The sequence below is a fragment of the Vicia villosa genome, linkage group LG1 (genome assembly GCF_029867415.1).
Source record: "Vicia villosa cultivar HV-30 ecotype Madison, WI linkage group LG1, Vvil1.0, whole genome shotgun sequence".
Taxonomy (NCBI): domain Eukaryota; kingdom Viridiplantae; phylum Streptophyta; class Magnoliopsida; order Fabales; family Fabaceae; genus Vicia; species Vicia villosa.
This window is the reverse complement of record NC_081180.1, coordinates 97,412,523-97,484,611: the sequence shown is the minus strand read 5'-3', so window position 1 is coordinate 97,484,611 and position 72,089 is coordinate 97,412,523. Positions and strand designations below refer to the sequence as shown.

Below are 72,089 nucleotides of genomic sequence, written 5' to 3'. Positions count from 1 at the left end.
GGGTGCACCATAACTATAACCAATAAAATAAAAGACAATTTAAACTCACCATTAAAACCATCAGAATTTCGATTTTCAAAACATTCATAAAAGTATTAGGATTTCAAAATACAGACACAATGTTCATATTTCATACAAAACAAAACTAAATTTTCTCATTAATGATCAATGGAATACAAGGACATTACCTATAATTACAATTTCTTTTGCGTCTTTTGATGTCAAAATACCATAGAATGTTATTTGCAAGTAAAAATCTTGAATGAGAATGAAATGAGATTTTGGTAGAGTTTTTTAATATCGGTGTTATGATCATGAAGTCAGTCATACATGCATGGTAATGTAAAATTCGTTTTTAGTTTGGTGTTTTCAGAATTCAATCCCTAGACAATGAGAGTATATGTAGAGAGTGAAATTCAAACTTTTTTTTGACAAAAATAATAATGTTTTTCTAATAAATGATTTATTATATAATAGATGTATTTGAATTTTAATCTCCAGACACTAAAAAAACATTTTCGAATTCTATAGAGTGTGTGACCACTCAGTGGGGTTAGGTAAACACCAATATTTATTTTTCTTACAATTATAGGTTGTTTTAGAGAATCAAAATATAATTAAGCATATTCTCTTTTATATTTTTCCTGACAACTAAAAACATATATTAAATAAATTTTATTTTTTCTACATAAATTAAGAGTAAATATTATTGAGAATCAAGTGTGACGAAGAAGTTCCACAATGGTTAAAAAAATGAAAGAATGAACACTTTATAAGTGAGAGAACCCACAAACCTATCACCTTAAGGTTTTAGGTGGACTGTTGGAGGCAACTCGAGGGGGTCAACGAGGGAGCACTTTACTTAGGACACATCTTTGTGAGAGACACACCATGTAACACCCCGTTAATTCTTGTTTATTAATTTAATTAAACTTTTAATTAAATTATTAGAATTAATAATTGTTGGGAATTATTTGGAAAATGACGAAATATTGGCATTGGGCTTAGTGTGGTAGTTAGCAGAGGGGGGGGGGTGTTAACTGTGTAAGCCTATTAAGATATTTTATTTTTCATAAAAATAAAGGAAATTGGGGAAAAGAGAAGGTTAGAGGCAAAAAGGACAGAAGTCTGAGAACTGAAGAGTACGTGAAAGAGAGAAGAGCCAAAGAAGAGGAAGACCTTCGAAGATCCGACTCTGAGGTAAGGGGGGATTCTTCGGGTTAGTAAACCTTATGTGATTGTAGGTAGTAGGATTGTTTAGGATTGTCGTTTAGTTCAATCGTACGTGTCGGGTTTAGGAACTTTTGTTAGGTTTTGATGAATCCGTATAATTTAGCATGATTTTGATAATAACAATGATATATGTTGTTATTGGATGTTTAAAACTTGTTTGGAATGTGTTATAGTGTGTAAATTGATGATGTTTGTGGGTTATGTTCGTGTGTGCATGAATTGGGGAAATGGGATAGGGTATTTTGCTGTCAAAATGGTGAATTTGGCTGTGCAGGTACGTAGGAACCGGTTTCCGTGTGGGAGGAACCAGTTTCCCCTTATAAAAACAGAGGCGTGAGAATTATGGGTTGTTGGGAACCGGTTCCCAGATAGGGACAACCCGGTTCCCCATAGTAAAAATCAGAGACGAGTTTTGGGAAGCAGTCAGGAACCGGTTCCCACATAGGGACGAACCGGGTTCTGCTGTATATTTTTAAAAAATGTTTTTATTTTAAAAACCCATAACTTTTGATCCGAGTATCTGATTTATGTGCCGTTTTGGGCGCTACGAAGCTAATTAGATGCTTTATTTGATAAAGTGATAAAATGGGCAGTGGCCGACTTTACTTTTACTTATTCGATTTAATTGTTGATGAATTGAATTATGGCATATGTATATATGCCAGTATATATGATTATTGAGGCATGTAAATGTGTTGAGGATGATTGATGATTGTAAATATTAATATGTTGTCCATGTTAATATGTTGTTGTGGTATACGGATGTAAATGATTGAATGATGCTTAGACATGTACATACTTGTTGTGACGTGATTGGTAAGAGGAATAAGACGATGTTAAGCATCGGATCGGTGATGATATAAGTATGTGATATGTGTGCATTCATTTATAAATCATTTGCATTTGACTCGTTGATGAGCGGATCCTTGGTGGCTAATTCCCATTGTGTGGAGATTAGTAAGCAGTCATCGTGTGCCCATGTGGGGTGTGAGCGATGAGGTTAGTCGTGTGCCCATGTGGGGTGTGAGCGACTTAAAGAGGCAGTATCGAAGAGAGAAGTCCTGTGAACGTGATTCACGAATTTTGGTACCACATGCATTAGTGTCAGTCCATTCATTGCATTATAGCCTGATATAGCTGAATGTTTGTGTGATGTGATAGATGATACTTATGTATTGATGCTTGCTTGTTGTAATAATTCCGACTACATGTCTGGTTGAGTGGATGATAATTGCTATGAAATTTTATTGCTTATGACTGCATAATGCTTATTAATTCGAATGAAACTCGCCCTTACTTTGATGATTTCAGATTAAGGAGTAGCGGCTTCTTGATTGGGTGAGGATAGCTCGTAGGCTAGTCCGTAGTTCGTGTCGAGTCATGCTCTGATTGTAACACTGGGATCGATAGTCTTAGAGTTACTTGAGATACACTGTTTTGCCGTTATTGATTTATGTACCGTTGTTTTATTGGAGATGTTTGATAACGCTGTTGAATGGATTTTCCGTTGTGCTAAATACATGTTTCGATAAATTTGGATTATTCCTAATAAAGCATGACAAACGACTTAAAGTTTTATTTATTTTATTAATTGTAACATCCTGGTTGTATAAGCACTCTGATCTTTATTATAATTTCCGCGGGGGTTTAGAAGGGTGTTACACACCACATCTCCACCTAAAACCTTAAGGTGATAGGTGTGTGGGTTCTCTCACTTATAAAGTGTTCATTCTTTCCTTTTCTTAACCAATGTGAGACTTCTTCCTCACACTTGATTCTCAACACTCCCCCTCAAGTGTGAGTCTTACACAATGCTCCCCCTCATGTGGAAGCTCTCTCCCCCGATGTTGCCCCTAACAGTGGTATCAGAGCCTTTGATTTCGAGATAGGTACCGACTCACTTGTATCGAAACACTTCCCGAAGGTGGTGGGTAGAAGGTGTTCCGTTGAGTGTTAACGGTGATACAAGTGTATGTGGAAGAGAGAACTTCCATATGAGGGGGAGCATTGTGTAAGACTCACACTTGAGGGGGAGTGTTGAGAATCAAGTGTGAGGAAGAAGTCCCATATTAGTTAAAAAAGGAAAGAATGAACATTTTATAAGTGAGAGAACCCACACACTTATCACCTAAAGTTTTAAGCGGGGATGTGGTGTGTCTTTCACAAATGTGTGTTCCAAATTAAAAGGTGCTCCCTCGTTGACCCCTCTAATTGCCTCCAACAAATATGTGTTTAAACTTGTCTAAGTTTAATATTTTTTTTTTTAATGGCGACCTTAATAGTAACGGACAAAATATTACACAAGGAGTATTAAATAAAGATAACAAACAAGATCAAAAACACATATCTCGTAAAAGAAAAATAGAAGATTAAAAACACATAAGTTACATGATCTCTTAACCATGCCTTGTATAAATTAAAAGAAGAAAACCGCTACTGCAAAACCATTTCCCCTATTTCTGTTGCAAGAGTTTGACTTAATTAGTATAAAATTAGATTATTTTATGCATTAAAGCTACTTTAAACAAAGAAAAAAGAAGAATCACCTCTCAAGTAGAGCACTAATTAGTGGTGGTATCTTTCAATCAATCAAAACCAACTAACGTGTCTAATTTTAAACTATTAACTTGCACTAGCCATTACTTAATTAATTATTTCTCCACTTAGAACAATTTTTATTGAATGACTCAATGTTCTTGTTTTCTAAGTTATATATAATATATAATCAATATGTAATTATTTATTTTTTTGAAAAAAAATGTAAGAGTGGCCAATTAAATTAAGTCAACTAAAAAGTAAGAACCTATTAGCATTTGCTAAATATGGTATTAGTAAGATAAACTATAAATGTGTGCTAAAATGTTGGGGTAGTGGGATTCACACATAGCATTTCATGTGGAGTAAACACGTTTAAGAAAAATGATGAGATTTTTATTTTTGGTTTGTTTTGACACTTTGCTTTCTAAGATGAGATTTAAAAAATGAAAAAAAGAGGAAGGACATAAATATCTAGCACAAAGTTGACACCACTAGACACCAAGAAGTTGATAAATTAATATTTTGTTGACCCATGTCTAGCTCCAATTATTTTAACTTTTTGAACAATGGCCAATACTAAAATAATGCTTACAAAAAATTAATATTTAAATTACCTTTTCAATCACACCAAGGCCAATTTCAAAGTTCACAAATTCTTTGACAAAATAAAAATATTAACCCACCGATCTCTAATTATAATACTCTTTTCAAAAATTTATTTGTCTTTTAATAAAATAATTTGTAAATTACAAGAAATATTAATTATTAATTTTATAATATATAATTTATCTAGAATATAAAAAATCAAATTAAATATATTTATAAAAAATAATGATTGAGTAATAGCTACACACATAATATATACAAATATTTTTTAAATATTATTTAGAAAATTCCAAAGTCACATTAATAAAAGACAGAATTTAAAAATAATTTTATAAAACGACAGCTTTCATCTTATAAATCGTCAGTTTTATAAGACTCATTTAAATATTATGATCAGAGTTAGGGATATCTAACCCGTTTAACATATGTTAAAAGGATCTTATAGATAGGAAACATTAATGCACAAAATATTTAATTTAAATTCTAACTTATATTTGAAATGGTAGTTAGGTGTAATAAAAAAAAATGGTAGTTAGGCGAAGAGAGAGCTTACACGGGACAATAACCAAAAGAAAAACAGCAAGGTTTTTGAGTGAGAGTTATGGTGAGTTCTGATAATGAGAGTATTGGTTGGTTTTGGTTGTGGTTGGGGTGTGCCAAAGAACAAACTTTGTTGTAGGTTCCAATGGATATTATTGTGTGGATATGGTTGGGGAATATAGTATCATATTTTGATGGAAATGAATGGTAATGGTGGAAGAAAATCAAGAGGGAGATTGGAGTTTGGCTATGGCAAGCCAAGCGATTTGAACATGAATAGATATTGTGTGACCACCTAATTGATGCCATTTCTAAATGAGAATTCGACTACTCACCACTACCACTAGCACAAAAGTGGATTCACAATTTTGCATTTTGCAATTTCTAGTTTTTAAAATTGATAGTGATATGATTTGTCTTCTTTTTTTTTTTTTTTTGATAACAGTGATATGATTTGTCAGAATCATAGTAAATCATGGTAATTTTGATTAAAAAAACTATTTAAATTTTTTAATAAAACTACAATGTTAGAATAATTTATAAAATTTATAGTAGTTTCAAATATACTTTCAATAATTTTAAAATTTATTAAATATCATTATACTTAAATTTTACTCGACTCCATTAATTCTTCAATTTTTTTATATTTTATTGAATACCAAATTTTAGATATTATATTTCTCCCACTTTTTAGTGTCATACATCTATTCAAATTTAAAAAATAGACTAATAACCTTTCAAATAACAAATTTCAAAAATAGACTAATAACCTTTCAAATAACAAATTTCAAAAATAGACTAATAATATCGTTTAGCTAGACACCAATTTGAAGTGTCTAAATATCATTTCTCTTTTATATATAATATCAAATAATAAACTTTTGGTCTTAAAATTAGTTTTGTCAATATTATTTTTTCTATTAAAGTGGTACTTATCATTGCATGAATAAATAATTAATTTAATAAATACAATTATAATATATAAAAATATTAATAAAATAAAAGGGTTAAATATGCAAACCCCCTGTAATGTTAGCGAGTTTTAGTTTTAGCTCCTGTAAAAAAAAAATATTGATCCCCCCTGATCTTATTTAGATTCCATCAACAAACCCCCTAATTGCCTATGTGGCATGAAAGATTCTATGTTTATTTCTAATATTTGCCACGTATTACAGTTTATTTTACACATGGAATTTTGATTTAATTTTATGGCCACTGGATATATAGTTTTCAAAAAGCCCCTTGAAATACTTAGGGTTCATATACTGTTTAGAGTTTCTTCATTTGGGCATTGCGAAGACGATGGCGAAACCTGCGAAGACGAAGGAGGTTCATGCGAAGACGAAGCAAAGGAGCACCGAAGCCATTGAAGCCGAAGTAAAGGTTGCGAACATGGTTGATAATGTCTCAGGTAAGTTTTTTCATACACTCCTTCCAATTTTTTCGTCTGGGTATGGTGTTTGGGAAAATCTGAAATTCCATCTTAACAGGGATCGGAACATTTTAACTTCGCCTGTCACCATGGGGGTGAATTTGTTAGGGACAATCGAAATGAACTCATATACAGTGGGGGTGTTGAAACAAAGGTATGTGGGGTACACGTTGTGAGTTTTACAATGGAGGGTATTATGAAGTTGATTAGTAAGCTAGGATATAAGGATGGTAGAGTTAGGGTTTGGACAAAAGTACTGGAGATTCAAGATGGATTTATTCATATAAAAAAAGATGATGATGCTTTAGACTTTGCTTCTTACTTCAGTTCAATGGGTATTGATGGGGATATATTTGTGGATCATGGACAGGAAAATAGGGAAAATGATATAGCCAATGGTCTAGGAATGTCAAAAGAGGAGTTTATTGATAGGTTAGATGATAGTGAAGATGAAAGAGCCACAGTTATTCATGATAACTTTGAATTACTTGATGTTACTTTGCCCATCAGAGAAGATGCAAGTGGTAGTGGGCTTTTTGGTAGGTCCAATAAGAACATGGGTGAGGATGAATACTTTAGTGATGAGTTGAACAGTTCTGACCCAGATGATTCAGGTGATGAAAAAAGGCCCAAGTTTGAGAGATTTAAGAAATATCATCTTAACAAGGATTATAAATTTAAGTGGGGGCATGGAGTTTAATTCACTTGTTGACTTCAAAGATGCTATTCGTGAGTGGTCAGTGGTCAATGGGAGGGAAATTACTTTTGTGAAAAATGAGAGCTATAGAGTAAGGGTAGAGTGTAAGGCTAAATGTGGTTTTTTGGTCTTATGCTCTAAAGTGGGCCACAAACACACCTTTGTTATAAAAACACTTAAAGACACCCACACATGTGCTAGGGTTCTGAACAATAGATCTGCCAACTCTAAATGGGTGGCCAAGCATGTGGTGAAGATGCTGCAAACATCTGAAACTGTCAGGATTAGTGACATAATACAAGAGATAAGGCAAAAAATTTCCATTGGTATACGTGTTGCAAGAGCTTGGAAGGCTAAGATGATTGCCAAGAAGGTGATTGAAGGAGATGCAGATTCTCAGTATGCATCCATATGGAGGATGCAGTTGAGATAACAAGGGTAAATCCTGACAACACAATCAAGATTAATGTTGAAAGACCTAGCCCAAGCATACAACCAAGGTTTGGTTCCTTTTATTTTTGTTTTGATGGCTGTAAGAAAGGCTTTATACATGGATGTAGACCTTTTGTGGGGGTTGATGGGTGTCACTTGAAGACCAAATATGGTGGGCAACTACTAATTGTTGTTGGTAGGGATGCTAATGATCAATACTTCCCTTTAGCATTTGGTGTGGTTGAGACTGAAACTAAAGAGAGTTGGAGATGGTTCTTACAACTATTAATGGAAGATATTGGATAAGATAGGAGATATGTTTTTATATCTAATCAACAAAAGGTACACCTCTTCATTATGATCACTTCTTCATTGTACACTTATTTGAGAATGTTGTTTTTTTTGTTTTTTCAGGGACTAGTAGCAGTATTTGAAGAAATGTTTGATAGAATTGAGCATAGATTGTGCCTTAGACAATTGTATGCTAATTTCAATAAACGGTTTGGCGGTGTAACCTTGATTAGGGATTTGATAATGGGAGCAACTAAGGCTACATACTATCAGGCATGGGTCCAAAAGATGGATGAATTGAAGAAGGTTGACACCAATGCTTGGAGTTGGTTGATGGATGTCCCTACAAGAAGTTGGTGTAAGCATGCATTCTCTTTTTACCCTAAATGTGATATTCTGAGGAATAACATTTATGAATCATTTAATGCTACAATTCTAGTGGCTAGGGACAAGCCTATTCTCACCATGTGTGAATGGATAAGAAAATATCTTATGAATATGTTGGCAACATCTGCAACTAAACTTGAAAAGTGGCAGCATAGAGTTATGCCAATACCTAGGAAGAGGTTAGATACTGAAGTGTTTAATAGTGCAGCACCTGATTCTGAGACTACAATACCTAGTGATGCCAACACTGAGCCTACTGTGGAACCAGACCAATTACCAACAGTTCAGAGTCAAAGTGGATCATGTGTTGTAGAGTCAAGCAAGAGTAAATCCAAGAAACTGATGCCCAAGAAGAGAAGGCAGAGTGAGAGGATTAAGTTGAATTGGTTTAAAAAGCCAATTATAGGCCAGTGATCTACTAGTGAAGAACCAATTACTATAACAGATGCTAATGATGATAAGCAATGTGCCAAAGACTCAAAGCTTGGTGTGGCTACTAGGTTTATGAAGTCATGGAAGAACAAGAAAACTAGAGATTAGGGATGTTGTATAACTATGTACTAAGACTAAGTTTCTGTTATTTTGTGTTTGTGGCATTTTTTGTTTATGTACTAAGACTAAGTTTGTAAGGGTGTCATTTTGGGTGTCATGTCATTTTGGGTATCGTGTTAGAAGTTAACTTATGATGGAACATGTTTTGTAACAAACCTATTTCAAATTATGATAAGTTATGTTAAGTTATACACAAGTTGTTCAATTACAATACATAGAACAGGGTTATGATAACATTACTTTCATTGGTATTCTACATAGAACAAAATTATGATAACATTACTTTCATTGGTATTCTACATAGAACAAAGTTATGATAACATTACTTTCATTGATAAATCAAAACAATTACAAATATCAGAACAAGGTTTTCCATTGACAATGTTTTACAGGAACTTTCCATTAAAACACAACTACATTAACTTAAACAATTTTCAGTACAAGGAAATTACATTAGCTTAACCCCTAAAGCAAAAATCATCCATGACAGACTAAGTAGAACAATCAGAACAAGAATTTTCCTCTTCTCCATTCCAAACTTCTTCTTCAATTTGTCTAATTTCTTTGAGTCTTCTCCCAATCTCTTCCCAACTTCCCAATCAATATCCTTAACAACTTCCTTCGCAAATTCAAGCAACTAAACTTTGGTGATTTCACATTGACAGCATCTTGAAGTATTAAGTTCATTCACCTAATCGTCCCACATAAACAGACCACAACCATTCTACAAAATCCAATTCAACATTCATTAACTTCTGAAAAAATGTACCATTGAATTTCTACATTAACAGACCACAGCCATTGTACATTAAAAGGAATAGAAACACGTACCATTGAATTTCTACATTTCCAGAATTTCCTATTGGGGTTATCAATTGTGTTTGAAACCCACAACTTCATCCTTTCATTGCACCCACATGTTGGCAATCCCCTACCAAAAGTTCCAGCTGATGATGACGATGACTTGCTACCACCCATGCTTGAAGAAAATTAAAGACGAATCGAAGAAGGAAGATAAGAACAGGATAAAAGAAGAAACAAGATGAATAATGAAGCGAAGAACATAAACGAGAGAAGAGCATGAAGAGGGTTAAATCGTAACCCTAGATTTTGAAGAATCCAAAATTTGGCCATGCTGTACTGCACATGTGGCATAATCCATGATTTAAAATAAACACTAAAGCCACATAGGAAAAAACATATAAACAATAAAGCCACATAGGCAATTAGGGGGTTTGTTGATGGAATCTAAATAAGATCAGGGGGGATCAATAATTTTTTTTTACAGGGGCTAAAACTAAAACTCGCTAACATTACAGTGGGGTTTGCATATTTAACCCAAAATAAAATTATTTTGAGTGGCATGACAAACCATAATTAATGTAAAACTGAAGAAGTGAAACTCGACAATGCACAAAATAAGGGGAAATTTAATTTGTCTTTAGGAGTGAAAATATGCTGGGTCGAATTAGTCTTTGTCAAGTTTGAGTTTGAACTATTAAAAAATTTAAAGTCTAAGATTTACCTGAAACTTATCATAAACTTATTTTTAGGTCTAAGTTTGATCTTTTCAAAGGTTTGATTGACTTACTAGCCTACTTAAAAGCTTATTTCATTTGAACATTTGTAAATAAGCAATTCAACTATTGTTTAAATAGGCTAACAAATTAAAAAATCAATGAAACTAAATGTTTTGATATAATTAGTATACGTAAAATAATGACATATCAAAAGGTCATGAGTTTAACTCCCACTGTCGGTGTGAAAATATTTTTGATATGTAAGTATTTTAGTAAACGCTCTTTAAATTTTAAAGTTTGCCTTGATCTAATGAGCCTCTCCATAGTCCAATTCACTTAAACTTTTTGTAACAAAAAAATATACATAAAAGTACAAGGAAGATGATATAAACTTTTTTTTTTTTAACAATTGAGGGACAAATATCTAAAAATAAAAGAAATTAAGTAGACACGCTACCAAAAATTGGGAGGAGACCCCATTTTATAATCTCTAACATCTTTATAATTTCTATAAAAAAGTGGTTAAAGATGTAGATCTTTATAGAGTTGAAGTTCTTAAGAGTCTCACATTAAATAATATGTGACATGAGTATATATATTTATAAACGAGAAAAATCATCACATTATAAACTGATTTTTATAAGAATGAGTTAGACCAAATTTTAATTCTATTATGAAAATCTTAAATCATCATTGATTACAAATAGAGCTTGAGATAGTTTATATAGAGTTAAAGCTAATTGTAACCAATGTGAATGACTTGAGATTTTCTCAATAACTACTTTCTCGCCATGTGTGATATACCCTGGTGTTTCAATCTTTGGTTATAAACTTGCAATTTCTCTAGACAAGCGTTGGCATGCTACCGTTATTCACGGTTCTGTCAAGGATCATATCAACAAAGAGTATTTGGATAAATTTCCAAAATTAAATTCTAAATATTGTCCCTCTAATTTTTTCCAGCCCATGTCACATTTCCCACATTTTTGCAGTGTAAGCATCATAGATGTCAATCTTCTTAAAATAACATTTGATCTATCTACCAATTGCATCACAAAGTAGACCTCCACATCTGGCCGTACACAATTAAGCTTGTTCATTTCGATATATTTCACAATATTCATAATTTTTTAAAAATGGGTTATCTAGACTTTGAAATCCTTTCTCAAAAATTGAAATCCAATTTGCACCTAACTAGATAGTGTCATGAATCCTAATGTCACGGAATACTCCTTCTCTACAATAAAAAGAAAAGAAATTAGACATATAATTAGAAGGAACAATATGAAATCATACCCGAGTTGCCAAAGAAAAACCACACAAAACATGAATGACAGATTCTTAAGCATTTGCACACGATAATTGCAAAAGGTGAAATATAAGATTTTCATTAATATCATCATTGATTAATGATTTGTCTTTCACAGGAAACCAATCAAATGAGCGCTTGGATTTTATACGACCATTTCAATTTCTAAATTAAAGACAAATCATTATCCATTATATGATGTATCTCGTCAATTTGCTGTAGCCATTTCGAACTAAAAAAATGAATGTCCATCATCCCCTTCCTATCTTATCATTGCCATCTGAATTCAAACTTACAAGGAAAAATCCTAAAAAAAAAAAAATGAACATTACCTTTTTATGAATAGAAATTAAGTAAAAACTCAAAATGATAACATAAAATAAGGTAAATAATATTAATAACTTTTTGAAATTTAAAGAATCTAATCCGAAAACAACATTTAATTAAGAATGTAAGAGTTTTATGGACTATAAGTTCATTTAGGAATTTAAGGGAGAAAAAGAGAGGATTTTGAAAAGAAAAAAAAAAGATGAAGTAGAAATAATTGAAGATTTTAAAATGAGAGATTTGGAGAATTTATTTTTTCTATAATATTTTTAATAAGAAAACAAAAAAATTTATATTATAAAAGAATTTTAATTTTTAAAAACTTATATTAAATCCTCCAAAACACACACATATATATATAATATTCTTAATATTAAAATTATATCAATAATAAAGATTGATTTATCTTTCTACACACAAAACACCCTCCAAAATAAAGTAAAAGATTTATCTTTCTATGCAAAACATCCTCCAAATTAAAGTAAAAGATTTATCTTTCTATGCAAAACATCCTCCAAAATAAAGTAAAAGATTTACCTTTCTATCCTCAAAAAAAAAACTCCCAGATAGAATCTAAGAGAAAGTTCACATTATTAACCTTATAGATGTGATACATCAACCAACTTGATTAATACTATGCAATTCATATCATACATTAAAATTTATTTGTTAGACAATATATTTAAATTGTAAAAAATGATAATATTATTCAAGTAAATATGTTAACATTATTTTGTTTTGTCACATCATAACTTTAATTATATTTATATTATAATGAAAAATAATATTAAAAAAATACAACACATATAAATTCCTACACGCAAACACAAAACTTATTATATATTGTTATAAAAAAAAACAGTTTATACTGTTAAGTGTTAACTCAATTATTCAATAGAAAACTTTGTTAGCAAATAAAATTATTGTTACTTATTAGACCGGGCATCCATGAATTGAAAATGGTGGCATGGCATCCCATGATGATACTAAACACATACATACATAGACCATAGATGCATGCATAGGGTAGTAACATGACATGGCATTATTGAGTGTCTGAGAAGAGAGGAAAATATCATGGCCACGTATGCAGTCGATCTAGGCTTCTCATCTCAGGGCTGTAAAAGATCTTCTCTCTCCACTTGTTTTTCTTTTCTTTTCTTTATCATCTCCATTTCCAACTATAAACTTACCACCACCACCACAACACCCTTCTTATTATTTTCTTCATTCATCACAAATCATTCTAACTCCAATTTTTTTTTTCACAACAATATTCTCATCTTAACCGTTACACCTCTTAACCCTTCCAATTCAGGAAATTTCTCCAGAAATTAGCTCTAACCACACAGGTACATATATCTCTTTCTATTTTATTTTTGAGGATTTTTCCCAATTTTTTATTTTATTTTTTTTAATTTTCAAAGCTTTTCTATTATGAATCTGAGTTGCTCTTAGATATATTTGGGGTTTTATTTATTTTATTTTATTTTTTATTTTCTTAATTTTTTTGTTCATTTCTAGAAGCTTCTGAATATTAGCTGATATATTTTGTTTTGAATGTTTTAATTTTTTTGTGAATTTCATTTTGCTCTGTTTGCTTGGACTCTGTTTCAGATTCATCCTTATATTTTCATCATTTAAAATTATTATTTTTTTAATTTGAAAATAAATATTTATGAAGTTTACAGATTCAACCTCAACATAGCAACTTAGTTGTTGTAGTGAATAGCTACAATTTTCTATCAGATGCATTTTGTTGCTGTTTTCTGTTAAAAAAAATCTGTTTTTAGTTTTGGAAATTTGTTTATGATGATGATGAAATATTGGTGATGAATTGGTAATACAGGGAACTGAACGGTGAATTATATTGTTTTCATACTCTATTGGTAGCATGTTTTGGATGGATTTGGGATAAAATTGCTTTTCATATATAATCAGAAGCAATAGTTGAAGACTTGGAAGTTTTTGATGGGTTCTACTATGGCTGCTACAAGTGAAAGGTGGATCGATCGTCTTCAATTTTCCTCACTGTTTTGGCCTCCTCCTCAAGATGGTCAGCAGAAAAAGGTATAATTTTAATGTCTTAGCATGTTTCAGATGATCCATGTCATAGAGATTCAACTAAGTTTTACGTTGGCTGTCGATTGCCTAACACAACCTGCTCTTTTTATTTGAGTTTGGGATCGGCTATGCATAGCAAAGCTAACATAGGCGGGATTTTCACTAGTGTTTTATTTATTAGTGTTTTATTTTTTTTCTCATTTTCATGAATAAATATATTTTTATTTAAATTCTATGATTTTTTAATTTATATTTTTGTATTTATGGGTTCCTTTACTAGTACCATAAGGAGATGAGAAGGAAGGATCCCTATTTTTATTGTTTTGTTGAGCTTAATGACAAGAAAATGTTTTACATATCTATCTAGTTATATTTTCACAAAATATCACTTTGTTATATTACTTCATAAAATATCTTCACATATATTTATGTGGTGAGATCTGATTGGATGCATGTCTAACAATATTTTTCCATGTAGTGTATGGTATTTAAACTCTATTTTGTTTAATGATCCAATGATTGATAAGAAGCTTTTAGAATATGAGCACTTATAGGACATTGAAAATTTTATATGGGTTGTGTTAAAGACACATATGCATACACTGCAGTCACAAATACTATATAAATAATACATGGTGATGGAATATTTCAGATTCACTGCAATCGAAAATCCACACATATGCTACGATAAGCGTATCTTGGCCGTTGGATGAAGATCAGACGATTGATATTCTGACTTTACCAAATTGGATTTAAAACATGAACACAGAATATGAACTGTTTGATCTTCCTCGAACGACTGGGATCTATTGACTGTTGGAATGGTTTGTCTTGTTAGTTATGCTGTCTTGAACTTATAAGAACCTTATTCCATATGAAAGCATTTTATAGATTCTGCTCTATTAGAAGCTCAATGTAATTCTGTTTCATTGGTTTTTTTGTGACTTTCTTATTGCTTTTCTGTAGGATCAAATTGCTGCATATGTTGAGTACTTGATTCAGTTTACATCAGAGCAATTTGCCGACGATATTGCTGAGGTACACCTCTATTTACCAATAAAGCTTGTGAACCACATCTAGAAATATGCTAACTATTTTCATGGATTCAATTCTTATTATTTTCTTTTGTCTATTTGTCTTTGACATGATAAACCCATAAGTTTGTATCTATTGCAACTCACAGTTCTATATTATTTTGACAGTTGATCCGCAACCGTTACCCGTCGAAGGAAATTCTCCTCTTTGATGATGTTTTGGGTATTTATGCTTTATCCCATGTTAGTTTAAATCTTGATTGAGTCAACAAAAATATTACGACAACAAATTTATTTCCACTTTATGTGTACTAACTTCTCTATTTATTATTTTCATGGGCATTCAGCAACATTTGTCCTTCATCATCCAGAGCATGGGCATGCAGTTGTACTTCCAATTATTTCATGTATTATCGACGGTACACTAGTCTATGATAAGACTAGTCCTCCATTTGCTTCTTTGATATCTTTAGTCTGCCCAAAAAATGAGGTATAAATATATTCCCCGACCAATATTTTATCTATGTTGTATATATAATTAGTTTCATAGAAATAAGTCCTTTGCTTGTGAAATATATTGTTGCTTTTTGTTTATCATTTTATTAACCTATTATGCATGGCATTTATTCCGCTTCAGTGTCTACTAAGAGGCTCTATCATTTAATTTCTTCTTTTCACTGTTTTGCAGAACGAATATTCAGAACAATGGGCTTTGGCATGTGGTGAAATTTTGCGTATTTTAACTCACTACAACCGCCCCATTTACAAAATGGAAAGGCAATCGAGTGAGACTGAAAGAAGCAGTAGTGGCAGTCTTGCAACAACTAGTGAGCCTCTTAATGGGAAAGCTGTCAACAATGCTTTGGCACAAGAGAAAAAACCTATTAGGCCCCTGTCCCCCTGGATTACTGATATTTTGTTGGCTGCCCCTGTAGGCATTAGAAGTGACTATTTCCGGTGGTAAGCATTTTTATAATCCTAGTGATTTATGCATGTATAGCTTCTTTTTATTTATCACAATATAATGCGTTATGCTTTCTGGTTTCGTGCATATTCTTGCCGATGTTAACAAATATTTGCATGCATTAACAGGTGCAGTGGTGTTATGGGCAAATATGCTGCAGGAGAACTCAAGCCTCCATCAACTGGTACTTTATTTTTTAATTACTAATACAGATTACTGCTCTTTCGTTGAATGATGTTTTTTTTTTTTCACAATAGTGTAAACAAATATATTTATCAGAAAATTTGAGACATTTCTTCAGAAATTGGAGTATTTGGTTAGGTTGAATGTGTATTTTGTACCACTTAAATCTAGTTCAACTACTGCTACACTCAAAGGTTTTTATTGCCACAAGCTATAGTTTATGTCTACGGTTTATAATGCATGTAGAATTAGGCATTTGTGCTCTCAATCTCTTTGTACATCTTCTCCCTTTTAATTTCTCATGTCTTTCCGCCTCCATCACTACGTCAGTAACCTGCCATATTATCAGCTAATTGATTTTTATCCAGCAAAGCCAATGTTATCATTTGCTAATTTCCTATTGATTCCTGTATTTATGTTGTGATTTTTCTTTTTATCTAGCCTCTTCCCGTGGTTCTGGGAAGCATCCTCAACTCGTGCCTTCGACTCCAAGATGGGCTGTTGCTAATGGTGCTGGTGTTATATTAAGTGTTTGTGATGATGAAGTTGCTCGCAATGAAACTGCTATTTTAACAGCAGCCGCTGTTCCTGCATTATTGCTTCCTCCTCCAACCACAGCTCTAGATGAGCATCTTGTTGCTGGATTACCAGCTCTAGAGCCATATGCACGCTTATTTCATAGGTTATTTTCACCTTAAGACCAATCTTGTTATTTAGTTGTTCACTGTGTTCATCTGCCTGAAAAAATGTGTGTACCCAAATTTTGCAGATATTATGCAATTGCTACTCCAAGTGCTACACAAAGACTTCTTCTTGGACTTCTTGAAGCACCCCCGTCGTGGGCTCCAGATGCACTTGATGCTGCTGTGCAGCTTGTGGAGCTTCTTCGAGCTGCTGAAGAGTATGCTTCTGGCATAAGGGTAAGTAAAATCTTCAAAGACAGAGAATAGCTGTGATGCTGGCATTGATGGTAACCAACATTTTATTATTATGGGGCTTCATTAATAAGTTTTGAATGGAAAGTACAAAACTAAATTAGTTGGTCATTCATGAGATAACACACGGTGCTTGTCTCAGGTTGTGCATTAGTTCATTTTTTGTGGTCGAATGTTTGGTCTAATGTTGGATTTTCTTCCACTTTTTTGGATTGTGGAAGAAAAGTTTAACTTCTATACATATAGTCATATGCATGACTTTGGACTTTGGATGGGTAATTTTTACTTTAAGTAACATTCCCTTATTTAAGATTTTTTCAAAATAACAGATTATCAATGTGCATATCATTTAGTATAGGTTAAATGTGCATTGATAACCCAACTCCTTTTAATTTTTTATATATAAGTATTGTAAATTAGGATTCTTGATTAAAATTAATATACTAGCAGTAACTAATGTTAGTTGTCAATAATTGAAAACCACCTAACTGAAAATCAACAGAATCTGTATTACTGACTCATTACTATGCAGAACAGGATGTTACATTATTTATGTGCCTCTGAGTGTGATTGGATGCTACAAAATGACATGCTATTATGCATTTTGATTTGTTTTTTCTTTTCTATACAGCTTCCTAGAAATTGGATGCATTTGCATTTCTTGCGTGCAATAGGGACTGCAATGTCCATGAGAGCTGGCATAGCTGCTGATGCTGCAGCTGCTTTGCTTTTCCGTATACTATCACAGCCAGCACTGCTTTTTCCTCCACTTAGACAAGTTGATGGAGTTGAAGTTCAGCATGAACCTTTGGGCGGTTATATTTCATCCTACAGCAAGCAGATAGAAGTTCCTGCTGCTGAGGCTTCTATTGACGCTACTGCCCAAGGCATTGCATCAATGCTGTGCGCTCATGGTCCAGAAGTTGAATGGAGAATTTGCACCATTTGGGAAGCTGCTTATGGCCTGATTCCTGCTAATTCGTCAGCTGTTGATCTTCCAGAAATAATAGTTGCAGCCCCACTCCAACCGCCCATACTGTCGTGGAATTTGTATATACCTTTACTTAAGGTCCTGGAATATCTTCCTCGAGGAAGCCCATCAGAAGCATGTCTCATGAAAATATTTGCTGCTACAGTGGAAGCTATTCTTCAGAGGACATTTCCACCCGAATCCAGTAGAGAACAAAACGGAAAAGCAAATTACCTCTTTGGCATTGGTTCAGCCTCTAAAAACCTTGCTGTGGCAGAACTCCGCACTATGGTTCATTCACTTTTTTTAGAATCGTGTGCCTCTGTAGAGCTTTCTTCCCGTCTACTTTTTGTTGTCTTGACCGTTTGTGTCAGTCACGAAGCCCAATTCAGTGGAAGCAAGAAGCCTAAAGGTGAAGATAATTATTCAGTTGAGGAAATCATTGAGGATTTACAAGCAATATCTGAAATCCGAAAAGAAAGAAAAAATAGGAAAGTGAAGAAGCAGGGTCCTGTAGCAGCATTTGATTCTTATGTTATGGCTGCTGTTTGTGCTCTTGCCTGTGAGCTTCAGTTGTTTCCTTTGCTTTCACGGGGAAATAATCATTCACTTTCCAATAATGGGCAAGAAATAGCTAAGCCCGTTACACTTCATGGATCATCCCAAGATTTGCAGAATGGTCTCGAATCGGCAGTCCGCCATACTCACAGAATTTTAGCTATTTTAGAGGCACTATTTTCATTAAAGCCTTCTTCGGTTGGCACCCCATGGAGTTACAGCTCAAATGAGATAGTGGCAGCAGCTATGGTTGCTGCACATGTTTCTGAACTATTTAGACGGTCAAAAGCTTGCATGCATGCCTTGTCGGTTTTGATACGTTGCAAATGGAATAAAGAAATTCACTCCAGGGCATCATCATTATATAATCTCATAGATATCCACAGTAAAGTTGTTGCATCTATAGTGAATAAAGCAGAACCATTAGAAGCAACCTTAATTCACGCACCAATTTACAAGGACTCCCTTATTTGTCATGATGGTAAAAGAAAGAATCGGAGCGAAAATAGTGGCTGCTCTGACTCTAGGCAGACATCTACTGTACCTTTGGAAGATTCAACACCATCAAAACATAGCCATAAATCTGGAAGAACTCCATGTTCAAATGAAGAAGCATCAGGGTATAACTTGGGTAAAGGTGTCACTGGTTTTTCGTTGGAGGCTTCTGACTTAGCCAATTTCCTCACAATGGACAGGCATATTGGGTTGAATTGCAACACACAAATTTTTCTGATATCCATGCTGTCTGAGAAACAGGAATTATGTTTCTCTGTAGTTTCCCTACTATGGCACAAGTTGATTGCATCTCCTGAAACTCAACCATGTTCCGAAAGCACTTCTGCACAACAGGGATGGAGACAGGTACAAGTTCAATGTTATACTGCAGTAACTTACTTTGCTAATGATATATGTATCAATGTGATCTTGTGGATCCAAGTATCTTTTTTATGTTTTATTTCCTCCGAAAAGGTTCATTACTAACAATTTTGTGATTTGATGTTATGTAGGTTGTCGATGCATTATGCAATGTTGTATCAGCCGCGCCGGCCAAAGCAGCTACAGCTGTTGTTCTTCAGGTCAAAAAACTACCTTGTTATGAATGATTGCACAAATTACTTTGGTCATTGCTTGAACATCTATTTTGTTTATCAATAATTATTACCAATTTTCTTTCCAAAAATACCAATGTTTAATAGACTGCAAAAAAAAATCGAATTTCCATTTGTAATACCTGGCAACTAGTCTACAAATTTCAAATAGCTGATGCTCAATATCTCATCTGACCATAGTTTCGCATTTGTATACTTTTTATATTGTTATCATTTCAAACATTCACTCTTTTTGTCACTTTTGTGGCCATGTTGCTTGGCAGGCGGAAAAGGAATTGCAACCCTGGATAGCCAAGGATGACGATCTAGGTCAGAAGATGTGGAGAATCAATCAGCGGATTGTTAAATTGATAGTGGAGCTTATGAGGAACCATGATAGTTCCGAATCATTGGTAATTCTAGCAAGTGCGTCAGATTTATTGCTGCGAGCCACAGATGGGATGCTTGTTGATGGAGAAGCTTGCACTTTACCACAGCTAGAGGTAGAATGTTACAACAGTAGATTCTCTGACTTTTCAAGTTCTATTCATCAGTGACCAAGTTAAATTAGGGTCTGTCTCACTTACGACCAAAAAACTGCCCCACTTCTCACTTCCTCCCTAACATAGTAGTCTTTCTATTGAAGGATTTATTGGTCATAGCACGGTTGTCTTATGATTCCCAGCTAACTCCTTAAATTTGTTTACATTAAGTAATTAACTACATCAACTTTTTTCTAACTCAGACAAGCACATATAATTATTTCTGATAAATGTCTTCCATGGTTCTTTCTTATGGAATTGAAATATCATATACTTGGTTCTATGTTGAAGCTTTGCTAATATTCATATTTCTATGTTATTGATAATGGCCAGCTTTTGGAAGCAACAGCTAGAGCAATTCAGCCGGTGCTTGAGTTTGGAGAGCCAGGAATGGCTGTGGCAGATGGCCTTTCAAACCTTTTAAAGGTAAACAAACTTCCCTTATTGAAAACTACATTAGTTTAGCAGAGAGATAGTGAATGCAATGTGTAAATTAAATATTGCAAATCTACTCTCTCATTAAACTCATTGCTCATGATAGGACAATATGGCTTTGGATCCATTTAACCGATTTCACTTGGTTGAAAAATACTTTGGTCACATTTGATTCAAAACAATTGCGAAATCTTAAAATATGTTATTTGTCTTTTAGTAATACAAAATCATTGTCTGATATGATTGTTGTGAATATACTTCTTGCAGTGTCGTCTAGCAGCTACCATTAGATGCCTTTGTCATCCAAGTGCACATGTCCGCACTTTGAGCGTGTCAGTGCTTCGCGATATTCTGAATACCAGCTCAATCAGGTGTAGTCCTAAACCACTGCGAATCAACGGCAACCACAACCCCTCTTATCCATACTTCAAGTTGGACGTCGTCGATTGGCAAGCTGACATAGAAAAATGCTTGACATGTGAAGCTCACAGCAGAATTTCAGCTGGATTGCCTATTAAGTTTCTTGACACTGCTGCCAAAGAATTAGGCTGTGCTATTTCCATATGAAATGGAAATGAAAAACCATTTTAGTCGGTGACCATTTTTCACTAGACTTACTGAAAAGCCATTTATGATTTTGGAACTAACGTGTTTGCTTATACGCAAACATCATTCTGTTAGTCGTCATACAAAATCGCAGTCATGATTTCAGTTTGTTTATAGAAAGCTCATTTTGTATTATGTATGTGCTCTACGTAGACACTGAGCAAACACTCACCATGAACTTGCTAATGACTGTGCTTTAATTTAACAGACATGTACAGTTGTAAAGACAAGATGTAACCAGGTTTTCTTTTATTATCCTCGTCTCATTTTGTGTAATATATATGTTGATATAGTTTGACATGAAATTCAATTCTAATTGTTGTACTAATAATGTATGCTTAGTGACTTTGACATTGTCTATTTTTTAGTTGTGAATTGTGATATTCATTCTTCTTTTTTGGTCAAATTGTATGATATATGTTCAATTATCATCTTGTTTTCTAATATGTGTTTTGAAAGTGCACTGAGGATAAAATGTATTTTGAAATATATTATCAGAAATAAAAATCAATCCCTTTTATTAAAAATATATCATGTCATGACCTTACATTATTTTTAATCAAATCGAGATAACATATTTCATTATTCTTTGAATTTAAAATACAATCATAAAGCTAGCTAACATTGTCCAGTGTTCAACTATTACAGAACCATCGGTTGATAATTGATATGTATTGTTGAACACAAGCCATTTAAGAGGAAATCTTAAACGCATATATAATACAATTCTACAATAGACTATATTAAAAAGTAACAAATTTAAATTGAATTTAATTAGTTTTCTAAACGAAATGTGTAATCTAATCATCTAATTATGTTGAATAAAAATATGAGTACACATCCCCAATCTAAATTCAAAGTCATTTTAAGAGCAGAGACAAAGTCATTTTAAGAGCAGAGAGAGCTTTCATAATTCTATTCTAAGTAACTAATCTTTGTTTTTTTTTTTTTTATATTAAGGAGTATTTCCTCACTAATGTACTTATGCTTCAAAATTTGGACCCATAAGGGATCACAATCCTAGTGGAGACCTCAAACCAGCTGACCAAACATAGAAGTATTCGTCTATCTTGCTTTCAGATCTCAAGATCACTCAACTTTTTCGGCTTAGTGATTTTATTCCAGCCAATGAGATGTACACCAGAGTTAGAATTGCCTTTCCATAAAAAATATTCTAGTCATCCTATTAATAAACTCACAAGTTAGGTGAGATAGACAAGCCACTTGCATATAATAATTTGGGATTGAGTTTGGGATACATCTTTTCAGATTCAAACGACCAACCTTGTTTAACTATTTATGTTGCTAAAATGCTAACCTCTGGTTGATTTTTCATTTGGGAACTCAAAGTCCTTTTGTTAAAGACGACAATGCAACATAGAAAAACCCAACTACTTTTCTAGAGTAAGTGTTCACTTGATACCTATGCTGGAAACAATTAAATCGATTTTACTCCTCTTAGTGGTAACACAGAAGAACACCTTTGATTTAAAAACATTCACTTTTAGGCCAGAAAACATGGCGAAACAATTGAAGATATAAAAAATGAGCCCTGACCGAGAGTTAGAAACCTTCAAAAAAAAAAGAAGAACATCATTAAAAAAACAAATGCAATAGAGGGGGTCGATTGCGAGATAACCCGATAGGTTTCCAATGGCCTTTATTGTCTGCCTTGTTGATGGTCAACAACAAGAATTCCATGCAGGTAACAAATATATAGGGTGAAAGGGGGTCACCTTGACGTAAACCTCTAGTCGGAACAAAATTTGATAGTCGTCCCTCATTCCAAATGATAGACATAAAAGAACTGGTTACATAATGCATGATCAACTTTATAGTAATAGTAGGAAATTTGTTTCACTTCAAACAAAATTCCAAGAAATCTCAATTAACATGATTATAGACCTTTTTAAGATTCATTTTGAACACCGTGTCAGATTTTTCTTTTTTGATTTACGCATATAATGAATTGCTTCTTGGAGGATAATGACATTATCAATTATCCCTTTACCAAGCAAAAACTACTATGGAAGGGTCAGACTATGTGATTTAGATAAGAAAGCAATTTGTTAACCATATTCTTTGTATTAACTTTATAGATAGTGTTGCACAAGCTAATGAGCCTAAATTCCTTAAAAAAAATTAAGGGCAGACCACCTTAAGAATTAATGTGATAAGAGTCTTAGAAAGAGAGGAGTGAAAGCTACATATCAAAAAGCATCTAAAATCAGTTGGACAATGCCATCTCTAACTATATGCCAAAATTGTTTAAAGAAAATACTACGGAATCCATCAGGGCCAGGAGCCTTGAAATGGTGCATTTGATTCAATGCATAAGTAACTTCTTTCCTTAACACTCGTTGAATCAAAAGAGCCATGGGCTTCTTTAGTAAGGATCAGAGCCATAGTTGAATTACCCATACTAGATATGAGTATAGGAGATGTAGGGCAGAAAAGACCTTTAAAAAGTTAGTGCTTCTTCCTTAAGAATAATATCATCATTGCACCAAACACCATTGAGAAGATGAGGGTCATGGACTTTATTTCTCTTACGTCTGATTACTGTCTTGATATGAAAAAATTTGGTGTCACAATCTCGTTATTTAATCCAATCATCAATAGTCTCTTGACCAGTGAATCTCTTATTAAGCAAGGATCTCATCATACTCTTGTTGAAGCTCCTATTGGAGATAAACTAGTATTGACGAATCTATTTTCTCCAAAGAGTGTTGGATACCCATGAGTCTCTTCTCAACTTTGTGCTTTCATTTACTGATATTGCCAAAAGTTTCCTTACTAAAAAGAATAAAATCGTGTTGCACATTTTGGAGAGAAGTTACAATGTCATATGGGGATTTCTCTCAATCACTTTAAACTATATTAGAGTATTTCAAGTGAGTGATCTAAGCTTCTTTAAATCTGAAAGGACGTGGTCCATAGTCTTGGATGAGAATACCACACCTAAGGAGAATGGGGTTGTGATCGGAATGAAATTTATACAACACCTTAACATATGCATAAAAGAAAGCAATGGATCAATCAATGTCAACCAGGGCCCTATCCACCTTACGATAGACCATTCGATTACAAGTACAAGGCATATTCCAAGTGAGTTTCCTACCAGTCATGTCTACTCCAACTAAATCATATTTATTAATGACATTCAACAAAGCAGTTGCCCTAGAATGATTAAAATTATCTTCTTTTTGTTCATTTGGATGAATGATGTTGTTAAAGTCTCCAATCAACATCCAATGACCATTAGATTTTGTGGTGTTTTCTTGCAATCACGAGTGTGATGTCCATAATAGCAACAACTAGAGAAAATAACATCAAGACCTTTATACTGCACGGTATACCAGTGGCCGTTAATCATGACCTTTATGACATCGGACAAATTCATATCAATCTCTACACAAATTCTTGTAAACCTTTCCTTTCTACATTCAGGATGTTAGTATCTACCTTAATTGGAGTACTCACAACTTATGTCAAACCAAGAAGGACATTGTCATCATAATACAATAAGTTAAGCCATGGAAATTGAATCTAAACCAAAGTCTTCTCCACTTTTGCGAGAGGAGATGCAAAGTATGAAGTCCATCGAGCCACTGCTAAGTAATAGTCAAAAACATCCACGAGCCTTCGGACATAATTTTCTCCCTATCTGCGAGCAGTTCACATTTGACCATAAAGAAACCATTATCAACGTTCATGATCTCAAAACTTCGATAAGTTTCCACATCTTCTTCAACCTATCCATCATCTCAAGGAGTTTAATGACTAGCCCCTCATTTCAAGGATTGCACAGTTCCTGAAAAAATCTCTCATCCATCGTGACATTTGGTAACAATCGATTTTCTCCTTCAAGTGAGACTCTTTTATAAGTCTCTTTCAATTAGGTCAACTATCTCCTTCACAATAGTGATTCCTTGATCTTAAGTGAGAATATCTCAAAACGATAGTTTAGGAGGCTTAAATGCACATATATTCGATAATTTGACCGGTGACAACAACGCGGAAGCGGTGAAAACAAATACTCCATGCGAAAACTTAATTAAATTACTCACATTAAATTTAATAAAATTTAATTAATTAACATCATTTAGTTTTTACAATCATAAAGGTGATTGGGCCATAAAATTACCCATAAACTCATTAATGGTAAAATAGTCAATCTACCCACTGAGCACATCATATAAAGTCTACACTCACAAACCCTAAAATCTCTTTCGCATTCTCAAGTGGCCACAGTGATACACAGCCTTGCCGGCGACCACCCTCTTCAACAAATCCTCCGCGGCTAGGCAAAAATGGTATGTTTCCGATCTCAATTTCATCTTTCTCTGCCCGATTTTTCTTCATAACCACTGAATTTCTAGTTTTTTTTGTTATGTGTGATATAGTCTTTGGTGGCGAACGAAGAATTTCAGCACATTCTGCGTGTGCTGAACACCAACGTTGATGGAAAGCAGAAGATCATGTTCGCAATGACCTCCATCAAGGGTATTGGAAGGCGATTCTCTAACATCTGCTGTAAGAAAGCTGATATTGACACCAACAAAAGGTAGGTTTGTAGTTGAGTTCTATCGATTGTATAAGTAAGAATACTATTTTGATTTGTTGTTGATGATAAATGTGTGATTTTTTGTTATTGGGATATTTAGGGCTGGTGAATTGAGTGCTGCAGAGTTGGATAATTTGATGACAGTGGTTGCGAACCCTCGTCAATTCAAGATACCTGATTGGTTCTTGAATAGGAAGAAGGATTACAAAGATGGTAAATTCTCTCAAGTTGTCTCCAATCAACTTGATATGAAGTTGAGGGATGATCTGGAGAGACTCAAGAAAATCAGGTATGTATTCAAAGCAATACCTCTCAATCAAATGTTGCTTCAATATTGTTTTCATTTTAGTTAGGTCAGGTTATGAAGTGTGAGGGGAAATGTGATTACATGCCTTTGTTTTCTAGGACATCTTTTCCTAAATTAGTCTTGTTATTTATCTGGTATGTTTAAGTTAGCTTTTTAACAGCAATTTCTAGAATTTAAGCTTAAATTTAGGCAACTGAAACTTGGCCTTAAAGTTGTTTGTTGGTTCCTATGGAATGACTTGTAGTATATGTTTTCTGTTGGATAGATAATCCCAAGGCGGTAGTGTAAGTAATGAATATATAGCTATTTTACAGAGTTCTGCACTACTTAGTATATGCACCTGTTTGGTAAATTGTCATGTTGGAGAAAATCGCGTTCAAAAGTCACGTTAACAGAAAAGCTTCAATGTATAGCTTCTAAATTTTCACGTAAAAAAATGCCCCTGGATGTCAAATGTAATTCCAAGCGGAATACCAAACATATGCTATATTCATTTTGATGCTGGGACAAGATGGTCATGTGAAGATGTATAGTTCTGCATTGTTTCTAATCAATTTTGTAGTTGTTATATAATGAAGTATTTATGTGGAGAAATAGGGTATTGGCTGGTTAATTAAATTCTGGCTGTTGTGGTAACATTTAAAGGCTTACATCCTTTTTTAATATGCAGAAACCACCGTGGTTTGAGGCATTACTGGGGCCTTCGTGTTCGTGGTCAGCACACCAAGACTACTGGACGCAGAGGAAAGACTGTGGGTGTCTCAAAGAAGCGATAAGCTCTTATGTTTTGATTTGGAGATTAGATATTTTGAGGCATATGATAAGCACATTAGACATGATTTATATATTGATTTTGTAAGGTTTTTGAATGAATACTGTGACAATTTCAATTTTGTTTGGTTTGTGTTCACGTTAGTTCTAAAAAGAAAATATGCTACTTTTTATATAATAATATTAATATTTAATATAATGATAGCTTGTTGGCCAAGAACAAGTACAGTCAATTAGAGGCGCAATATGCAGAACTTGGTTGGTTTTTGATTTGGTTTTGTATGGCATTTTAACTTTGCTTGGGTTCATGGAATTTTGTAATGCATGTTTTCATATGCAGACACATATTTTATGCAAACGGTTTCAGTTTCTGTATTCATATTTTTCTTAGTTACAAATAATGTTTTGAATGAGTGTTCTTAAAGGGTTTGCTTTGTAAATTAGTCTCTTGTCAAATCTAACCAAAATTGATAAAAAAAAAACCCTGATGTACTAGAGTCAAATTTGCTAATTGTTGCCTGTATTTGAAATAGAGTATCCAATCCGTTGGTTCATTTCAACCTGTATTTCATCCCAATCTGTTTAAGCTTAGGTCCAAAATACGTTCAAATTTGAAATGGTATATTTTGTGTAATTTATAATTCCAAGGCCATTTGACGTAAGTTTGAAAATAGATTATGAAAAAAAGTATATTTCTCCTTGGGATATTAGGTTGAATTGTTTTACCTTTAATGGTTCCACGCCTTTGAAAATTTAAAATAGTATGTGTTCGGAGATGTACCTCTGAATGCAATCAAAACCACACAATTGAAGATGTATTTTTAGAAACACTTGCATGATTTTAGAACAACACCATTTTTTTGGAACTTCTCTTGCATGATTTTAGAACAACACCATGATTTTAACAACATTTTTACGGAAACTCTCTTGCATGATTTTATAACAATGTAAAATCGAAGTAAAATCATGTTTATTTTTTAGGCTAAGTTATAATAATGTAAAATCGAAGTAAAATCATGTTTATTTCCCTGAAAATGAAAGTAAAGAGTCAAATATTAATTAAACAATTCAACATCATACATAATATTTGTTCGAAAATAAAAAATAACAATACATCCAAACATAAATGATTGGGTATGTCAAATCCTCCTCAATCTGTACCGCACGATATTTTGTAACTCAGCAATCATGCTCTGAATTAAGGTCAACTAGGGGTTTTCATCCTTAAAAAGCCATGCCTTTATGCCTATACCCATCTATACAACACGTTGACCGACCAACGTCATGTTTTCAGCCGACTCATTCCTAACCTCAAGTATCTCCTGGTTAGCTGGCCTAGGTGGATCTTCAGGAGCATATGGTGTAATGATAGGGTGTGACACCCTATAGAACCATGTCAGGTAACTCTTAGCATAAGCCCACTGATAAGGAGCTGGCACTCGATACTCCTCTGGTACCAGACAACTCTTGAAATCATCGAGTATGACACCTAGATCTCTGCCGAAGACGTCGTGAAGAGCAAACTCATAAGGAGGTCTCAGAATAATTTGCACATAGCCAAACTCACATATCGCTCGCTCAGGAAAATAGTGATACATAAGAGATGACTCACATGATAACCATTTGGAATATAAGAAAATGATGTCAAACAGACGCGTCTGACGGTGACACTCGTATGAGCAAAAGCAAATCATTGTGTACCACACGGTCAAGAATGAGTCTGAATGGCTCAACCGCACCATTCCCCATGTACGGAACAAAAGCGGTTGCTCATGGTCAGTCTTCAATTAATCTAGGCGTGAGTTCCCACCTGGGGATGCGAGGGAAGTGAGAGATGATCCAACCCTGAAAATCGTTTGGATACGATATTAATAGTAACAAATAAATCACAGAAATATTCGTAAATAAATGAAATGAAAACTTAAGTAGACAAATGAAATTTCAAGTTTCTTATTGGGCCAATTAAGTCACACAAATCAAACTTATGCAATGGAACAAATAAAAAAAGTCCAATGTATAATGCAATAGCCCCACAACAACCAAAATAAAATATAATATTTTATCGTTGCGAATTATTGTAAACCAATCAACATCAAAAAGTCACCGGCAGATTCCTAATTCTAGATCTGGACTGTTAAATATAAATATTATTAAACCAATGGCTAAAAACATCGGTGCCCCATGGTGGACAGAAATGAAAGGCACCATGTTAAATGTCATCCCATATCATCTATTATGTATGAATCAAACAAACTTCAATATAGTTTAAAACTCGATTCGACATTCGACAAGTAAATCGTTAAATATGAGTAAAAAAAATAAATTTGTTAATTAAATTAACTGAATGTGAACTATGTATAGTTCCACTCGGTAGCTTTATATAAGAGCAATAAAACATTATTTTGGTGGATAATAAAGAAAAGAATATATAAGAGCGAAACATGTGTTCTTTGTCGGCCATGAAAAACGTTAAACTTGGGCCTGAGGGTTGACAGTGATTCGTTAAAGAATCCGAAAACATTCTTAATTAAACAAACACTATCAAAATCACACATCATCAAACATAACTTTTTCGTTGCGTTATTTTGTTTTGGTCCGTTGCAATCTGCAAACTCCATAATACAACTCCAACCTCAGATCAATTTCCATTTTCCCCCAACACACTCCTCCAACTTCTAATCACGGTTAGTTCCTTCTCCCTTTCAATTTTCCTACCACATTCTCAATCCATCACAAACTTCTCAATTTTCTTTTATTTATTTATTTTTGGATTGATTCATTACCTGTGTTTGATCTCACTTTTTGTTATTTCTTGTTTATTTTTTAATGTCACCTTTCTGGATCTGAGACCCCTCTATGGATCTGTTTGTGATGTTGTGCATTGTGAATCTTATGATGATGTATATTGGAGTTAGATTTATTTGAATTGAATTGGTTTAGGATGAAGTTACATTCTTGTGAATTTTCTATCTATGACAAGAATCAACCACCTAATCCAAATTCCAAGTTATTATTGAAAATTTGGAATTGGTTGTAGTTTTCAGGGATGCATTTATGTTGGGCCCTTTTGTATCAACCCAGAAAAATCTTAGTGCATCTCTTTAAGGGCTGTTACTGTGTATGATCTGAATAGAATCGAACTTGTATGTTTACTTTTGATGCAAGATCTATTTTGTTCGTGTTGATTATTCAGTTCACCACTCTTGAGTTGGGTATATTTTGCTCGTGCCGGGATGAACCGAAGATTATATTGTTGATGAATGTGAGTCTGTTTTTAAAAAAAATTATTGTGTGATTTTGATGAAGACTTGTACTTATATTACTTATTCTTCTTACAATCTTAAGTTAGCCAATTCATTAATATAGTTGTTTCATTTAGTTCAATTTATACACTATAGTATGAAGATCTTTAAAATAATCCCTTGAGAAAAATAAGGATCCAATTATTTGTGAATAGAAGTGATTGCTAGATGAGACAGTAGAGTTGTTCTTAGCTTAAGATCCTGAATGAGAATGGTATGTGCTTCTGTGGATCTTTTACAGAGAGTGCATGCATAACAATGTTGTGTCTCTTAGGCCAATGAATGTAGTTTATAAGAGGTAGCGGCGAAGCTTGTTGCCTGTTTGATTTCTATTTCAGTATAATGTTTATTATATATTTCCTTTTGTTTTTGTAAATTTGATTTCATACTCTGGTTTCAAAGGCTTTGTGATTCTCATTTCATCAACTTGTGACTATCCACACATGCATTTTATTTTCAAAATGAAATTTCATGTCCTTCCATTTTGCCAGGCTTCTCTGTTTGCTTAAATGTGTTGACTCCTGCATTATTTGAACGTGGACGGAATGTTATGGAGGCTAGTTGAAAGAGATCGGTGTTAAGTTGTGAAGGATTACAAAGAACATGGCTCCTTCTAGTAAGGCTGAGAAGAAGGCAGCCGTAGATGCTGCTGCGTGGATGTTCAACGTTGTCACTTCTGTTGGAATTATCATTGTAAACAAAGCTTTGATGGGCGGTTATGGCTTCAGTTTTGGTATGTTACTTTACCAATTTCTTGATCATATTTCTGTTACTGATCTACTATTTTCTATGTCTTGTTTTAAGTATGATTTGACTTTATTGCCTGCAGCTACAACATTAACTGGTCTTCATTTTGTTACAACAACTTTGATGACGATCGTACTACGGATGCTGGGATACATCCAGCCTTCTCATCTTCCATTGTCCGAACTTCTAAAATTTGTTTTCTTTGCTAACTTCTCTATTGTTGGAATGAACGTCAGTCTTATGTGGAACTCAGTTGGATTCTATCAAGTGAGTTGGGCTGAATATTTTACATTGCTCTATTACTGCCTTCAGAAGTTAAATTTGTTTCTTTATTAACCACTGGCAGATTGCCAAATTGAGTATGATACCTGTGTCCTGCTTGTTGGAAGTTTGTTTGGACAAGATTCGCTATTCAAGAGACACAAAACTGAGCATAGGTGTTGTTCTTTTGGGCGTTGGTGTTTGCACTGTCACTGACGTGAGTGTAAACACAAAAGGTTTTGTTGCCGCCTTTATAGCAGTGTGGAGCACTTCTCTGCAGCAATATGTATGTTCGAAAATCCACTACATGTGGTGTAACATTTTGCATTTATTTTTTGTTTCTTAGAATTCGGGCATGGGCCATAACTTAACACCTCAAAACTGATGGATTTTCAAATCATTTACGTGCAGTATGTTCATTATCTTCAACGGAAGTATTCGCTAAGTTCTTTCAGCCTTTTGGGACATACAGCACCCGCACAGGCTGGATCGCTACTCTTATTAGGCCCTCTTCTAGATTATTGGTTGACCAACAACAGAGTTGACCGATATGCTTACGATACACCCTCTGTGGTAAGTTCTACTTAACAGAAAGAACGCAATGCTATCAAATTAAACAAATAGCTCTTAGATGATATAATTCTCTGAAAACGAGTTTGCGCTTTCGTAGGACTTGAAGATTTTGTCACTGACTTATGTGTGTTACATTAACTTTCACTAATCAATTGTTGTGATGTCATTGGCAGATGTTCATAATCCTGTCATGCACCATTGCAGTTGGGACCAACCTCAGCCAATTCATCTGCATTGGCAGATTTACTGCTGTGTCTTTCCAAGTACTTGGTCATATGAAGACAATACTTGTTTTAGTAATGGGATTCTTTTTCTTTGGAAAGGAAGGTCTCAATCTTCATGTAGTTGTAGGTATGATAATAGCTGTGGTTGGAATGATGTGGTATGGCAATGCGTCATCGAAGCCTGGCGGGAAGGAGCGTTGGAGTCATTCCCTCCCCACCAACAAAACAGAAAGCCGGTCATAGTTTGACAGTATTCACTCATTATGTGATGGTTTTGTTTGCAAATTGCAAAAGTTGAGCACACCAAATAGTTGATTTTAGGAAAGTATATTTATTTATAAAAAAATTAAACCTTATTGGTTCTAATTATTTTAACCTCATATTTGTAATTCTTTAAATTTGATTTCTTGTTTTGGATACTAGTTGATATATCTTATAGGGTATGTTCCATGGAAAGTTTTCATCTTTTCCATGATCAGAATGAATTTATTTTAGACTCTTAAATGTGATGTGTGTTTTCATGTATTGCAATTAGTAATGAAATTTCTGTGATCACTAAATAGCGCACTAAGACTTGGCTTCTTTACAAGAGTTATTAGTTTGGGTTGAAGACTTAACTTCTTTACAAGAGTTATTAGTTTGGGTTGAATCTTTGACACTTTAACAATGGTTGCATTGAAATTGGAAACGGAATGAAATAACAAAAAATGCAGTAACTTAAAATGTTCTAGAGCTTAGATGAATTAATAAAATAAAAAGGTAATCTGTGCTCTAAGCCACAAGATAGTAAATCAAATCAAATACTGACATTGTTTATAAAAATTTCCTTTCTTAGCGGCTTAAAGATTGATTTTTCCAACACAACTTCCAATTTTTTAACACCCAGGTGGTTTCTTTAACACCATTTGTGACATGAAATGAAAGTGCTGTACAAACCAAATCAAAAACCCAATAAGTTCTACATTTCGAAATTTTTGTTGTTATCAATGTTGCATATTTTCATTATTTTTCACAAGATTTGTTATTGTAACTTGTGGTATTATTATTTGAGAAGTAACATTTCGATTAAGATCCAATGCGAAGAAATACCAATATCATTCATCTAATAGGGCTTTCACACAAAAACCAAACAAAATTGAAAGAAATTGCTAGTGCCATTTAACAACCATACAAAGTCAGTATAATAAAAGTGTCTAATGAACTTAAAATATGCATCCTTAAAATCATCTAATCTCCAATTCAAAACAAAACTGCTTAACGCTTCTTTGAGACACCGACAGTCTTTCCTCTACGGCCAGTAGTCTTGGTATGCTGACCTCGAACACGGAGGCCCCAATAGTGCCTCAAACCACGATGGTTTCTGTGTCATAAAAACGATGTTAGTCTTCAAGTAAACACAACAACCAAAAATCAGCAAGTGCCAAATATATTATTCAATACAGAATTTGAGAAGTATATAAATAAAAGCCTATTCCATTTAATTTAGTCTACTACTTGAACTTATCTACCTGCATAAACATTTACGAAATTGTTTGGTCGCATAAAGAATTGGCTTATGACATATCCATAAACTGTTCTCTACTTATTTTCTTGCGTTTAGGATAGCTTATGAAAACAGTTTATCGATTATATATAAACAAAGACTTTATTTTAATGTTATAGAATAGAAATAACACTTCCACTACAGGTGCTTAGTTAAATTGCTTATCCTAATGCAGCCTATTTATCTATGCTTCCATCATCTCAAATCTCAAGATCATTTGTCCATATCATATATCGTAAAATTGAAGGGAAAAACCGGTATATTTCAATTCTAGCACTGACAACAATATCCTATCATGCCAAGAGACAACTAAATACAAGTCATTAGTTAAGAACCAGTAAACAAAATTTTGCCCCTTTGGCACTGTATTAATTGAAACATCAGTACTATTTTCAACAAGGAATATAGAGAATAGTAACAGTGGTGTTGCATGATGTTTAAGCTTGTAGAATTGTTATTCCATTTCAAAACAAAATGGAGAAATAATTTGAATAAACTCAAATGAAATCAATAATGAAGCAACATTAGATTGGGAGGTATTGCTTTGAATACATACCTGATTTTCTTGAGTCTCTCCAAGTCATCCCTCAACTTCATATCAAGTTGATTGGAGACGACTTGAGAGAATTTACCATCCTTGTAATCCTTCTTCCTATTCAAGAACCAATCGGGTATCTTGAATTGACGAGGGTTTGCAACCACTGTCATCAAATTATCCAACTCTGCAGCACTCAACTCACCAGCCCTAAATATCCAGAAAACAAAAAAATCACTTATTTATCATCAACAACAAAACAAAATAGGATTTTTACTTATACAATCGATAGAACTCAACTACAAACCTACCTTTTGTTCGTGTCAATATCAGCTTTCTTACAGCAGATGTTAGAGAATCGCCTTCCAATACCCTTGATAGAGGTCATTGCGAACATGATCTTCTGCTTTCCATCGACGTTGGTGTTCAGCACACGCAGAATGTGCTGAAATTCTTCGTTCGCCACCAAAGACTATATCACACATAACAAAACTAGAAATTCAGTGGTTATGCAGAAACATGGTACAGTAGACAAATGCAATCGAGATGTGAAGAGGAACTCACCATTTTAGGCCAGGCGATATGGTTCCCTGCGAACGGAGATGACGGCGGTTTGTCGCACTGTGGCCAAGTAAGATGTAAACGGGGAAGAATTAGGGTTTCTGAAACTATATGGAATTTATATTAGGCTGAATATCTAGATTTACGGTTTTGACCCGGACAGGTATTTTCGGTACTGGGCCCTTGACAGAGAGATGATGAAGAACTAAAATTCTAAAAAGCAATATTGTAAATTAAATATGAAATTGGTTTATAAATAAAATATTTTTATACATGCATTCAATTAAAATAAATCAAATAGATATTTATTGAGAAATTTTTAAAATTAATCTTATAAATATTATAAGTGATTTGATTAGAAACATCGATAAAAAATTATGATTGTTGGTATATTATTAATTTTATTAAATATATCAATTGCTCGAATAATTTCTTTGAATTTGAAAGAGTAAAGAAGATATAATCATTGAAATTGTAGAACTAATAAAAGTCATTAGAAAGATAATGTGTTTAGAGTGATTTCATATCATGTAGATTACTAAAGGTAGTATTTTTAATATGTTGTGAATATCATTATCTAAAGGCGTGGTAGGGTAACTAAGGGTGGTATTTCTTAAAGGTGTGATGACTAGGTCAGACGGCTAGTAAACGCCCCAAGCTTTACCATTAGGCACATGGACGTTAGTAGGATACTAGTTAGATTCTTACAGGATGGTCTAACATGTTCAAATTAACTTAAGTAAGCTCTCAATAGTTTGACTTAACTTATTAAATCTCTCTTCACTAGATAGTAGAATAATGAGTCAAGCTACTATTTATTAACCTAACAAAAATGAAAGTTTTTTTGAGGATTATTTCAAGCAATGTAGGTTTGAGCGAGCTAAGCTTCTCATGTGTGAAAGATAGACATGGAAAATCATTCATCCAATGGAGATTAAGCCAAAAACGACTTTGAGGATAAAATATTTATGTAATGCGACTCAACTATGCAACTCGATGCATATGCATGTGGTACCAACTCAATATTTGGTTCTCTCATGAACGAGATCCCTTCTTTGAACCCATGAGCCTCTTCTCTGAGCTTGGGACAAGCCACTAATCCCTTCTTTGAACTAGTGAATATGCCTCTTGACACAACTCAAATGATGTATAAATCATCCATATTAATATCAATGTGTTAAGACCCCTCTCTGATCCTAACATAATGCACTGATAAGTCTCGTAATCCAATCTCTGAATTACCGCACAATCACTATATATATATATGCATAAAGCAACATGAAATTAATGCAAATCAAGCATTTCAATAGCTCTCCTCAATTGAACTATTGTCTCATACACATAAGAGTACAACATTCATACTCAGCATGCAATACATCAAATCATATTCACAGCCTACAAACATACTCGTTATAGCATCATCGCCAATACAACATCAAGAATACACATAATTCTCTTCAATTACTCATGTTATCACAACACATTCAGCCCATGAGAACAATTCCATTTGATGGTAATTTGCGTTAGCCTTCGAACGCTTTGAACGACAACTCATTTGGATTTACAGATCAAAACAATATTTTGAACAAAATTGACCCTTTTGATTCGAATAAAGTGCAAACTGTGATTCAAATCAATTTGGGCAGGGGCTCCCAAAAGGTCGTGATCCGAATCAAATTCTATAGCGTTTTTCTGCTAGTTTTTCACAGAAAATTCACTTCTAAGCTCATTTTTTTCAACTTAGACTTGTCCCAAAACATTCCCTAACATGTTCAAATAGCTTATTTCAAAAATTTATTATTATAGGTCAATTACCTACTGTTATTATATCTTATTTCATCAACTTAACAGATTAATCATCATTTCTCATGATTTCACAATACCCTAAAACCTTTAAAAGTCAATCAATGGAGAAAAACATAAACAATTCCAAAAACAATAATACCACACATAATCATGTACGAAAATTCATCATCAATTCAGCAAACAACATTATAATAACATAAAAACTCATAATTAATCCATGCAAAATACCCTATTAGAGGTTAAAGACCCAACTACCCTACCCCTCATGCATATATCCTACTTAAGGTTATTCTCTCCCTTACCTTAACATTCTACTCTTAACTTTTGGCTTTTTGGTCTCTAAACCAAAATTTTTATGTACTGACAACAATTCTCCCAATTTTAAATTTATCTCCTAATTTTATATTTAGGGTAAATCTTCTCAAAATTACACACTTAGCGTAACTTACATACTTCTTACTCCTCCATCCTCGTAATTTTCCCTAATTCTCACATTTGGCCCATTTCCTCTATTTCTCATTTTAATTAAATAAATTACAATAAATTATTATTATTATTATTATTATTTTAATTATTAATAATTTTAAATAAAATCTACCAACTTCTAATTACTCTCTAAACTCTCCTCTCAAGGTCACACACACATGCCACCCAAATTAATTTAATTATCACCACATAATAATTAAATAAAATACATAAAAATTATAATTAAATTCAAATAAATTAAAGAAAATAGTTTACTAAAACTAAGGTGTTATAGTTTGACATTTCCCAAATCCTCATCGATGGCGAAAACTCCTATGATATTATATACTAAGAGTTGTTCGAGAAGACGGGCCTTGATAGAGGCACTCTATGGCCGTATGAAGGCTCTAACCTTTAGGCGTTCAACGGACGGAACAACCACCTGTCATTGGGGATATGTGGAGTTGATGGTCTCTATAGGCGATGTAAAGGACATCTGAGCAATCAATTCACAAATCCTCGTTGTCATTTGCATGAGCCTCTATAACTGTATCTTGGGAAGATCTTTTGGAGCCACACTAGACATCGTCGCCTCATTAGTGCATCTTAAACTCAAGTATCACAACCTGTAGAAGGAGTCGACCACCATCAACGCCAACCTCGAGGGAGCAAAAAGAATCTATCAAACTGTCTATAAAGATCAAAGGAAGACGTAGGGATGTAAATGGATATCCATGGAGACGAATATCTTGATATCCGTGTCTGCCCTGTTAGATAAATATGATATCCATATCTGTGCCGGTATCCGCTAAACGGATAATCGGTGGATTTTAAGGTATTCGCAGATATTTACAAATATCCATGGATAATATTGCTTTCTAATTTTATTTTTTTTGAAAAAATATATTGTTAACTTCTTTTAAAGACACGAAAAGCTATTATCAAATAACACTATACAAACCTCTCTTATTTTAACCAAAAAAATTCATCACATTAATTTCCTTCATCTTGACCAAAATAACATCCATACGTTTCATTTTTAACAAAAAAATGAAAGATATTGTGATTGTGAGTTATGGTGAACGAGCGGACGACAAAGTAGTAGAAGGAAAACACTAATTGGACAGGGAAAATGGTTGGTTGGACGGTGGAATTATTGAAGTGTGGTATAGAGTAAATAAGAAGCTTAAATATGAAATTACCAATATGATTTGTATGGAATGTAAAAGGTTTTCCTCAAAGAAAACTTCAAAAAATATATAAATGAGATGACTAGTTTTTAGAAGATGAAAAGAAAAAAGTATAGTAAACTAATATTTAAGTAATTCTTATAATTTATTAGTGGATATGGATATCTGCGGGTATAGATATCATTAATTCCGTATCCATATTTATTACTAAACGGGTATTTAAATATCCATTTGTTTTATCCGTGGATATCTATTAAGCTACCCGCCCCATATCTGTGACAGGTTTTATTCGTGGATATTTGCGGTTACGGATTTTTTTGCCATCCCTAGAAAGTGTGACCATGGAGATCATTGTAGCTTCCTTCACCAACTATCTCAATAATCCTCAAAGAAGTGGCTAGACCAACAAAAGCGGGCATAAGGAATAAGCGACGACTGGCATACCTGGTTATGTGTCCCTTTTTCCCATTTATTTTACATGTTGTGATAGTATAACCATCTTCGTTATTTATAGGAATATCTTGCACCTATAAATGACATGGTATTTTTTGAAATATATGTTTCTTTGTGATTGTGCGTAGTGAGGGCAAGTCCGTGGTACGACCTTTGAGATCGAGGCCCAATACACTAAAAGTCAAGGGTACTGCCAGAGACGCTTTGCACATCTGACGACATTAATCAAGTCTCCACAACACGAAGCACACATAAAGAAAATCAGGGGTGTTGCTGGTGACGCTTCGCACGCCCGACTAAAGTCAGGGGTGCTGTTGGAAACATTTTGCATGTCCGACTACAATAATCAATTTCCTACATGCAATAACGCTCAACTGCTTCTGGAAACTAGTCACTATAGAGGTCGCGGTGGGTTGGCCACACGTCTATCCAAGACTGGGTTTTCATTAGGTGGAGGGTAGGGGAACCGACCCATGTTGGAAACGACTCTAAGGTGAGCCTTTTATATCCTCCTAGCTTTTATGGTTTTCTAGAGTCGTTACGGGCCTCTGTACCATTCACATAAAACTCTAGGGTAAGAAACTAGTGTTTGGAACCATGCATCCTTTCTAGCAATTTCATTAAAAAAGATTATTGTAAGAAGAAGTTGTCATATATTATACTTTTAGTTTTTTTAATATTATAACAATATAAATTATATTTGAACAATTTTTTTTACATGAATAAACTTAACAGATTTAATTCAATACAAGGAGGTGTCATATTAAGGATGCTACGCTTAGACCAATAATTAACCGCCTTAACTAACGTATGGGCAACCGAATTCACTTAGCGCTTAATGAACTTTACCTCATAGTTCGAAAATAAACATAACAAATTCTTAATAACCTTAATAATAAAATTAAATTCAGAGGTACCAAGATATTTGAACAATTCGTTTAAATCCTCAAAAAACTTCAAAAAACCCCCCTTTTAAATAAAGTTTTTTTATTCCTCAAGAAATTCTAATTTTGAATAAAAATGAATTCTCCAAAACTCTCCACATCTTAACTCCTTCTATTTTTTTATTCATTCATTTATCTTTTCAAAATTGTCTTTCCTCTTTCTCTTCAAACTCTCAAACAAAATTTAATTTTTCAATCTCCCAAACATAATCGGACGATATTTTTAAAAAATTTCTTAGGTGTGTGAATAAATGATGGAGTAGCATTGAAACTATTAGAAGTTAAAGACTCATCTACCCTACCCCTCATGCATATATCCTAGTTAAAGTTATTCTCTCCCTTACCTTAACATTCTACTCTTAACTTCTGGCTTTCTGCTCTCTAAACCAAAATTTTCATGTACTGACAACAATTCTCCCAATTTTAAATTTATCTCCTAATTTTATATTTAGGGTAAATCTTCTCAAAATTACGTACTTAGCCTAACTTACATACTTCTTACTCCTCCATCTTCGTAATTTTTCCTAATTCTCACATTTGGCTGATTTCCTCTATTTCTCATTTTAATTAAACAAATCATAATAAATTTATTATTTTAATTATTAATAATTTAAATAAAATCTACCAACTTCTAATTACTCTATAAACTCTCCTCTCAATGTCACACATCCCTGCCACCGAAATTAATTTAATTATCACCACATAATAATTAAATAAAATACATAAAAATTATAATTAAATTGAAATAAATTAAATAAAATAGTTTACTAAAACTAGGGTGTTATAGTTTGACGTTTCCCAAATTCTCATCGATGGCGAAAACTCCTATGATATTTATCTACTAAGAGTTATTCGAGAAGATGGGCCTTGATAGAGTCAATCTATGACCGTATGAAGGCTTTAACCTTTAGGCGTTCAATGGACGGAACAGCCACCTGCCATTGGGGATATGTGGAGTTTATGGTCTCTATAGGCGATGGAAAGGACATCCGAGCAATCAATTCACAAATCCTCGTTGTCATTTGCATGAGCCTCTATAACTGTAACTTGGGAAGATCTTTTGGAGCCACACTAGACATCGTCGCCTCGTTAGTGCATCTCAAACTCAAGTATCACAACATGCAGAGGGAGCCAACCTCGAGGGAGCAAAAAGAATCTATCAAACTGTCTATCAAGATCAAAGGAAGACATAGGGATGTAAATGGATATCCATGGAGACGGATATCATGATATCCGTGTCCGCCCAGTTAGATTAATATGATATCTATATCCGTGCGGGTATCCGCTAAACGGATAATCGACGGGTTTTAAGGTATCCGCAGATATTTACAAATATCCATGGATAATATTGTTTTCTAATTTTATTTTTTTTGAAAAAAAATATTGTTAACTTCTTTTAAAGACACAAAAAGCTATTATCATATAACATCTATACAAACCTCTCTTATTTTAACCAAAAAAATTCATCACATTAATTTCCTTCATCTTGACCAAAACATATTATCCATACGTTTCATTTTTAACAAAAAATGAAAGATATTGTGATTGTGAGTTATGGTGAACGAGCGGACGACGGAGGAGTAAAAGGAAGACACTAGTTGGACAGGGAAAATGGTTGGTTGGACGGTGGAATTATTGAAGTGAGGTATAGAGTAAATAAGAAGCTTAAATATGAAATGACCAATATGATTTGTATGGAATGTAAAAGGTTTTCTTCAAAGAAAACTTCAAACAATATATAAATGAGATGACTAGTTTTTAGATGATGAAAAAAAAAAGTATAATAAACTAATATTTAAGTAATTCTTATAATTTATTAGTGGATATGGATATCTGCGGGTATAGATATCATTAAACCCGTATCCATATTCATTACTAAACGGGTATTTAAATATCAATTTATTTTATCTATGGATTTCTATTAAGCTACCCGCCCCATATCCATGACGGGTTTTATTCGCGGATATTTGCGGGTACGAACTTTTTTGTCATCCCTAGGAAGATGTGACCATGGAGATCATTATAGCTTCCTTCACCAACTATCTAAATAATCCTCAAAGAAATGGCTAGACCAACAAAAGCGGGCATAAGGAATAAGCGACGACTGGCACGCCTGGTTATGTGTCCCTTTTTCCCATTTATTTTACATGTTGTGATAGTATAACCATCTTCGTTATTTATAGGAATATCTTGCAACTATAAATGACATGGTATTTTTTGAAATATCTGTTTCTTTGTGATTGTGCGTAGTGAGGGCAAGTCTGTGGTACGACCTATGAGATTGAAGCCCAATACACCAAAAGTCAAGGGTGCTGCCGGAGACGCTTTGCACATCTGACCAGATTAATCAAGTCTCCACAACACAAAGCACACATAAAGAAAATCAGGGGTGCTGCTGGCGACGCTTCGCACGCCCGACTACAACAATCAATCTCCACCCAAAGCCAGGGGTGCTGTTGGAAACATTTTGCATGTCCGACTACAATAATCAATTTCCCACATGCAATAACGCTCAACTCCTTCTGGAAACTAGCCACTATAGAGGCCGCGGTTGGTTGGCCACACGTCTATCTAGGACTGGGTTTTCATTAGGTGGAGGGTAGGGGAACCGACCCATGGTTAGGAACGACTCCAAGGTGATCCTTTTATATCCTCCTAACTTTTAAGATTTTCTAGAGTCGTTGGAATATGGGCCTCTGTACCATTCACATGAAACTCTAGGGTAAGAAACTAGTGTTTGGAACCATGCATCCTTTTTAGCAATTTCATTAAAAGAAATTGTAAGAAGAAGTTGCCATATATTATAATTTTAGTTTTTTGAATATTATAACAATATAAATTATATTTGAACAATTTGTTTTTTTTACAGGAACAAACTTAACAGATTTAATTCAATACAAGTAGGTATCATATTAAGGATGCTACGCCTAGATCAAGAATTGACCGTCTTAGCTAACGTATGGGCAACCAAATTCGCTTGACGCTTAATTAACTTTACCTCATAGTTCGGAAATAAACATAACAAATTCTTAATAATCTTAATAATAAAATTAAATTCGGACTCTTCACATCTAACTCCTTTTATTTTTTACTCAAACATTTATTTTTTCAAAATTGTCTTTCCTCTTTCTCTTCAAACTCCCAAACAAAATCGGACGATATTTTTAAAATTTTTCTTAGGAATGTGAATAAATGATGGAGTAGCATTGAAACTAATAGGGTGTATTGAAAATAAACCAAGAAGGAAATGATAAAGTTGACAAAGAAATATAAAAACTTACCATGTATACGAAATGTAAACCAAACGGTAGGGTGCAAATAGCAAGCCCTGTACAAACTAAAGAAAAGCAAAGACAGGTGAGAACGTCAAAACGTAACACCGCACCTGAGTGCCCCCTGACCCCCTTCTCTCTTTCTCTCACCGCACGACAACAACACCACCTCATAGAAACACCAACAAACACTTTCCTTCCTTTCCTAATCCAATGGAAGCACGCGAGCAAATACTAATCACGTGCACCACGCATGCCCTAAATGTATCCTCACTCCCGCACCACCTTTCTCTTCTTTCCTCTCAAAACAAACAAACAACATTGCTTCCTCCATAATAAAACCAAACCCAAAACCAAACCCTCGTTTCTTCTTCGTTCCTTCCTTTTCCTTTTCCTTTTCCAACCATGGCGAAGAAGAGAAAATCCATAGCCACGACGCTCGACGAAGTCGATCGAACCATGTATGCTTCGTTTTGTAGCGCTGCCAATTCTCTCTCACAGCTTCACATGCATGCGCTCAATCATCAGAAACTTTCCTTCCAAGCTGGTCAACGACATAGCCTCGTAAATCACTTCTTCGTTAATCGATTATTCTTTTGAGTTTTTTTTTATCGTTATTGTTTATTTCATCTATTTTAGCTGTGAAAACCTTGATTTTCTATGCACAATGTGTTTTGTCTTTAATAACATGCTTCTTCCTAATTGCTGGAGAAAATACTGATGATGTTGACCAATTGATTGATAATTAATCTCAGTAAACAAGATGTATTTTTTTACCGGTGGTTTTCAACTTGAACATCGTTCAAGTTTAAGGTTTTGGTTCTGTTACATGTCCATAAAAAACTCCTTTCTGCAACTTATGCTTCATGAATTTTTGAGATTCAGGCCCTTTTTGGATAAACATTCCGTGTTTATCTACTTAAGTAAGTTTTGTGAGGCTATCAAGGAGAATTTATAAAAACAGCTTAGGACCTTTTCATAAGTTTTATTCAACTTATTTTCACAAGTTTTCCAATATAGTGCTTATGAAAATAACTTGTATCATATATAAAATAACTTAGTTAAATTTATATATAAGCACTTATGTCATAAACTGCAAATAAGTTATTTATCCAAGTAGCCTCTTAATCAAGCCCTCATGCCATATGCACTTATCATATAAGTGCTTATGTATAAGCTACTTGTATAGCATTGTCACGAGCTGAAAATAGCTTATGGACATGTCAAAAGTTGTTTTCATAAGCTCTCTCAAACCGACTTACAAGTGTTTATGCTAATTGATAACTCAATGTAAACAGACCCTGTAACTGACTACTAGAGAGTGCTGACATTGATTAAATAGCCACTAGGGGTAAGTGTTATGAAAAACTAACCCATTAAGGAAGCTATTTTTTAGGGGATCTTGGCTTGGGGTGAATCAAGCTCACACAGCATATAGCTGTCATTGGAACATAGCTTAAAGCACTTTAAAATCTCTTTAGATTTTGGGCAGTTAATTATATGAAATATGTAATACAGTAGTCTATCTGACACCGTCTTTGCTTTTATTTTTTGAGGCTTAAGCATTATATTGGCATTTCGTTAATGTTCAGTGTTTTTCTGATTTCAGGAAAAACTTTATCAGTGGATCTGGAGACAGCAAGAGGGTGGATCAAGAGTTGCAACACTTGATATACTTAACTATATTCAGGTTGGTTTTATCACTGTTCTCTGTTTTGCATACAATACATCACCGCGTATAATTTCAATTCATACATGCTTCTGCTGATTGGTAATTGCCAAGTGGGAACTGCGAGTGGCAAGACAATCAAACCAACACACTTGGCAACATTTGGCGTGCAGATGGAATGACCTATACTATTGTGTTCTATCTAATTCTGCCTTTTTAATGGAACTAGATTGTACCATTTTCTTATACTTTTGTCCTGCTTTTATTAATGTGTCAAACACATAACATAACCCATATGTTATGTTCCAACCAATTCTACCTTGTCAACCAAACACTACCTTAGAATGGGAGAGAGGGGCGTGGGAGTGGGATGGACTACAGCAGTAGGAGTTAGTGACAATGAAAGGGCATAAGTTTCATATACCAAATTGTAACTGATTGCAATAGCAGGCTGTTGACTTAATCAGGGCTGCTTTTCGTTGAGATTGTCAATTTTTGAAATCTCGTAAATGAAACCTAACAAAATGGCTCTATAATTATCATAGTCTTGTTATCTTCTCTTGAAATTTTGACTATTTTAAGTATAAACCATTTACTTGTACAAGTAAATTTTGACAAGTTGTATTGATTCTTGCTCAATAAGGGTGTTTCTGTAAACACCTTATTTAAGTTCTTAATTAATTCAATAAATGCATATCATACGTGTAAGTTTTTTCTACAATCGATAAGGGGGTGAGGAGAAACATTATATTAACTTATTCTGTAAGCTATTATAAGAAGCTTATTAAAATAAGTTGAAAACATTTTAAGCTTATCATCATAAGCTATTTTTCAAGTTCTTCTATACACTTAATGAAGTGCTTACGTCATTCAATATGCCCAAACAAGCTCTTCCAAATACTTTTTTAATCAGTTGCAATTTTGTTTACATAGGCAGGATCATTAACACAACCTTTTGTCAGCTTCCATTTTCTGCATTCAGACCCGTTATTCCACTTATAATTCAAGTGGGATAAAGCCATTTTGAATTGTCTGATGGATATTGCCTCTCCGGTCCTGCCTTTGTTTTGTGTTTTGTTGTCTAGAATTATAGAATAGGTTACATCCATTCCATACTTATATAATTGCTAATTTAAAAATTTGTGGAAATAAGTGTTCGGAATTTTTCAGTCCATTCACGCCACAGAATTCTAGAAGTTACAAAGTTATCTAGGGAATTGTTAAAGGTTAAAGAGTGGTAGACAAGACAAATTGCCTGTATTTTTTTAGCATGTTTAAGATTTGCGGGAAGGACAACTCTCCACAAATTTAATTGGCGAATATGATTTTTTTAGTGTCATTATTCTTATTGTGGCTGTATCAATATTTATTATATTACATAGTTGTAGAGATAGATGGCAGCTGGGAGGGAATGGGATAGAAAATATAATGAGATGCTCTTTTTTTTTTTTTGGTATCATTTTAAGATCTGCAGGTGTGACAATACCCCCAAAATAATAAGTGATTATGATCCGGAGATGTTCAAAATGTGGAAAAAATGTAGTAGATTTTTGGTTGCATTAGGATGCCTTTGTACTTCAATACATGTTAGTTTATATGTTTTTATTGGTTACAAAGTTGATGCATGAGAGTTCATTTCTCTGCTTGCAGAATGAACTGGATTATTTTGGAGAGGAGCAATCTGTGTCGCCTAGAGCTGCACTACCACCAGCAACACAAGTAGCTAGTTCTGGCTTTACAGTAACACCCGGTTCTTCGTGCCAAACAGTTGTTGGGCAGGAACTTGGATCAGAGCACTGTGATAATCAACCTAAGAGTTTTGAGTTTCCGAATGCTTTGCCAAGCCCCGTTCGTCGAAGTCTTCAGCATTATCAAGTTGGTGACGGAGGGAACTACCTCACCGGACCCTCCATAGGGAATGGAAACCAGAACACTGAATCCAGCCTTTTTCACCAGCAAAGCACTGCATTCAGTTCCAACGATTCTGCCATGGACATGCATTCAGACTAGTCTTGCCAATTGGTTTATGTACCAAGCACTTTTGTTTGACCATCCTTTGACATTACTTGCAAAAGAAGTGAACAACCATTTGAAGTCTTTGTCTGGTTTTGATCGTGTCCAACAAGAAATAGCAGCAAGGTGAAACCAGATCAACTAATCTAATAATATACTCATGTCATTCTAGTGGTTAGCTTGAATATGTTCTTTGTAAAGTTTTTTTTTTGAGATAGTTAAAAAATATTTCAGTTGGTCCCTTCGATCTCTCTCCACACCCCCTCTTTATAAAAAAACAACAACTATGCCAATTATTGGGTTGCTTCTATCTGAAGTTACTTATGTAAATCTGTACTTTATCAGTAGTTTTTATCATCATAAGGAATGGAGTGTCCCATTAGGTCACAATTCATATTGTTTATTGGATATTAATGTTCCTTCATGGTGATGCATTATAAGAATCTACACTTGAAACCAAAAAAGGTAAAGCAAAGTATTTAATAAGAGGGGCAAGGAAAGATGGTAAGAAAGGTGTGCAAGTAATTGGAAATAGCAATTTGAAGGGAAGACATGGAATTGGAATTGCTTATGTTGTTGTGCTTGAGTGAAGGCAGAGTAGGTATATTAGATTCAGAGCATACCTGAAGCTAAAGGTTAAAATTGTGTCCATGTTTAGAATTGCCTCATTAAGGACTCCAGCTAGGTGTCCTGTTATGCCTACGGCCAGTGTCCCAACATTCCTTGTGTGTACAGAAATGTTCCAACATTCCTTGTGCGTACAGAATTCCATACAGAAATGGGTATAACCTGCAATGTGAGCTATGCACAAACTGAGAAATGAATTTCAATACAAAATTTGACAAACATTGTATATTAATTAACTATCCGAGTTTTACTTTTTTTGTTTCTTTCTTGGGAGTTTGTTTTCTCATTTCCGTTTGGTGTCAACACTTGGGTGAAATTCTTTTTTCACTTCTGAAATCTCTTAGAATTTTTCTTTTCATTCCATTAAATGAGCATAAGAATGTAGAATGTATATTTATCAAAAGAAACACAACGAAAAGACAAGTGAATCCATAAACAAACACAATGAACATAAATACTCCATTAAATGAGATAAAAGTTAACATGTCACACACCAAACACCTACAATAAGTTGTGAATTAAAAACATTAACATGTAACACACCAAACACCTACAATAAGTTGTGAATTAAAAAGATTAAACACAAACAAGATATATGATCAGATAAATTAGTTATTTTTTCATCGGGCTCAACTACACACATCGGAATTTCATCAATTGTCTTGGGAAAAATCAAGATTCAACAGATAACACGAATGAATCTGAATGAATCTGATCAAGGTAGCATTTGACTTTATTGGTCTCTTAGTATTATGTCAATCAAATATCGATAATTTAATTCTCACATCATTGTCGTTTTTAAATTGCATGTTGGTGAACTGAACATGTCCATCATCATCGATTAATGAATGACAGTGCTCAACACTAACCTACCTTATTCTGTGGTAGTTGGGACGCCGATTTATTTGGCCAAGTCGTTCAGTCAAATTGAATCACTTCGAATTTCGCACCTCCGGGACTAACTGTCATCTGATACCAATTGTTAGAAGGTATAATAAGTATATTTTTCCTTTATTTATCTCTACTCATAATTATCTTAACAATATGAGCTATTCTCTCACCAACCTATAGTCATCTCAACAACACATAATTATCTCAGCAATATAAATTATATACTCAACAACCCATAGTTATTTCAACAATCCATAATTATCTCAATAATATGAGTCATATTCAACAATTTCATAATTATCTTTATAAAAAATGTCATTCTTATAAATGTTTTAAGTGTGATCAACTTATGAAGAGAATAATTACGAAAATATTGTTCAAACACAAAAGTAAGAATTCAAATATGAAAATTTATAGAGGACAATTATAAATTAAAAAAAAAAATAGTAATGATACTTAAGAAAACAAAAAATTAAAATCACTTTGTTATTTTTGTTTAACAATTACTTTTAGCATGTTTGAATTGACTTTTGAAATCACTAAAAACAATTTTAGTGTAGGATTGATTTTTGAGTGATTTTGAGGTGTTTGGTTATCCTAAAATAGAATTGATTCTGCCTTTAGAACTGATGCCTCTAGAATTGATTATAGTTGAAGCTATAATTTGTAGCTTCTCAATTTAAACATGATTATTATCCTGAAATTTATTATTCAACTCACTTTTACTTAAATGTCTCCAAACATAAATCAATTATGTTAAAATCAATTATACCAAATTCAATTCTCTCAAAATCAATTTTATCCACCGTTAATTCAAACACACACATTGTTATCAAATAATTTAAAATTTATATTTTTGTTTTATCAAGCGTTAGAATTTATTTATTGTCTTTTTTATTTGATCTTGTATTTTTGTTTCTTTATTTAAAATATTTGAAAATTTAAAAATATATAAAATATTTTTCATATAAAAATCAATGTTATGTATTCTGTAAGATATAAAAATTTATATTGTAAGATGTATTTTTTTTAAAATAAATTAAAACTACAACATCTTTTAAAATCTTCAATATTTTGTTTTTGCCAAACTAATCTTTTAAATATCTCGAATCATTTAAGTTCAAAGTGACTAATGCATTTGTCACTACTTTGATTAGTCCATGTCATTTTCATTATTCTCTTCAAACAAAAGAAAATAAGAATTAAAAAGTGACATTTTTGTCATAAACAAGTAACATGCCAAAATGTTTTGTCCAAATTTAGCATTATTATGACTATACCTTGTAAGATTTTTGAACTTATTCTAACCTTTCTAGTTGAAGAGTCCAAGCAATTATATTGTCTTAAAGTCTTAGAGTGTAGTTTTCTATTACTCCTTCCCTCACAATCACTTACTATAACTAGATCCCTAATATTTATATTCTAAATTCATTAGAAAGCAAATTGACATAACCATAGCTTTTTCATCACTCAATCATTTATGTCACTGGGTTGCTTTGCTTCAATTATGCTTTTCATAATCATTGATTCTGTGAATGCGGAAAAAGGAACTTCACATTGAAACTTTCATGTTTCACGCTATATTAATACTAATATTAAAATGACTTGGATTGAAAACCATTGTATTTACCAAAACCTAGTTAACAAGCAAAGAGTGGTACGGACAATATTAAAATATTAATCACAATTAAGTGAATAAAGCTTTGTATAGTTTGAAAAAAATATGTTTTGTTAAACCTTATTAAACTCAACGTGAATAATGTTTGGGTCATTTCTCAATCATATCTCTCCCAAAATATTAAATTTATATGAATGATACTTATCAAAAGTACTTTTATGCATATAATCACCAAGAAATCGTATGAGTATTATAATGAAATATTAGCGGTACTACTATAATATAAAATGAAATATTTCAAACGGCTGCAAAAGGAAAATGAAATATTATCAAAGAACTTGCTTTCATATAAATACACACACTTTAAAAGCTTTATTTTTTGTGAAAGCTATAAAAAGTATTTTATCCGGATATCGTGATCTTCCATCACCTATTCTTTGTTGGTTTGAAAAAGAGGTGCTTTGTTGATGAGGATATATTTGATGAGATACGAGGAACAACTACGTTACATTATGTCAAGAGCAATCCCATAAGCTAGAGTCATATTATATATTTGTCCAAAATGTTAAGATGTTTGATTTATAGGTACTCTTATTTATAAAGTATCTAATCTTCACTTTTTTAAGCAATGTAAAATTTTTACTCATACTTGCATCACAACAATCTCTCTCAAGCGTGAGTTCATCTACTTATACGCAGAGGCGGACCTACTTGTTAGTGTGGGGGTGCAGTTGCACTTGCACCCTCTGTTTTTTTTATAAGAGGTTAAAAATAGTGCACTGACGGTATAAAATAATTTTACACTGTCATCTAATTGGGATTCATCAATCAGGCATGTCACATAACTTTTTTAGAAATAACAGTGTGATTTGACACATAACATGATTGTGATTGATTGACATTGTAAAATAGTTTGCACTGTCAATGTATATGATTTTTTTTATAATTACACTGATATTTACAATTTGTTCCCTGAATATTTATGCTTGCACCCGCTAGATATTACGTTTGCACCCAAAGAAAACTAATCTCCCGTTCTTTCATTTAAGTACCTAAGTATATGGTTGGTTCCACTTTTGAAACACCCGGAATCAATTCTAAAGATGTAGAATTGATTCTGGGTGATACTAAGGTGTTTGGTTTTATAAAAGTAGAATTGATTCTCTTTCCAGATTTGATTCTATTGGAAGCTAGAATTTATAGTTTTTGTCTTCAAAATTGATTCTGGGTGATTTTGACACTTAAATTTATTGTTCAACTCACTTTTATATAAATGTATTCAAACATAAATCAATTCTGATAAACCCAATTCTGTTAGAATCAATTCTACCAAACTCAATTCTGTTAAAATCGATTTTGTCCACCGCTAATTTAAACACCCTAAGCTAGTTGTCCCTATCTTTTCATTATACTATTTTATTAATTTATTGTTTACTTAACTATTATTGCTAAGATATGATTCAATTAAAAATGCAAAACATAATATAACACCATGGATTCATCAATAATTCCTTATACAACTTATTTATTGCTAATATAAATATAAATGCAAGATTAAGGTTTAATCTCATAATTAATTTTGATCTTTTAATTTAAAAAAGATTTATGTCGTTATTTTAATTTTTCAAAACGTATTGTGTTAATTATTTTGTCTAATTAACGATTGACTTAATGAATAATTTCTGAATTTTTCTGTCTCTAATTAGAAACATGATAAATTTTAAAAAGTTAAATAACCAATTTAAATTTTTTTAAATTAAAGGACGAAAATAAACAAGATAAAAAAAATTAAACCTAAATTCAATATTTATATCATTTTTATATGATCTCCCTCAAATGGAAGTTCTTTCATCATATACGATAAAGAGTTAAGGGAAGAGATAAGACATCGGAAACTATACACGTTCATTAAAAAACAACTTAGTTACGTCCCCAAGATTCGATCTCGAGAGTATCGAATAAACTTAAGAGCTTTTAGTAGGATGAACTCTCAAACCCCCTTATACAAGGAAAATAAAATTTATGGCTAAATTCCAACCAAACAACAAAATGAAGAGTGAAATAGCGAGTCTTCCTTCCAAACAATGGATTGAAGCAGTTAGTCTCCTTTCTACAAGAAACTTGGAGTGGTTAGTCTTCAAGCTTTGAAACAAAAAGTTTACCACAAACTAATCTTGAAACTTGTAGAGCTTTTAACACCAGGTTGTGCTCATAAACCTAACCTTGGTTTTATACCGGGCAAATCCAAAACTTGAGATATTTTATTATGGGCTAATCTTGAACATAAACAACTTTTATCAAGGACTTAGATTTAACCGAAACTTGGTTTTATTGCAGGCTAACCAAGAACCTGTGAGATTTTAGCACAGACTAATCTTGAACCTTAATTTGAATGCTTTTATACATTATAAACTTTTGAACCTTAATGGAGACTTGATCATACAAACTCCAAACCTAAGCTTTTTATGAGTTTAGATTCGAACCCAAACAAACAATCCCGAAATGGATCAAATGTTCAACAAAGGTAAAAACAAAACTTCCTGGATGAACTTACGAAACTACCCTTCTAGAGTTACAACTTCCTCACTCGCAAAATGACTTTTTTGAAAAGCACCATTACTAAACTTTTAGTGAGAGAAAGTAAACAAAAGATTGTTTAGAGAGAGAGAGAGAGAGAGAGTGAGAAGTGAGAAATGAAATCAAGTTTTTGGATTGCAAAAATATATGCGAAGTGACATCTATTTATAGGCTAGAGGTTGACACAAAAAAGAATAGTTTTTAAGGCCTTTTATGACTTGTCAGTTGATTGGTGATATGCACCAATCGATTGGTTATACTAAAATTAATCGATTATTGAGTTAAAAAATGGTAAGGAAAGATACCTAGTAGTTACCCATTATTAAGATGATGTCCTAATCACTTAGGGTACATTTTAAGCTCCCCTAATCAATTGGGATAAGATGCCAGTCAATTGACACAAACAAAATTTTGCCTAGAGCTATTATGACAACTCCCAATTTATTTAACACGACTTCAAGGTATTTTTGAAAATGTTTTCTTGAAAAACATAAGTTTTAAAACTTCTTTGTGTGTGTGTGATTAGCCATGCACTTTTACGAGAAAGTCTTAATGCTTTAAAAATGTATTCATTCCTACGCTCAAGTTGTTCTTTCACATACTTCAAGTCTTGTAAGATATTTCTATCTTGTAGACACTTGCTTGATTTCACTTAAAATGAGACTTGAGTTATGTTCCATTTGGTTGCCATCATCAGAGAGTCAAGTTCATCAAACCCAAATAATTTGGTTTGCATCTTTAACTACTTTAACCGCTTTATGTTTGACTTTAATTATTGTCATCAAGGACTAATTGCCATTATTAGACATTAGTTTCATCATCAAAAGTTATTGTTCTCATTGAAGGCATATCACTTAGAAGTAACCTGTAAAACAAGGTTCCATATTCTCCCCTTTTTTAATGATGACAACACATCTCTTAGATAGGTGGTAAAAGAAACAGATAAAAGTATTTGGAATAATCAAACTCCCCCTTAATTAAGTAGAAAGTATACTCTACACCTCCTGAGAGTATACTTCTCCCTCTTTGTCGGAAAAAAATGCGTAAAGATGCATTGCGATAATTTAAATATGCTATCGTAGGCAAATAAACATTTTTGAAAAGATAAAAATAGCACTCATATTATTAATTTAAATGGCTAGGAATTGAAATTACAAAAGGGAATTTTTGTAGAATTGAAATAGTGCGAAGAACAAAAAAGACAGGAAAAAATTAAACACACTTTAGACATCTAGGTGAGACTATTTGTTATTAAAATCATCATACAACAAATCTCAAGGTATTTGTGTTTGGTGTATGATGAACTATCGAGTTATGAAATCGAAATTGTCATTGATTACATTTATCGTTCCAATTAATACTTTGAATAGGTCGTTAATTGTGGGTAATTGAGAAGGTTAAGGAATAGAGTAGTCGGAGTCGTCTAACTCTATGAGTACTTCTTGACTGTTTTCTTTTCTTTTCTTCTCATTTGAGGGATGCTTTTAATTTATTTTACCATTTATCATTTCAAATTTGATGATAGTACTAAGATTTATTGTGTGACTCGAATCAAATAGAGTAGAACAATGAGTTTTTGTTGTCTGTGGTTAGAATCACAATTTACACCTGATTTGAATTATGCAACACTGTGACTCAAATCACAAGTTGCATTGACTCAAATCATACACCTCTTGTTAGCCACTGTCGAGTTTGACTCGTATCACACTTTCTACATGACTCGAATAATTATACTTTCCATATTTTCCTATTTGGTTATGTCCAGTTTAATTCAAATAAAGCTTTGTACATGACTCAAATCACGAGCTTCCATGACTCGAATCAAACTTGAATAAAAGGAAAACGGATAACTTTTCTATATGAGATATAATTATTTCACTCTACTTGCTCATTTGACTCAAATCATGAAATATTCTTTACTTTAATTTAACTAACATTTTTCATCCAATTTTGTGCTTAATCTCAAGCACATATAAATTCCTTTGGTAACAGTTTTCCAAAAACAACTCACATAAATGATATTATTTTTTAGAGTGATTTTGTGAGAATCAACAACCTCCATTTTTGAAAATTAAAATCTTTTGCAAATAGAATTTCTTTCATCTCATTCCAAAAACTACTCACATAACTGATAACAATTTTTAAAGTGATTTTGTGAGAATCAAAACCTTTATTTTTGAAAACTCAAAATCTTTTGCAAATATAATTTCTTTCATCTCATTCCAAAAACTACTCACATAACTGATAATATTTTTCAAAGTGATTTTGTAAGAATCAACAACCTCTATTTTTGAAAACTCAAAATCTCTTTCAAACATAATTTATTTCATCTCCAACCTCTTGTTTATAGTCGATTCTTGATTATGGAGATCTATAATTATTGAGGGATACATGTCTTAAAACTAACTATTCTTGAAGAGTTTGTTAAGATTTTTAAGAAGCTTGAAAGATTGTGGTTGTTGTGACTAGTACTGACAAATTCAAGTGAAAAGAAGGAGGTTCTTCTCTCTAGTTGACCTTGGTAGTGACTGTGTGGAAGGTTATAAACAAGGTGGAGTTTTAATCATTCTTCGGACAGTTCATCGCTCAAGAAATCAGTGGAATCAGGGGCGATTGCCACACACGAAGACTATGAGAAGATTAGTGAAGCTGAAAGATTCAAGAAGTGAGAATCAAGTAAAGATTTTGTAGAAGAGTTTACAATTAAGCTTTATACAAGTCAAGATCCAGATATGAGATTTATTTTCTCTCAGCATTATTATGAATTGTTGATTGTCTGAACTCCTGTAATATTTGTTAAAAAACAGTGGAAGAAAACAAATTTCAACGGGAAACCAATGAAGAGTGTAGTAGGCTCCTGCAAGGACAATAGAGATCAACCGTAATATATCCTCGTGTACTTTCTCTTTCTGTGTGTGTGTCTCTCTCTCTCTCTCTCTCTCTCTCTATATATATATATATATATATATATATATATATATATATATACATATATCTTTAATTTTCGTAGGATATTACATGCTTAGGTTATCAATTCTTAGCGTAGTTTATCGTTCATTTATATTGCCAACAATTTATTACGTAAGGTTAGGTTTTGTTAGAATTGACACCTAATTGAGCTTTAGTGCTGATTAAAATCTGGAAAACTATTGGTGTTAGATTCCGATATTAATTGAATCAAAGTACAAGACACATCTCATGTTATCTTCAATTACTTAATTAATCATTGTCTTTGAACAATCCGTGAGATTTGTGAATTGTGTATTTGTAAACGTGGTTAACTTCCAATACAAGCATAAGATCTCTATTTTTGCTTTAAGACTTCTGCGCATTTTGAAAAACCTCTGATATTCTATTTTTTGAAAATTGGTCGAATTTTTTTAATAAGAGATTATTCAACCCCCCTCCTGATTGTTCCTCTACTCCATATTCTCACCCAACAAATCTCAGGATGGATATTTCTAACACTGAAGGGATTTGGTATGAAGGGTGATGTGTAACACCCCAATTCTACCCTTCTTTCTCTTCTTTCTCTTCTTTCTCCAAAATGAGTTATGAAACTAAACTTCTAAAACCCTAACTCTTACTATCTCACTAATGGGCTTAACCCATAACCCATCCATTGTGTTATATTTCTTCCACTTAGGCCCAATTCATAATATTCCTCTAATTACTCAATTAAGCCAAATAACACACCTAAATAAATAATCACATAACATAACGAATATTATTCCCAATAATATTCCACAACTACAATTGATCCATAACGCGAATAATACCAACTCGCAATTATATTTCTCCGACTAATCCGACCGTAACTTAACTGCTCAAATCAACATATTAATCCAATTATGCCTTTAGAATAATACCGATAAATTCCGACTTCGACTAATTCTAATGAATAAATCCTTGATTAATTTAATTAAATAATTTAATTAAATTCGGTGCGTTACATGATGTATCCTTCATAATAAAAAATGCAACTAGCCTGCAACTGTATATGTTTACTTTGTCTCTGGGATCGACAATAATATATTCATGAAGGAGATTTAGAATCTCTCTGAATTCTTCTAGTGATAGAGTGTAATACGGTGGGAGAATTGACTTTTTTAAATGTTGCGGATAGCAAAAGTCGCCACTGACTTTTATTTTATCCAATTAGGAAAGGCAAAAAGAACAGGAAAGACCTTTGAAAGATTTTGAGTTCGGGGGGTAGGTTATACAAAGGGAAGGTGTAAGCACACTTTGTATCCATGATTATCCATGGGCTCTTAATTGCTTAGCTCACTTTGTTTGTTTGAAGAGTGTAGTGTGTGTTTAGAAAAGATTTTGAAAAATGACTTTAACTTATAAATAAGTGTAGCCTTTGAAATTATTTTGAAAAGCGTGAAAAGTATTTGAAAGTTTGATTTAATTGTGAGCAAGCAGTTAAGAGCTACCTACCCTAAATTTGTCTTTCTTGTTCTTTAAGTCTTTCGTTTGAAGGGGCTATCCTACCAATTGTTAGGAAGGCGGTCCTTTCATTGGATGTAAGGGTCATCGAGAATTACCGTTTTCCATAAGGCTATCCATACCATAAGGAGGGTAGGAAGTCTTAGGAAAGGATGAAATATTCATTTAGGCAACCAGTGAGGATACCTTAGCATTTGAAAGGGACGATCATCATCTTATCGTATGCAACCTCGAGGGACAAGATCATATACATTTGTAGGCAACATCGAAGGGCTTATGATCTTTGATGATGATAATGAACTGAGGGTAACATTTGCTAAGGCATCCTCGTATTCGAGGGACTTGACTATTTTTTAATCGAAAGGCAGCAATAAGAGGGATTACCTTAAAGGTGTGTGGGTGCTTCAATCACGTGAGTTGGATTCAGATATTTATCTTGAAAATTTAGTGATCTAAATTCAATTTGCAGGTTATCACTTCCTAGGTTACTAACCACGCAGTATAATAAAGGCAGAAATATAAGTGCGGAAAGTAAAGTTCTACGCTATTACAAGGCTTCGGGTGGGGGATTACATAGCCAAAAACCCGTCGACAGAAAACTTAAAAGGAGGAAATTATAAACCTAAACTATTACAAGAAAAACTTATTGCGACCTATACATATTTTCTAGAATTTAAATAGCAGAAAGTAAGTAATTAAAAAATGGCATAATTAAATAAAGGCAGAAATTAAACAAGCATTCGACAATCACTAGAGTTTTGAGATGAGAAAAGAAATCGCGCGCAAAAGAAATTCAATGTTTAAAGACAAAAGAGGTAAACCTAAACCTTAAAGGTTAACTGCTAAAAACCTAATGGGTAAAATAAACCTACAGGGTTAAAACCTGAGCCTACAGTTAATGGGCAACACCTACCTAATGTGTGATTTTTTAGGATTAAGGGAGAAGGTTAGTGTTACAACCTAAAATTAATAGTTATTATTAAAATTAAAACCTAAAAATAAATATTAGCCTAAATCCTAATTTGATTAACCTAAGTCTAAAAATTAAATTATTGATTAAACCTAAAACTAAGTTCATTAATCTAAATTAAAATTATTATAAAACCCAATTTTAAATTATTATAAATACCTGAATTAAAATTATTAACCATATTATTAATCTAAACCTAAATTAAAAATGGTTATAAAAAAGTTTTTAAGGTTTTAATTAAAAGTATAAAACAAATAATTAAATGAATAAAATAAAAAGAAATAGAAGAAACCAGAATATTAATTGAGTATGGCAAGGCTGGTGAGGTCCATGATGATCCTTCAATCCTGGTGTGTTGGATCTGGATGCTAGCAATCTGATGGCTGAACGCTGAGGGCGTATGGTGAACCCTGGGGTCTGTAGCGCATGTAATCTGCAATTGTTAATTCACATAATAAGAATGTTGGGAGCAAGGATTCGAACCCACGCCCCTTGCCTCACCAACAAAGCGTCTTGCCAACCCCACCAAGCATGTTAGTCGTTAGTGAAATGCAAAGGAAATATAATATATGAAATCATGCCAGGTTTATGAAACGCGCGCGAAATTTTGAACCGGCCAATAGCATCGTGCCACATGATCGTCTTCAAGCTCTACCCATCGTTTTAGATCACGAACCTATAGTGACGGTTCTTGGTATCACCATAGCCCCTGCAACATGCTAAAAACAAGAATATGCAACAAAAATTCAAAATGAGACCATGGTTAGACTCGGTTCATCCTCACGAACTCAACCACGACCTTAATTTGGTCCAATTTCACCTGCAATGAAAAACCCTAAAACGAAACCCTAGCATTCGACAATGGCAGTTCATGGTATAGACACGCAAACAATGATATAACCATCCAGAAACATTCAACACATCATTACAAACAAGATTATATGATCAAAATGTATTTATGCATCGTGAATCATTGAAAACGAAATTGAGTTCAAGTGTGCAAACCGTAAACCCCTATGGAGTGATTCAAGGCGCGTTGATTGAAAGTAAGGACTTCGTTAGCTTCGGAATCGCCCAAGGAATGTACTGGAATGCTTAAACCTCCTTGAAACTTCCTCCAAGTATGAAACCAATCTCCACCTTTCCTTAAAATTTTGAGAGCTTCAATAGAGTTTCTTGGCTGCCGAATCCTTGTGCTTGTGGTCTGCAATGCTTCTCTACTTATAATAGAAGGATTTAGGTCACTCAAATTTGATTGAATCTTGCTAAATCCAAAGATTGCAATCTTGAGAAATTTGATTTTTAAACCTTTCTAAAATTGATTCAACTTCAATCTTTTCCAACCAATCTTGTTTTGCACGAAATTGGATTGAATATATGGTTTAATTAGTGATTGAATTTGGTTAAAAACTATCTCTCAATCAAATCTTTGATTTTTTATTTGAATTACTTGAATTATATCAATTTTAAATGAATGAAAAATTCATATAAAATCAAATAAATCTCATAAATTCGTGGAAATTGGATTTGATATCTTTGATGACTTGAGGAACAAGATTAGATCTTAAAAACTTGGGATCATTTGCAAGAAAATCCATTTTGAACCTTATTTGCTTCACATTTTCACCCAAAATTAGCCAACTTTGACAAGGCATATCTCCCTCAATATTTAAGATATGAAAGTGTTCTAGTACTTTTTGGAAAGCCCAAGATGTCCTCTACAAGCCACTTTGGAATATGTTTTGCATTTGGGGATTTAATCTTGATTATATTAGCTTTGATAAAAAACTACTTTTGGTTGACTTTCAAAAAGGACCTATAATGTTTTGGCCCATTCCTCTCAAATGAATCATTTTTAGCCTTGTCTTTAGAGAGAAAAAATTGTAGAGAATTCAATTTCCTTCAAAATAGGCTTTGGTTGGGAAATTTCTGATGCTCTATGTGAAAGTTATGGCTGGTCAAAGTTCAGTTGACTTTTAGGTCAAAAACCCTAATTTAGAAACTTTAGGTTTTGTTGATTTCTGAATTTTCCTTGATGAATCATGATCAACCCTTGATAAAATGATGAATGTTACTTCAAAACATTGACTTTGACCAAAAATCAGGAATTTTGACTGTAATTTGACCATAGTTGACTTTTAACCTAGCATAGTCGACTGTTGATCATTCGAGCAGTTGACTGAGCAATCTTATGAATCAGGGCTTGAAAATTGGTATGAAAATACTTTGAAGCATGTGAGAGGCCATGAAGTCAACCTGAGGTATCAGAACCCGATCTTACCTTGAGAGAAGCAAAACCCCAATTGTGGGTTGATTGCTTAGGAGAGAAATAGTCACGCTTATTTCTTAGTGCTTGAGCCAAAATACTTTAAAATATGATGGGAAAATTTTGGGGTATGACATAGAGTTATCCAGTGCCTTTTTACTTCAGTTTGAATATTCCATTTGTGAGGTGAAGACTTGAGAATAATATCTTGACTAATGATAGATATTTCCTTTTTGAGGTGATACATTAGAAGGTGGGCATGTTGAGTTCTTCGAAGGTTTTAAAGGAATCACATTCCTTTAAATATTCTTGATCTAGGGTGTGAATTCTCACAAGGTATAGATCAACAAATTCTTGGAAAAATATTACTTCTTATTGTTTGGTGGTGAATAAATTAGAAAAAGCGCCAGTGGAAAAGTTTAGCCTTTTTTGAGCCATGATGATTTTGAAAGAACAATCTCACACTCACAAGATCTAAAAGAAATATGTGATGCAAAAGAGTGAAACATGAATACCTATTTATAGAGTCTCGTCTAATTATTTGACCGTGTATTTCTGGAGAAAAATCAAAGGAGATTGTGGTGATTGAAAATCAAATCAAAACTTTTCCAGATTGAGTGTGCCAATCGACTGGTTAAACATATTTCTTAGGATTTTGTGTGTTAATCATCAATGCTAAAATATGATTTACTTGGAGGACAAGTTTGTCTTGGGTTTTATTTGAAAATAGGCACGCTAAGCTTTTCCAATCGATTTCCACAAGGTGCGAATCGATTGGACTTTCGTTGTTCAACCTCCTTGGTGCAATTTGGGCCCTGTGCTAAATTTTGTTGATTTTATTCACCCTTGTTTAGCTTATTTGTATCTTTTTTTTATAAAAACACTTGAAAACTCATCTTTTGAGTTAAAAAATAATGTATTGAGATGAGCAAAATTAAATTCACTATTTTTAAGAATTAATCGTAGTTATCACATTAATCTAACCTTAAAATAGTATATACCTTTTTTTATCAAGAGATCTTGATAAACACTTCCCATGACAACATTACTAATGGTTTGATTTAGAGATCTTTGAAAACCTTCCATTTTTGTACTTCATAATCGATTATAGGACTTGAATAATTGATTAGGAGCCTTAAAAATCCCATGGATTGTTCCATATTGTAACCACATTTTCTCCTATAAACATAGGGTTCATTTCCAATTTTTAATACACCAAAAAACGTTTTTGAAGTACCTTTCTCTCACGCTCCCTCTCTTTATTTCTTCATTTTGCCTTATTGCTTTTGAGAGTGAACTCTTTTTATCTTTGAGGAGTTTGGTCTGGTGTTAGGGCAATATTGTAAATTCTAATTGTGTGGTTATTTTGGTTGTATGTTAAACCAATTGAAGAATATTGTTTGGTTGTTAATATAAACAAGTTAAAACCTCTATTTGGTTGACGATGTCTTCGTAATTAAAACTCTTAGTCGATTCTTGAGCTTAACCTAGTGTTAAAAGCTCTCAGTTCACTCAAGATTGTCCTGGTGGGAAAATTCTTAGTTGGAAGATCTCGCAGTTAAAACTCTGTATTTGGTCAGAAAGTTAGCCATTTTAAAACTCCAATCTTATTTTAAGGAGGTTCGTGGGCAAATCCTGTCAAAAGCTCACATCATAGTAGGAACTTTCAAGAAGGAATTATTGGAGAGAGGAGTAGGTCACGTTGTTAAACTGAACATCTATAAATCTCTTGTGATTTTCTCTCTTCCCATAACTATTTACTTTTTAGTTATTTATTTCTGCTGCATTTTCATCTATTTGATTTTTCAATTTTCCATTGCTTTTATCTTGTTTGTTTTGCAAATTCATTTTAAGCTTTGATTTTGTGAAAGATTTTTTGGAAGCAGTTTTTCAAACCCAAACAATTCACCCTCCTCTTGCGTTTGAAATCACTTGTCCAACAAAAGAAGTCATTTGACTAAAAGGTGTGATTAGGGAGTTAATAATCACTTAAGTGTTTCCAACAAACGCTTTAAGTTCAAAACTTTTTTATCACTTCTTTACTTGTGAGTCCTCAAATGAAGTGGAGACACTCTTGATATGATTTATGCAGTTTCTATGAGTATCGAGCAAAAGAGAATGAATGCACAATTCTAGGAAGGTTAAATGCCAAATGAATGTTAGAGACATCATCAGATATGATACTTAAATATCGTCTTAGTACAAAAGATAATATAGTCTAATCTTGAGATTTTACAAGCTTATCTCTAACCAAAGATAGCTTTCACCCCAGGCTAATGTTAACAAACCGTTTAGAGATTTTCAGACTTATTTCAATAACCAAACAGATATTTTTTCGACAAAGCTCAAGAAACTAAAATAGATATTTTCGAGTGGTTTAGTTAACGAACTAAACTCAATCTCCTAAGAATATCGAACTCTAAAAATTTTAAACAACTAACACGACCACTTAAAAAACTCTTCCTCATAAGCAAAGTTTCACTCAAAAGTACTAAGGCAACTTAAGTGATAAGAAAATATTTCTAAAGAGAGAAAAAGAGAAATTAAAGAGACAAATTCCAAAGAAAATGACTTTAAAGCATTTGGAAAATGAATTTTAAGTTTAGAGCAATAGAGGACATGTTCTTAATCACTTGGCTTGGTTTTGAAAGCTTTTTTAAGTTTTAAAAAGTTTAGAAAACGACTTTTAAGTGTGTATGTGTGTGTGTGCGCGTGTGTGTGTGAGTGGGTTGCCTTATAACTTAGGATATACTCTCTTAGTTTTACAAAACTCTAGCCACTCAAAAAGAAACAACCTATTGAGCTTTCACACTTTCTCTCTTTCATTACTCCGAGGCTTCAATATTATTTTCCAAATATAACGATCATATAAGCAGTTCAATCTTCAGTCTCTTTTCTTGATGAGACTTGAGATGTTTTCTAGTTAGGTCACCATCATCAAATAGTTGAAAGTTATTTGCACCGACTTCATTATAATAGTAGAGTTTATTGACATGGTTGTCAAACTTGCGGGTAGACTCATAAACTCGTACGAGTTTACGAGTCTAGAAAGCAAAAACGAGTAGACTTGCGTATAGAACCGTTTTTTGATAGACTCGAGTAGACTCGGGAGAATCACACAAAATCGTGTAGACTCGCGAGTCTATGGAGAGTTTACGAGTCTATGAGTTTTTTTGTTTGAATTTTTTAAATCCAAAAAAGGCCTAAATTCCCCCAAAAAAATTATTTATTTATTTTTTTTAAAATATTTTTTTTGCTTGTACATGAATTAGAAAGTCTCTATCCCAGTCTCTTGTTTCATGAAAGTTTCTTCCTCCCTCCATTGACGGCGTGCGTGCATTTGTTCTGTCTCTTACATTATTCGCGTTCGTTGTCGTAAATCAATCATTCATTGTGTAAGTATTTTCTTATATGCTTCACTAGAATATTTCTCTTGTATATTCTAGTGTGTATACATGATGCCTCATTGTTCTATCAGGTCAACTGATCCCAATCCCCATCTATCAATTTGACGTGAAAAAATGATTTAGAAAATTTATTATTTATGGAAAAAATGTTTTTGTTTGTATTGAAATAATATATTGCTTCAGTTTTGATAAATTTGTGATTTACGAGTTACGACAAAATGCATTGCTCACAGTTTTGAAATAATGAAAACTTGCTACAGTGTAAATTGCGAACATGCGTATAATTCTGAATTGGTTATAAATTGCTTTGTAGGTTCATATAAAAGAAGAAATAGGTTGAATAGAAAAAGATGAATAATTTGGTTTACGCCATGTACAATTTTAAGTTGAAAAGTAGAAAAGGAAAAGAAAAAATGTTGTTCTTTCATTTGAAGATATTCATTCACATGATGAAGGGATAATTGATGGCCTTAATGAAGAAAATGTACAAACTGAAGTTAATGTAGAACCGGATGATGTTATTATTAACAATATTGCGGAAGCTGGTGTTGTTGTTAGTAATATTGTGCAAAGTGGTGGTGGTGGTGGCAATGTTGAATTAGGTGGAAATGGAACTTTAAGCAATCCAACTTTGGCTAATGATGAAGAAGGTGTTTCATCTGGGGTAGTGTTTGATGATGGTACTCAAGATACCGATGAAAATAATGGTGATGATATTGGTGGTGATGATTTCACTAGAGCTTTGGATGTCTATAGTCATTACCATATTTGTTTTATGATTTTTTTTTTGCTTTATGTAGTAGCCAATTAAGAAGAAATGAGAACTTTAATTCTTTAGCCAGATACTTTGTTATTTTGCTTGTTTTATTATCGAGTTTTTTTATTAAGAAATTTGTTACGGAGTATGAAATTTAATTTTTTATGTTAATTGGTGTCCTATTATATAGATTTGTGTCATGTATGAGGCATTTATAAGTTCAAAAATATATATGTGTGTCATGTATGTGTTACTTACAAGTTTTTAAACGTCATTTTTAATTTTTCATTGACTCGTGCGAGTCTGCGAGTCGAGTCTACGGACTCTTTTCGAGTCTGAGTAGACTCGCGAGTTTGACAAGCTCTCGTCATCAAAACTTCGTAGAGCATATTTTGCGTGATTGTCAACTTTATACCTACAAGCACATAAATCCAAATTTTTAACAACTATCTAAGGATTAAGAATTTGAATAAAAAATATGATCTAATATTTTGGAGTTTTCAAGGTACTCATTACAAATTTGATAAAGTTGTGCAAATCATTGATAGGACTCACGTAATCGATTAAGAGCCTTAAAAAGTCCGTGGATTATAATTTCCATATTTAGGCCCACATTTTTCCTATAAATAGAGGGTTCATTTAATATACCTGAAAAAATATTTGAAATACTTTTCTCTCATTCACACCCCCCCCCCCCTCTCTCTCTATATATATATATATATATATATATATATATATATATATATATATATATATATATATATATATATATATATATATATATATATATATATATATATATATATATATATATATATATATATATATATATATATATTCACTTTGCCTTAGTGTAAGGAAAATGTTCTAAATTCTCATTGTGAGAAATTTTATTTTGGTTATGTTAAACCAATTGAAAAAGTCTTGTTTGGTTTTTGAGGTAAACCAGCTAAACCTCAGTTTGGTTGGAGGTCTTTAAAATTAAAACTCCTAATCGGTTCATGATCTTAACCTGATGTTAAAAGCTTTCAATTTGTTCAAGATTGTCACGGTATAGAAAATAATATTGGTTGTGAGGTCTCCGTAGTTAAAACTCTGTTTCATTGGAAAGCTAGTCATTGTAAAACTCAAATATTTTTTGTAAGAAGGTTCTTCGACAAAGTGTATCAAAAGCTCACATCATATTGGAAACTCTCAATAAGGAATTTTTGGAGAGAAGAGTAAGTCATGTTATTAGACATAACGTCTATAATCTTTGATGTTTTTCTCTATTCCTTTAACTCAGTATACTTTTCCATTATTTATTTATTTTTGCATTTCCATTTATCTTATTTTTCTTTTGCTTTGATTTCGTTTGTTTTACAAAATTTTAAACTCTCGTTTTGTGAATGATATTTTGGAAATGGTTTTTCAAACTCACACAATTCATCCTCCTCTTGTGTTTAGATTCACTTGTTCAACAAAGAAAGTTATTTGACTAATAGGTATGATTAGCGAGTTAAGAACCACTCAGGCGTATGTAAAGATATATTTTGATAGTCAAATTGTAATCCGTTTGACTAATCAATAATCATCAAATGTATCATGAGAGGACAAAGCAACTCAACATCCATTTTTACTTTATTTGGGAGATGATTGAGTCAAAGGAGATTGGGGTGGAGAAGGTTGCTTCATAAGACAATTTGAAGGATGTGTTCACCAAGTCATTACATAGGCCATGGTTCAAGCATTGCTAGGACCTATCAATTTTGTTGAAGAATGATTCAAACATGGAGAGAACAACAAGGTGGTTAATTGATAGACTGACACGAGCGTCGTTTTCTAAGACATGGTGAATATTTGTGGAGTATGCTTCAAGAAGACTCTAAAAATTAAAGAATTTTTCCAATTCAATTGTGCCACAAATACGGGGAGTTTAGGATGGAACGTGGGGCATTCGTTTTAAATTTGCTTCACACATGAAGCTGTTGGACGCATACGTGAGGCGTCCTAGAAAAACGCTGACATTTCATCTCAAGAGTTGTATCATACTTAAGATTGTGTGATTCATGTAATGAAAGGAGAAGAGTGTCACAAATTCAAAAGAAAAAAAAAGATATTCTTATAAATTTAAGAGCTATTTTTTTATAATTCATATGGAATTTCTTTTAATGACTTTTGATCGTTAGTAGATTGAAGATCTACTCTCTCTTATTATGTTATTATCATTGTTATTTGTTGTACATATTATATTTTTCATCATACTTTTTTTTAATGCGTTTGAATCTTTCGTTTAACAACAGAAAAGTTCATCTTTGTATCACTTGTCGTCACCAAATATGATTAAACTTTGAGGTTTTCGAACATCCATTTTTTAAATAATATTAGATGCCCAAATTATTTATTAAAAGAAATAAGAGACGTCCAAGTATGTGTGGCCATGCTTCACGGGATTAAAGTCTATAAATCCCAACGTCATCATTAATTCCAAAGTGACAATTAAGTTAATATGGACCCTTGCTTTTCATTTCAGCTAGCTAAAGTGCCAAGTTTGGAAACTTTTGCCTTTCAGAATACATTTATTCCATGCTAATTGTTTATGACTAGTGGTTGTGAATTGTGATAAATTACAATCTTACTCAAAAGTGCTAATTAATATAAGAATATTGGTTTAGAACGAATGTATCAAAATTAGAATATTCTCAATGAAGAAAAGCATCACTTCCTACTCATAGTTTCTTATAAAATAGCAATTCTGTGTGCTTTTATAGAAGCTAATATTCTTCTTGTAGTAATTGAATTTGGTAAGATCATAGCTTAACTTAATTAGTTACAACTTAAGATGACTGACAATGTCACTACAACTGCATTGCCGTGTCTGAACAGCCACGGTGTATGTCTCATCACCATGTATGCATTCTTAACAATGTAATATCGATTGGAATTACACTAAATTTATGGAAAATTTTGAATCAATTTTAATTAACACAATTTAATTAATCATCAAATTTTCTCTTGTTCTTCACTCTTCACTCAAGTAAATTAACCAATCTTAGTTGTAAGATGATTCTACTGTACAATGATAATAGAAGAAGAAAAAAAAAAAGATGAATTGAAAAGAAATGTAATTAGGGTTTGAACAAAATAAGGGGAAGAAGATGAATATCTGCAGAGTTTCTTTCTGTCCTTCAAACTGAAGTTATTCTTTGCAACTACAAGTGAGTAAGTATATAATAATAGGGGTTACTCCTTATATATAGATTTTGGGTTTGCTTGCTCCTCAAGCAAAACCCAAAATACATAATTCTGCTAACACTACAAAATTAGGCCTAAGTCAAAAAATTTGCCGAGCAACCTGCTTCGGTATTTTGACAACTAAACAAATTCAACACACACTAGGTTATTTTGACCTTACCTTGTTTCTGTCGAGCAACCTGCTTCGACACAAGGAGTTACAATCTCAACACACCACCTAATTTATTGTGTCTAAGCTATCTACATTCATTATAGATCTTAATTTCTTGAACACTTCGACCAACACTCCTTTCGTCATGATGTCTACAATCTGATTCTCAGTTCTGTAGTCTTCCAAGTTCAACTTCCCTTTAGCTACCTGCTCTCGAAGATAATGGAACCTCACTTCGATGTGCTTGCTTCGCCCATAGGCTATCAGATTCTTTACCAAATGGATAGCTGGCATATTGTCGACCTTCATGGTAATTACTCCATGATCTTCTGTTATAATCTCTTCGACCAAGTTCACCATCCACGTTGCTTGATATGCACAGAGAGAAGCATCTATATACTCTACTTCATAGGACGGTAGTGCCACTACTGGTTTTTTTCTCGAACTCCAAGTAACTAGTGCACCAATTAGCATTAACACATAACCTGCTGTGAATTTTTGATCCTCAACATCACCACACCAACTTGAGTCGTTGTAACCCACTAACTTACATTCTTTTCCTTCATCATCTGCAGGAAACAAAATGCCATAGTCGGGAGTTCCTTTTAGATACCTTAGTATCCTCTTCATCTTTTCTAGATGTAATATTGTTGGCTTCTGCATGAGTCTACTCATCATACCTATATTATATGTTAAATTGAGCCTTGTATGACAAAGGTACCTTAATGATCCAATAAGTATTATGAACTATCTTAGGTGGACATCATCTTCCTCTAAATCTTTCGACAATTGTTGTCTTGGTTCAGCAGGTGTCGAAGTCGAGTTGCATTCTTCCATCTTAAATATCTTGAGTATTTCACTTTCATATCTTCTTTAATGCATCATCAATCCTCTACTGCTTTTGTAGAATTCAATGCCAAGGAAATATGAAATTGAAATTCTGGCACTTAACAAGACAGATGTTGTTTACTATGTCACAACACCAGGATGTCAAACACAATGTCAAGTGCGATGTTTTAATATCGTAACAACAAACAAAACAATAAACAATTTAAAGAAAGATGTATAAAGTAACTAACACAGTTCATTTGTTAACCCAATTAGGTGCAACGTCACCTTCAACCCGGGGCATCCAATCCAGGAAGGAAATTCAGTATAATAATATTAGTTTGAAGTTCTCAACAACCTCTGATTTTACAAACTTCGCACCTAATCACTACCCGTGCTATTTCTATCTAAGAACTCCTAGGTATGAGACCCCTCTCACTCCCCTCAATCACATAACAATGATAATAACAACAATGACAATAAACTGAAGAAACACTTCCAATTACATAGAGTCCACTTTTGCTTAAAAGCTTATGAGTGATTCACAAATTACAACTCAAACCTCAATCCACATTTTCCTCAACATCTTCCTCTCACAAGGCTTTGATCAGGCTTTTAAGTGCAATTTTCTTCTTAGTACAAGACTTGATAGTCTCATCCAGAGCTTTGCAAGTATCTTTTAATTTATCAATGATTCCTTCATTGGAGGTTGAGTTGGCAGAGTTCTTGCCAGATGTCATGACAATGTCTGGGACATGTTTCCCTGTAAACAGTATATAATGCAAAGACAAAGAAGATTCTCTCTTGCAAGAAGTATCAGAATCGTTGAGAATATTAGGGTGTTGATTTAGAATCACTCCACAAATTAAGGAAGGAAATTCTATAGGCATCTTCATAGCAAAATTATTAGCCTACTTCATGCTTTACTTAAGCACATATGACCCAAAATCAACCTTGATATAGGTTCCAACAATATAAATGAACTTACCTAACCATGTAGCAATGGTTGACGTATGATTGGTTGGTACCCAATTAGCAGCCCTAATTCTGTGAGGTACTGCATACTTCACACTTAAGCAACCAGCTGACAACTTCCCTTTTCTTGGCCATTCTTTTACCTATTTTGATGTGCTTTCCTTGCACGTAAAATTATCAGATACCTTCACTTCAGCTTGTTCTTCTTCACTTCTGCCCATGAACCTGTTAATGATGATTGGAGAAAATTCCACACACTTTCCTCTCACATACATCTTCCGGAATTCTTTACTCATATTGTTATCACAATCCACAAAAAAGGTTCACAATGAAGTCTTTTACAAGCATCTCATAGCACTTATCAGACCCAGCAACACTCTTCATTAATCCAACTTCCTTAATAAGATCAATCACTTCCTTGCATTCCAGAGCATCATTACCCAATTCTCTTTCCAAAGAAAGTCTCATGTGAAACACATATTTCCACTTCTCAATATTCTTAACAGGGTTAAAGGAAATGTTTTCAATGGGGGCTTCAGACACATTTTCAGGGATCTTTTTCCCAACACTTTTCAATTTTGCTGAAGTCATGATGTCCTGAACATTAGGTTCAACATCCTACTCAGAATCATTAGAGGGTACCTCCTTCCTTTTCAAGGACCTTTTCTTGGTAGTGGGAGTCATAAATTTACTCCACCTTTTTGCAGGTCCAACACCAGAACTTTTCTTGGCAGGCTTAAAAACCTTCCTTTCTGACACAAATCCTTTCCTTTCCTATTCTTCAAACTTTTCGCAATACCAGGAGCAAATCTCTTTCCTATAGGCTCATCATCAGAGTCCAGTTCCTCCATATTAACAACATCAATAAACTGAGCAATGTTCACACCAGTTTTTTTCTCTTTGTATTCCTTGTTAGAAGGACCTTTTTATTCTTCCAAAGACACACTAACATTATATTTTTCTTTCTCAACATCTACTGGATCAACTTCTAGCTCACTCTTTTGAGGTTTTGTAAGGGTATCAATCGAATAAGTCTCTTTATCAAACTCACCATGAGCGTTTTCTTGAGTGGTTTCAGCAGGATGATCAGGTTGGGCCAAGGATGTTATGACATCCGACACAACATTAGACTCGGTAGTAATACCCAAAATATTAGACACTAACACATAAATACTTTTATCAACAAAGTCTTTATTAGTAGCATTCATGCTAGATTGACTTAAGGACTTATCAGTTCTAGGGTTGTCTAGACTAACAACTTCAGAGGCATATTTTTCAATATTACTCACGACATTAGGATCCACAGAGCTTTTAGCATATGTAGCAACATTAGTTTCAACATTGGAAGTATTAATAGGATCAAGATACAAACTAGAAATAGAGTGAGGTTTCTTAACCACAACAGAGGGTTTTGTCTTCCTACTTGAAACATAGGGGGTAGAGGAAGCACTTACATTAGACGGCCTAGCGCTTTTTGTAGTAGGTGTTCGAGCATTTCTTTTGATAGGATTAGGTGGTTGAGCGATGGCAAAGGGAACAACATCAGTGATGATCTCCACAGAGCTCTCACTTGAAATTTTGCTTGTTGTTGAGGCGGAGGGTTGAGACATCTTGATAATAGATTTTGAGTTAGGAGTTACAATAAAGAGATGAGAGTTAGTAAGAGAACAGTGGAGAAGAATGGAAGCGATGGAGTAGGTAATAGAAGAATGATGACGTGTGGAAAAAATAAGGAAAGTTTGTAATGATTTCCTTGGAGTTTCGCGCACCAATAAATGGAGGGAAGAGAAAATATTCATTCCACTCCTCCATATCTGCAATTGCTATAATTTCTTAACAATGCAAATTCCCAATTCGCCCCTGAATTTTTCAAACTGGTTTGTATCGATCTGTTGTGATGTAGTTCCAACATCCTTTTTGACATCAATCCTTTTATTAATGATTAAACCATCAACCTCAGAGACACACTTCTTTCCACTAGGACATTCATCTTGATTGTGCCTTCTTAACTCCATATGTGGAGGATCTAGAGTAGTCTGATGTTGCAACTTCTGGTGTGACAACTTGGTTTGATTCCCAATTTGATAATCACTATAGACTTTATCCTCTTCAAAACCTCTAATAGCTTCTTCAGACATAACCTTTATTGTACCTTTAAGATTCAGATGTTCAAGCTTCTTGTGGCACAGCTTGACTTCATTTCCCTTTAAATAAGATGAAGAGTATGCAACTTCTTGTGATATCCATTGTTGCACCCCAAAATTTACCCTCCTCTTTTAACCATATATGGCTTATGTTTCATCATACACATTCATGCATTTGTGATGCGATCAAGGTACTTTGGTCTTCTTGGTTTTTCTCAAGGCAATAGAAGATTGGTTGTATTGGCAATTAGTGCAAGAAGGGTCTCATTCTCTCATTTTGGGTCACTCAAGATACAAGGGATTCTCATGCCTCAAGACATCTCATTGGATTCATTGATTCATCGAAAGATTGAAGATTACAAGCGCTTTGAAGTGAATCACATTTTTCCTATTCTTTTCTTGAATTAGGGTTTATTTCTCTATGAGCTTGATCATATGGATTTCGAGAACCAGAAGTTATTTCTTTGTAGGCTTCATGATCAGATGGCCTATCATGATTAGGGTTTTACAAGGACTTGCCTTCATCTTCACCTAGTTTGCTCAAGGCATCAATTGAACACTCGGCCCTTTTTTCCCTTTTCATTTGTTAAGTTTTTGAAAAAAATTAATTGCTGTTGAAATTTCTCTTTGAAAATAAGTTGTTTTTGAAAAAAATATTTACAGAAAACTTACTATCCATAACTTTATCTTTTAAGTCCTTTATTTTAGAAATTCATATCTTATGAATTTAATTTTAAAATGGTAGT

The 72,089-nt window shown here is 33.3% G+C and overlaps 5 protein-coding genes across 7 annotated transcripts; 4 read left to right on the top strand and 1 right to left on the bottom strand.

Moving 5' to 3' along the window:
• Window positions 1–12,958: 12,958 nt before the first annotated feature.
• On the top strand, window positions 12,959–21,548 carry LOC131643648 (protein GIGANTEA-like). Of its 3 annotated transcripts, none has more exons than XM_058913927.1 (14): window positions 12,959–13,216; window positions 13,806–13,934; window positions 14,895–14,966; window positions 15,131–15,185; window positions 15,310–15,452; window positions 15,651–15,922; window positions 16,055–16,110; window positions 16,551–16,791; window positions 16,879–17,029; window positions 17,676–19,433; window positions 19,580–19,648; window positions 19,945–20,163; window positions 20,536–20,628; window positions 20,905–21,548. In XM_058913927.1, exons 2-14 carry the CDS (start codon window positions 13,836–13,838, stop codon window positions 21,202–21,204), a joined length of 3,528 nt encoding a protein of 1,175 aa, XP_058769910.1. In that variant the 5' UTR covers window positions 12,959–13,216; window positions 13,806–13,835; the 3' UTR covers window positions 21,205–21,548. The 3 variants fall into 3 exon arrangements, with proteins under 3 accessions (XP_058769910.1, XP_058769909.1, XP_058769911.1); XM_058913926.1 differs by having other exon boundaries at window positions 13,714–13,934; XM_058913928.1 differs by lacking the exons at window positions 12,959–13,216; window positions 13,806–13,934 and having other exon boundaries at window positions 14,913–14,966; window positions 15,131–15,205.
• A 3,872-nt stretch (window positions 21,549–25,420) lies between these two features.
• On the top strand, window positions 25,421–27,027 carry LOC131613150 (small ribosomal subunit protein uS13z/uS13y/uS13x-like). The gene is made up of 4 exons (XM_058884847.1): window positions 25,421–25,559; window positions 25,650–25,810; window positions 25,911–26,099; window positions 26,788–27,027. The coding sequence occupies exons 1-4, from the start codon at window positions 25,557–25,559 to the stop codon at window positions 26,891–26,893; spliced, it is 459 nt and encodes a 152-aa protein (XP_058740830.1). The 5' UTR covers window positions 25,421–25,556; the 3' UTR covers window positions 26,894–27,027.
• Window positions 27,028–29,317: 2,290 nt separating this feature from the next.
• Window positions 29,318–32,499, top strand: LOC131643646 (UDP-rhamnose/UDP-galactose transporter 6). The gene is made up of 6 exons (XM_058913924.1): window positions 29,318–29,572; window positions 30,682–30,923; window positions 31,020–31,204; window positions 31,284–31,484; window positions 31,610–31,771; window positions 31,945–32,499. Exons 2-6 carry the CDS (start codon window positions 30,794–30,796, stop codon window positions 32,236–32,238), a joined length of 972 nt encoding a protein of 323 aa, XP_058769907.1. The 5' UTR covers window positions 29,318–29,572; window positions 30,682–30,793; the 3' UTR covers window positions 32,239–32,499.
• A 631-nt stretch (window positions 32,500–33,130) lies between these two features.
• LOC131643647 (small ribosomal subunit protein uS13z/uS13y/uS13x-like) lies at window positions 33,131–34,794 on the bottom strand. Its single transcript, XM_058913925.1, has 4 exons — window positions 34,638–34,794; window positions 34,385–34,545; window positions 34,095–34,283; window positions 33,131–33,355 (listed from the first exon to the last, which is right to left on the bottom strand). The coding sequence occupies exons 1-4, from the start codon at window positions 34,638–34,640 to the stop codon at window positions 33,250–33,252; spliced, it is 459 nt and encodes a 152-aa protein (XP_058769908.1). The 5' UTR covers window positions 34,641–34,794; the 3' UTR covers window positions 33,131–33,249.
• An 8,072-nt stretch (window positions 34,795–42,866) lies between these two features.
• On the top strand, window positions 42,867–47,319 carry LOC131643645 (uncharacterized). Its single transcript, XM_058913923.1, has 3 exons — window positions 42,867–43,328; window positions 44,374–44,454; window positions 46,084–47,319. The coding sequence occupies exons 1-3, from the start codon at window positions 43,170–43,172 to the stop codon at window positions 46,441–46,443; spliced, it is 600 nt and encodes a 199-aa protein (XP_058769906.1). The 5' UTR covers window positions 42,867–43,169; the 3' UTR covers window positions 46,444–47,319.
• Window positions 47,320–72,089: the final 24,770 nt, after the last annotated feature.

Excerpts from the sequence above, each read along its gene's own strand:
- LOC131643648 (XM_058913927.1), top strand. The coding sequence starts at position 13,836 with ATGGGTTCTACTATGGCTGCTACAAGTGAAAGGTGGATCGATCGTCTT. Across the intron at positions 15,453-15,650 it reads TAGTCTGCCCAAAAAATGAG|AACGAATATTCAGAACAATG; the intron begins GTATAAATATAT and ends ACTGTTTTGCAG. Across the intron at positions 15,923-16,054 it reads AGAAGTGACTATTTCCGGTG|GTGCAGTGGTGTTATGGGCA; the intron begins GTAAGCATTTTT and ends ATGCATTAACAG.
- LOC131613150 (XM_058884847.1), top strand. Across the intron at positions 25,811-25,910 it reads GATATTGACACCAACAAAAG|GGCTGGTGAATTGAGTGCTG; the intron begins GTAGGTTTGTAG and ends TGGGATATTTAG. Across the intron at positions 26,100-26,787 it reads GAGAGACTCAAGAAAATCAG|AAACCACCGTGGTTTGAGGC; the intron begins GTATGTATTCAA and ends TTTAATATGCAG.
- LOC131643646 (XM_058913924.1), top strand. The coding sequence starts at position 30,794 with ATGGCTCCTTCTAGTAAGGCTGAGAAGAAGGCAGCCGTAGATGCTGCT. Across the intron at positions 30,924-31,019 it reads CGGTTATGGCTTCAGTTTTG|CTACAACATTAACTGGTCTT; the intron begins GTATGTTACTTT and ends TATTGCCTGCAG. Across the intron at positions 31,772-31,944 it reads CTTACGATACACCCTCTGTG|ATGTTCATAATCCTGTCATG; the intron begins GTAAGTTCTACT and ends TGTCATTGGCAG.
- LOC131643647 (XM_058913925.1), bottom strand. Across the intron at positions 34,284-34,384 it reads GATATTGACACGAACAAAAG|GGCTGGTGAGTTGAGTGCTG; the intron begins GTAGGTTTGTAG and ends CTGGATATTTAG. Across the intron at positions 33,356-34,094 it reads GAGAGACTCAAGAAAATCAG|AAACCATCGTGGTTTGAGGC; the intron begins GTATGTATTCAA and ends TTTATGACACAG.
- LOC131643645 (XM_058913923.1), top strand. The coding sequence starts at position 43,170 with ATGGCGAAGAAGAGAAAATCCATAGCCACGACGCTCGACGAAGTCGAT. Across the intron at positions 43,329-44,373 it reads CTGGTCAACGACATAGCCTC|GAAAAACTTTATCAGTGGAT; the intron begins GTAAATCACTTC and ends TTCTGATTTCAG. Across the intron at positions 44,455-46,083 it reads ATATACTTAACTATATTCAG|AATGAACTGGATTATTTTGG; the intron begins GTTGGTTTTATC and ends CTCTGCTTGCAG.